Genomic DNA, 62,159 nt, shown 5'->3' with positions numbered 1-62,159 from the left:
TCCTCCTGTCCCTCTCTTGAGTGCTGGAATTAAAGGTACACCTGTTTTTTGTTTTGTTTTGTGTGTTTGTTTGTTTTAAAGCATGGTTTCTAGGGAGTGCACTCAATCCTTGTGCTTTCGGGACCTGACCCATCTGTACAGCCCTCCGACATTTCTTAGTCCCTATGAAGAAGCATGGATTTGTAATTCAAAGCATTCCAAGTCACTGGTGACTAATTATCAACAGGCTGTTCCACTTGCAGAGACTACAGGCTTTGGGCAAAGCTGGCCAGTTCTGAGGTTATATTTAATGTAGTTATGGTGGCAGCATTTAAATTTTACCTCTAGGGGGCAGTCATAGACCATAGTTGACAATTTTTTTTTTTTTTTATAAAATTGTCTTGCATGGATATCAGGTGAATAAATAGTCTAACAAAAGCTAAGTGATCTACTTGGTTGATGTAACTTTTAAGAAGTAAAAGGTAATTCTGAGATATTAGCCAAGATCTATTTGCCACCAAAGTCCATTGTCTTAACAGGATGCAAATCTCTCCTTTCTCTTTCCCCCTCTCTCCTGTTCTCCCTCCTTTTCTTCGTCCTTTCTTCCTTCCCTATAGAAGCAGGATGCTGCAATGTTAATGCATCGCCTCTGGAACAACCTGCTTGACTAAGGCTTGGTCCATACAGGTACCTGCCAGGGAAGACTGCAAACAGGAAATTGAATCAAATGAAGAATGAGATTACTTATTATGTCTATCAAAGTCTGACTATTGCCAGCTTTGCAACCAAAGGAAGGTGACTTAATTGCTCTGTGGGCCAGGTTCTTCATCTGTCTCAATGAAATGATAGAAGTGTTGGCTAAGCCTTGAGCATAGGCAGACAGATGTAATTACCCACTAAATGACTTTGAGCCTGGGTAGGAGATAAAATGCAGGCAAGAAAAGGATATCATAGTATCTAGGAAACAGTGATTCCAGGAGCACCCAGCCACCCCTTGGAATGGGAGAACCAAGGGAAAATGCGTAAGTTATCAAAACTCAGCGCACGTCTTTAATCCTAGCACATGGGAGGCAGAGGCAAGAGGACCTCCATGAGTTCAAGGCCAGCCTGGCCTACAAAGCTAGTTCCAGAACAGCCAGGAATGTTACACAGAAAAGCCCCGTCTCGAACAACAACAACAAAAAAAAATCAAATCAAAACCTAACCTTAGCTGAGGGGCCCTGCATAGTGAAGGAGGGTTGTCGCTCAGCCAACTGTTACTATAGCTTTAAGTGAAGCAGGATGGAGTGGGTGGGGTTGGTCTGCAGGAATGGGATAGCAGCCACCTGTCCTCAGACAGCCCACAGGAAGCAACTGCTGTGGTCAGGGTGAAGAAAGATTGCTGGATGATGTTCACAAACTCAGAAAATCCAAAAGAAAGAGACAGTCCCCTCCTACCCACTTGCTAACGGGAGCCTGCTTTGACAAAACAGAAGTGTGGCTTGCAGAATCCCTTCCTCAGCAGAGTGGAAAAGGGTGGTTGCTTTGGATGCTCAAGGGTCCATTTGCACTTCTCTTCACATTGTGTTGCTGCTGTTGTTTTGTTTTGTTTTTCGAGACAGGGTTTCTCTGTAGCTTTGGAGTATGTCCTGGAACTAGCTCTGTAGACCAGGCTGGTCCCGAACTCACAGAGATCCACCTGTCTCTGCCTCCCTCCTGAGTGCTGGGATTAAAGGCATACGACACTACTGACTGGCCTCTTCATATATTTAAGTTCTAAAAGTCAATAAAAAACAATGCTGCCCAGTTTCTTGAGTTCTTTGTATATTTTGGAGATCAGCCCTCTGTCCAATGGGTGGGGGGGAGGGTTAGTGAAGATCTTTTCCCATTCTGTAGGCTGCCTTTTTGTGTTATTGACCATGTCCTTTGCTTTACAGAAGTTTCTCAGTTTCAGGAGGTCCTATTTATTAATTGTTGTTCTCAGTGTCTGTGCTACTGGGGTTATATTTAGGAAGTGGTCTCCTGTGCCAATGCGTTCAAGTGTACTTCCCACTTTCTCTTCTATGAGGTTCAGTGTGGTTGGTTTTATGTTGAAGTCTTTGATCCATTTGGACTTGAGTTTTGTGCATAGAGATAGATATGGATCTATTTTCATTCTCCTACGTGTTGATATTCAGTTATGCCAGCATTCTTTTTCCATTTTATATTTTTTGCTTCTTTGTCAAAAACCAGGTGTTCATAGGTGTGTGGATTGATATCTGGGTCTTCGAATCAAAGAAACTGGTCATCAAAGAACAAATAATCCAATAAAAACACGGGGTACAGACTTAAACAGAGAACTCTCAACAGATAAATCTAGAATGACTGAAAGACACTTAAGGAAATGCTCAACATCCTTAGCCATCAAAGAAATGCAAATCAAAACATCTCTGAGATTCCATCTTACACGTGTCAGAATGACTAAGATCAAAAACACTGATGACATTTTTTGCTGGAGAGGATGTGGGGTAAAGGGAACAGTCCTAGTATGGTGATTTCTCAGAAAATTAGGAAACAATCTACCTCAAGACCCAGCAATACCACTGTTGGGTATATACTCAAAGGATGCTCAATCATACCACAAGGACATGTGCTCAACTATGTTTATAGCAGCATTATTTGTAATAGGTAGAGCCTAGAAACAACCTAAATGCCCCTCGACTGAAGAATGGATAGAGAAAATGTGGTACATTTACACAATGGAGTACTACACAGAGGTTAAAAAAATGACATCTTGAGTTTTGCAGGCAAATGGATGGATCTAGAAAACATCATATTGAATGAGGTAACTCAGACCCAGAAAGTCAAATATAGTATGTACTCATTCATAAGTGGTTTTTTAGACATAAAGCAAAGAAAAAACAACCTACAATTCACAACCCTAGAGAATCTAGACAACAAATAGGACCCTAAGAGAGACATACATAGATCTAATCTACATGGGAAGTAGAAAAAGACAAGATCTGCTGAGTAAATTGGGAGTGGTCATAGGAGAGGGTGGGGGGGAGAGGAAGGGAAGGGAGTGGAAAAATTATATAGCTCAATAAAAACAATAATAAGAAAAGAAAAAAATAATGTTGCAACTTGTCATTTGTCCCCCTAGATAAAGCTCCAAATTTAATTCTTTTTTTTTTTTTTTTTTTTTTTTTTTGAGACAGGGTTTCTCTACGTAGCCCTGGCTGTCCTGGAGCTCACTATGTAGAACAGGCTGGCCTCAAACTCACAGGGATTTGCCTACCTGTGCCTACCAAGTGCTGGGAGTAAAGGTGTGTGCACAACCCCAGGCTGAAATTCAATTCATTATAATAAAATTTTAGTAGGATTGTCTAGTTAAGAGCGCTGGCTACTCCTCTAGAGAACCCAGGTTCAGTTCCCAGCACCCACACGGCAGCTCACAAACCATCCATAACTCCGGTTCTGATGGATCTGATGCCCTCTCTGGCCTCTGCAGGCATTACATGCATATAGTGCATAGACAAACATGCATGCGGAACACCCATATACATAAAATAAAAATAAAAGTGAATTTAAAAAAACCTAAACTTACTAAGGTTTAATATGCAACTCACAGAATCAAAAATTCATAAAAAATAGTAAAGACATTGTCCAAGAATATTCAAGATGATTTTGAAAGAAAAAAAAAAGACTAAAGTATCAGTTACAAAAAGTAAATCACAGTGGGAATTTGTGACATTCTCTTCTGGGGCTGCTTTTTCTGCTTCTGTTTCTTTAGAGAACGCTAATATGCCCACCTAGATGGCAACCCGCCCTAGAGCTTGGCTTTCTCGTGCAAACAAGCTAAACAAAGCAGTGCCTCTCATCCTAACCACCAGCTCTATTCTGCTCCAAGGTGGAGGGTTTTCTACCTGCCCTAGTCATGATAGATCAAATTCCAGCACCTAAGGAGAGCGCCTGTACCCCAAACCAACCAAACTCAAGGCTGCTAACTCTGCCTTGCTCGGTTCTTCTAGGGAAAAGCACAACCAAGCGTCAGGCCCATGTTTACCCGGCTCTCCTCTGTCCCCAGCTGATCTCCGTGCGTCTCCACATCCTCCCATCCCTGCTTTGCAATGTCACACCTCTCATTTTCGGGCACCCGTGAGACACTTCTCTCTTCCTCACGATCGTTTCTGTGTTTCCCCAGCACCCCTGGTTTAAACAGTCCCACGCAGGATCTTCCATTGACAGAGCCTAAGGTCAGTTAGCAGAGCACAAAGTGGCTTCCAGAGCCCAACCCTAGCCTCACAAAGCAGATTATGGGGGAGGGGGCAGGATGGATCAGAAGGATAGCAGCTTAATCACCCGCAGAGTGGGCAAGTTAGATGAGGCCCAAACTAGTAAGGAGCTTACAGTGCAGGGCAAACTGTTTATGGCTGAAATGTAGCAGAACAGAAAACGCATCTCTGAGGCATTGCCACACTTGGGAGCATCATGTGTAGAGGAAGGCTAGCAGACACAGGCAAGGAGGAGGGAAGCTAGAGGAGGTTGGCCATGGATGGGGCTGTTAGAGAGAGCTGCCATGCAACTGCGTGAGTATCTTACAGCTACATGGGTATCAGGGAGCAGAACCTTAGGCTAGGTAGAAATACCCCGAGATAAGACTTGTATCAACCCTCAAGAATGACCAAGAGGCTGGGTGATGCTGATTTTATTAACAATAAATAGCCCGGCTATGGTGCTCAGTTGTTTGGGCAAACGAGAATCTAGCTGTTGTTTTTGTATTACTTGGGATCTGATCAATATTTAAAGCAGTGAACTTCAGTAAACTTTGAGTAAAGCACATTGACCTCCATACTATGGATTGGTCTCATTCAGTCAGTTGATGACCCCGAGGAAGGAAGAATTCTACCTCCAGACCCCAGTTTAGAAATCGCCCTTGTCTGCTCAAGAAGGTGGAAGGACAGAGAGGAAGAGAAAGGAAACAGACATCTTGATTGAGGGAGCCATTCAAGGGCTAGTGAGAAACCTGGCTCTAAGAAAAATCCAGGAAACTACAAAAATGTTCCCAGCTAAGACTCCTAGCAATAGTGGACAGATAGCCCGAACTGGCCTTCTCCTGTAATCAGATCGATGACCACCGTAATTGTCATCAAAGAACCTTCATCTAGTAACTGATGGAAGCAGATACAGAGATCCATAGCTAAGCCCTGGGCCCAGCTTCCGGAGACCAGTCCAAGAGAGGGAGGAGTGATAATATGAGCAAAGGGGTCAAGACCATGATGGGGATACCCACAGGAACAGCTGACCTGAGCTAGTGGGAGCTCACAGACTCTGGACTGATAGCGGGGGAACCTGCATAGGACCCAACTAGGCCCACGGAGTGTGGGGAACAGTTGTGAGGCTTGGGCAGTCTGTGGGGCCACTGGTAATGGGACCAGAATTTATCCCTAGTGCTCGATCCGGCATCTTGGAGCACATTCTCTTTGGAGGGATCCCTCCTACGCTCAGCCTAGATACGGGGCTGAGGGCCTTGGTCCTGCCTCAGAGTGATGGGCCAGATGTTGTTGACTCCCCGTGAGGAAGACTTACCCTTGCTGTGGAGTGGATGGGGTGTTGGGCTGGGGGGAAAGTTTGAATGGGAGGAGAGGAGGAAGTGGGAACGGGATAGTTACATAACATAAGAAAAGATTGTATTAAAAATAAATAAATAAAATGATTAATAGAAATAAAAATCAAAAAAGAATTGTCCTTGTCTCTCCAGCCTTCTCACTCCACAAGAAAGCAAACCAACTCCTCCTGCTGAATCACCAGCCAGCCTGTCTCACAGACTCTCCTGACTCCAGATCACATGAGCCAGGTCCCCTAAGGCTGTGCCTCCATGCCCGTCACACGTCCCATTGGTTCCGTTTCTCTGGAGTACATTAAATACAGGCCCGCGATATATATGAAATGGGCCCAGGCACAGGAGGAGGGAAGGCTGCGAGGACAGGTTTTGCTTTTGAAAGATCAATGTCTGTTTAGAGAACAATTCGACTGTAGGGATGGAGAGATGGCTCAAAGGTTAAGAGCACAGTCTGCTCTTCTAGAGGTCCCGAGTTCAAGTCTCAGCAACCACACACAAGCACAGTCTGCTCTTCCCAGAGGTCCTGAGTTCAATTCCTAGCAACCACATGGTGAGTCACAACCAATCTGGTGCCCTCTTCTGTCATACAGTCTGTCTTCAGGCATACATGCAGGCAGAACACTGTATAATAAATAAATAAGTAGAAATAAATAAAAAAGCAGATAAAAATTAAACTATAGGTAAAGGAAGGTAAACCACTTCCAAGGCTGTTCTGGCTCCCCAGGCAAGTGTCAGCAGCTGTCCCCAGAGATGTGAAAGCTGGACCCCCTCTCCACCTCTCTCTCTGAGACAGGCTCTCACTATGTAGCCTTAGCTGGCCTGGACCTTACTGTGTAGGTCAGGTTGGCTTTGAACACACGGAGATGTGCTTGCCTCTGCCTCCTGAGTGCTAGGATTAAAGGTGTGCCCTACCATAGCCAACTCTTTCCTTTTAGGTTTTATTTTTATGAAGATGGATGCTTGTGTGTGTATTTGTGACCCATCTGAATGCCTGTCACCAGCAGAGACCTTCTGGCCTCTGGTAACAGTGCTGAGCCACCATGTGGGTACTGTAAATTGAACCCTTAGGTCCTTAGGAAGAGCAGCCAGAGCTCTTAACCACTGAGCCATCTCTCCAGCCCCAGCTGCTGTCTCCTTACCCCAGGCCATTTGTCTTGAGGTTCTGGGTCTTTTAAGAGAAGCATCTCTCTACACACCACAAATAATTACGCTGCGCAAGCAATGGAGCTAACTCGGGCAGGGAGGACTCGTTACAGTCCCGTTTCAGCATGCTCCACAAATGGTTCTTCCTAAATAAGAGAGACTAGAAAGCCAAAGCGAAGCCTGGCTGGTTAGGGCTCTAGCAAGTGAGTAATTCGGGATAAAGATAAACCGACGATGTCTCTGCAGCAATGAGCAATGCGCTGCGCGCTGTCAGCTGCGACGTGGGCGAGGCTGCAGAGCCTGCTGATGTTTCTCAGGGGTGGCTATTTTGGGAGGCTCATTTATCAATGGTCACGATGGTGCCCTAACGAGTTTATAACTTGTAAAGAGTTTGCTTGCTCTTCACCGCAGTGTCTGTATGCACTGGCCAGGGAGCGCGTCAGAGGTTGGATGCTTCCTCGCTCCCGCACGCTTCCAGCCCTGCTTTGCACGGTGCCTGTCACTGTGGGGTTACGGCGGAGCTTGTCAGAACTGGGATTTTTCTTTTCTTGCTTTAAAATTCGTATTACATTTACTCATTTCTCTGTGTGTATGCGCCACAGAATACATGCGGAGGCCAGAGAACAGCTTGAAGGAGTCGGTTCGCTCCTTCTGCCGTGAGGTCAGGAACTTGGGGCCACCAGGTTTGGTGACAGTAGCCTTTCTGTTGAGCCATGTCACCAAGCCCACACTGACAGGTTTCTCCTTGCCTGCAAATTCTCCTTTCAGAATGCAAGTTTAACTGACTTTTAAAAATGTTTTATTTATTATTATTAGTGGATATTTTTGTTTGGTTTGGTGCTTGTTCGTTTGACACAAAGAGTCACTTGTAGCCCTGACTGTTCTTGGAGTTGCTTTGTAGACCAAGTGTCCTCTAACTCCCAGGGATCTGTCTGCCACTGCCCCAGAAGTCCTGGGACCCGGCCTTTTTAGTGTAGCTTTTGTTTGTTTGGTTTTGTTTTAGATTTACTTTTTCTATCATATGCATGAGTATTTGCCTGCATGTATGTATGTATATCACATGCCTGTCTGGTGCCCTGGAGACCAAAAGAGGGGGTCAAGATTCCCTGGAACTGGAGTTACAGATGACTGTGAACCACTTGTTATGGATTCTAGTCTTGGTTACTTTTCTGTTGCTGTGACAGAATACGGTGACCGAGGCAACTTACAAAAGAAAACTCTTCATTGGACTTATGGTTTCGGAGGGATAGAGTCTACGATGGCAGAGCAAAGGCGTGATGGCAGGGACAACTGAGGGCTCACATCTTGATCCACAGTCTAGGGGTCTTGATTGGGTTTGTTTTCTCTGCCATTTAAAGAATGAAAAGGCAAGAAAAAACTAAATTAAATTAAATTAAAAAAAAATAAAAAGCCTCTAGTGCAGTAGGTAGCAGGGGAGAAGTCTCGGACACCACAGACAGCAGCCGACACACCAACAGCTGAAGAAAGGCGTTTACTGGGGGCAAGGGGACACACGCGCAGCCGACACTCAGAGAAAAACACCTTCTGCAAAGCAGAGTGGGGTTTAGGTAGCAAAACATATCCAGTCTCTACTCAAGGGCTGGGATTTTCTTTAAGTCTCTAAAGAATTTTCCTCCCCTAACTTACGGCTGGTCAGTTTAAAAACAGGATGGTTGGTTGGCCAATAACTGGGGCTACAACGTCCTGATCTGGCCTGGAACTTGAACCAGTTCATCAGCCAGCAGCTTGATGGTGGGAGACAAAAACATTCAAGACCTTTGTTTTAAGCTGTCAGGCTTTGGTGTCAAGTCAGGAAAGCGAGGAAGAAGTTGGCCATCTTGGAAATTTGCCACCTTTATTACCTCAGCATGGCCCCCTTCGCTAGCTGTCTGCCTCCCAGGGAAGTCTCTCTATTGGTTAGTCTCTCAGTGGGAGGCACAGTCTGAATAATGTAGGTCTTTTGAAACCTCAGAGTTAGCCCCTAATAACACACCTCCTCCAAGGCTACACCTCCTAGCCCTTACCAAACTCCACCAACTGGGGACCAGGCGTTCAAACACCCAGCCAAAGGAGGCAATTCTCATTCAAACCACCACACTGCACTCTCTAGTCCCCACAGGCTTTTATTTTTATTTTTATTAAAGATTTATTTATTTATTATGTATACAACTTTCTGCCTCCATGTATACCCACACGCCAGAGGAGGGCGCCAGATCTCATTACAGATGGTTGTAAGCCACCATGTGGTTGCTGAGAATTGAACTCAGGACCTCTGAAAGAACAGCCAGTGCTCTTAACCTCTGAGCCATCTCTCCAGCCCCTCTCTTTTCTTTTCTCTCTCTTTCTCTTTTTTTTTCATTTAATTTAATTAATCATTCTTTAATCTTTTTTGTTGGTAGTGGAGACAGGTCTCATTATGAAGTATAAACTTGTTTCAGATTTGTAATCCTCCTGCCTCACTCTCCAAATGCTACAATTACAGGAGTGTACTCCCACACTTGCATCATGAATTACACTTGTAACTAAGAAACACAGAAAGAGAAATCTGGACATTGTGTCTCATGCTTATAATCCCAGCATTCAGAAGACTGAGTTTGGAGTCAGTGTGGAATAAATCATGTGTGTTCTAGAATAGCCTAGAGTAGGGGCCCTCTCTCAAAAAACAAAAGAAAGGGCTGGAGAGATGTTCAAGAGCACATGCTGTTTTTGCAGAGATCCGGGCATCAGTTTCCAGCCCCCAAACGGAGCTCACAACAATCTGTAATTCCAATTCCAGGGAATTTGACGCCCCCTTATGACGTCTCTGGGCATTGCATGCATGTAGTGCACACACATTGGTGCAAAACACTCAAACACAAATACATAAATCTCTTTAAAAGACAGAAAAAGAAAGGACTGACCTGTAAAATTTTAATAAACATTTACATTTTTTAAAAATTGATGGGATGATGGTGGCAAACACTTTTAATCCCAGCACTTAGCAAGCAGAGGCAGGCAGATCTCTGTGAGTTCAAGGCCAGTCTGCTCTACAGAGTAAGTTCCAGGACAGACAGGGCTATACAGAGAAACCCTGCACCCAAAAACCCAATAAATAACAAATAAATAAAATTACTAAGCTGGGGGTCGCGAGGATGGTTCAGGAGTAGCTAAAGAGCTTGCTGAGCAAACATGAGGGCCTGAGTTTGGGTCCCCAGACCAGGTAAAATGCCAGGTTTATAGTTCTGTGCCTGTAATCTCAGCACTGAGAGGCATGACAAGAGGAACTCTTGGGTGATGGGATGCTCCCTGGCTGGACAGCCTAGCCAATTCATGAGCTCCAGGTCCCGGGAAAGACCTTGAAGAGAGATCAAGGAAGACACTAGGTTTGACTTCTGACCTCTACATATCTATGTATGGGCATGCTCACATGCACACTGTACAGTCATGTACACACACACACTGTACAGGCATGCACACACACACTGTATAGCCATGCACACACACACACACACACACACACACACTGTACAGGCATGCATACACGCACACTCACCCCAAAATACTAAACTATAATAAAACTGTTGTGAGACCTGGAGCCTTGGAGGCTTTGGAGAGCAATTTGGTGTCTTCTATTCCTAGGAATTGACTAGAGGGCAGGGAAAGTAGACAGCTGGAACTTGTCCAGGGGAGCAAATATGTCACTCTTTATCCCTTCTTGAATACTGAATTTTAACCATGAGGATATATTTCATAGAAATATTTTATATTTCTAGACTTTGTCCTGGTGGTAAATCATAGACACTAGTCATAAGGAATATAAAGAACTTCACACCATGATTTATAATACTGGAAAGCAGTAAGCAGATATTTCAATATCTAACAAGAGCAAACTGCCCAAATGAACTATGGTGCACAGAAGATGAAGGTAGGAGGGGATGGCTCTGTCAGCAAGGCGCTTTCTGCGCAAGCCTGAAGAGCTAAGCTGGGTCCCCAGATAGTGGTGCAGGACTGGAGCCATAGCACTGGGGGAGTGGAGAGCAGAGTCCTGGCACTCATGAACCACCAAGCCTAGTGGAATCAGTTAGTTCCGGGTTGAGTATGAGATCTTGATTCAAAAACTAAGGTTTGAGGAGGCAGAGGTAGGCTAATCTCTGTGAGTTTGAGGCCAACCTGGTCGACAAAGAGAGTTCCAGGACAGCCTGGGCTACATAGTGAGACCCTGTTTCAAAAAACAAAACAAACAAATAACCAAGGCAGAGATCAACTGAGGAGTACACCCATCACCCATCAACTGAGGAGTACACCCATCACCCATCAACTGAGGAGTACACCCATCACCATCAACTGAGGAGTACACCCATCACCCAGCAACTGAGGAGTACACCCATCACCCAGCAACTGAGGAGTACACCCATCACCATCAACTGAGGAGTACACCCATCACCATCAACTGAGGAGTACACCAGTTACCCAGCAACTGAGGAGTACACCTATCACCATCAACTGAGGAGTACACCTATCACCATCAACTGAGGAGTACACCAGTTACCCAGCAACTGAGGAGTACACACAATCAGCCAATATCTACCTGTAGCCTCTGAACATATGCATACATACACAAACACCTGCACCCCCAATTACAATCCCCCACATGAACACACACAGAATAGGAATGTTGGGCTTTAAAAGGACTGTAGAAAAGGAGTACTCTTTTGAAAAATGGCCAAAATACATAAGAAGATAAAATTTAAAATATATAACAGGATCAGTGGGATGGCTCAGCAGGGAAAAGCACTTGCCTTCAAGACCGGTGACTCAGGACCCACCTATTAAAGGGAGTGAACTGACTTCCACACAAACATTGTGGCATTCATGAATCCACTCCCTACAACCAAATAAACAAATGTACTAATAAAAAAGTGTGTGTGTGTGTGTGTGTGTATAATGTACAACCAGCACACCAAGATGGTAGCGCAGACTTGTAATCTCAACAGTAGGAGACTGAGGCAGGAGGATCATTAGTTTGAGGCTAGCCTGGACTGCTGAACGAGTTCAGTGGTGGATTACTGCCTCCAAAGGGAAAAAAAAAACCCTATCAACTCTCGATTTGTCTATGAGCTTCTAACATTATTGACTTAAGACATCACATTACTCTCCAAAGTCTTGCAATAAGTTTGCTACAGTTTAGTTTTTTTACACGTTTAAACTTTGATTGAAATTTTAAAAATTAATGCCGCTTTTTAAAAATTGTCCTCCTCTCCCTTCTTCATTCTTTGTCTTTTAATTGCAATAACAATTCATGAGCTATGTATTTTTCTAGTTACAGTTTTGTTCCATGTTATTATATATTTTCTATATGTACATGTATATGCGTGCACTAGTGCCATGGTGCCTACATGAATACCAGTACACGACTTGTTCTCTCCTTCTGTTCTCTGTCCATTCTCCCCTTCCACCAAGTGTGGGATTGACCCAGGGATTGAACTCAGGTCCTCAAGCTTGACAGCAAACATCTTTACCCCACTGAGCTGTGTGCAGTTTTAGATAGGCAGGCAGATAAACAGACAGATACACAATCTAAGGCAATGGATACCAAGAGCCCCAGGGAACATAGAACTTGTTAAAACAATAAAGAATTTCAAAATGGCAACACCCCAACACTGAATCAAAGATGGGTTCCTGTGTGGCCATAATCTACATTTCCAAAGCCCTGTCTAGGGGTCTGACTGGACTGTGAACAGCTGTTGGAAATCTCAGCTCTGGTCCAGTCTGATCAGAAAGAATGAAGCTGACAGCTGAAATCTGAGCCCCACCCGGTGTCCCATGGACCAAATCTCCATCTTGACAGTTGAAGGAATCCTACCTGCAGTCATACAGAGCTAATAGTGGTGAGCGGTGTGACAGCGACTGTTTGTTGACTGTTGATGATATGTCAAGTTTTAACCATTTTGTGTGGTTAATGCTTTGAAGACGCAGAGGCAGGCAGAACTCTGAGTTCGAGGCCAGCTTGGTCTACAGAGTTCCAGGACAGCCAGGGATACATAACAAGACTTACCTAGGATACATGAGGCCCTGGGTTCCAGCCCCACAAAAGGAGAAAGAAAAGTGTATTGTCAAATATATGCTGGACAATATTCTCGGCAGTACTTAAGATGCATTGTTACTTTCGATCTTTGCAGTGTTCTCTACAGGAGGTTGTTGTCATAAATAAACAACATAGAAGGTGAGATGACTTGCCCAAAGAAGGTCACACGGTGGGAGGGGTCAGTGATGTAGCTGTGAGGGGATTTATCTCTCTGTGTGCCTTCTCTGCCCTTGCTGGCCTTGCTGGGATATAATATTGCAAGGGAGAATCTTCTTGTCCCCGCCTGGCTCTTCTACCCACCTTTCCTTTTAAAGCCCTTTAGGGTCACTCAGAACCCTTCAAAGTGAACCCACAGTCCCCTCTGCTGGCAGCTGCTTTTCACTGCAGGCCTTCTCTGACCTTGAATGACCTCTATTAGTTGAGATGCTACTGGCTACAAGCCCTAACAACCAGCTCCAGTTATCAGGGGGGGGGAAAGGGTGGAGGCTAAAGGACGAAGACTGGGGAGGGGAGGTGGGGTCAGCCAGGGATGACAGCTTAGAAGGGTGATGTGGTACCTCAGGGTCACTGAGAAAGGGTTGAACAACTGAGAAATTGTCACAGAAGAGAAGGGTGGGTCCCAGTCCCCACAGCTAGAGTTCGTGTGACTATCTTCATACCGCGTCCTTATCCAGGTGACCCACCTGGATCCCACCTGGATCCCCGTGTCTCTCCATTCACAGTTCCAGACTACCAGGACACAGCAGTTAACTGGGCTAGCTTGAGCCAGACTGGGCCCCATGTATCTGGCCGTGGACTCCCAGAGGGCCATGGAAGCATCTGAGACCAAGGATGCTGTTCCCAACACTGAACTGCCAGAATGGCACTGGCAAGGACCCATCAGAAGTCATTGGCCAATCCTAAACAGTGTGCTAACAGTTCTATTCTGTGCCAAACTGGAGGGAAGGGGAAATAGAGACTCCAGGAGATAGCTCACGTGACATCTTGTAGGAAGTGGCTCCACACGTACCAAGGGGTACTGAAGTGCTTCTGTGTGCCGACCATCAGTGTGGCTGTTCTGATGTGGATTCGGCCTCTCTGCCCTATGCTCACCTAATTTGCCATCTCTATTCTCAGAGTCACCAGGGAAGCCCTGGGTGAGGGATACCATCCCAAGCCATTCTCTCAGGTATTGCTGGTCTGTGAAACACAGCTACATTGTTTGTAGAGGACCAGTTAGCGTGATGTGTTTCTTAGCAAGGGTCCCAGTAAGCTCATGACTCTTCATCTTTAGTCTGTACCCCTAGACCTAAAGTTCCATTTATTGACAGATTGATTGTGTGTGTGTGTGTGTGTGTGTGTGTGTGTGTGTGTGTGTACAGGTCAGAGGACCATGTATGGAAATAGGTTATCTCCCACCTCAGGGTTCTAGGGATGGAAGTCAGGTTATTAGGCTTGGTGGGAGGGTTCCTTACCCATGGAACCATCTCACAAGCCTAAATTCCATTTTTTTTTGTTTTGTTTTTTGAGACAGGATTTCTCTGTGTGTATCCCTGGCTGTCCTGGAATTCTGTAGACCAAGCTGGCCTCAAACTCAGAGTTCCTCCTGCCTCTGCGTCTCAAGTGCTAGGATTAAAGGCATGTGCCATCACCACTGGCTAACAAGCCTAAAATTAAGGTTTATAAACATGCTGTCCAACCTACTGACAGTGGCTTATATAAGACTAATCAAATTTAAATTAAATGGAGTTTAAAATTCAGTTGCTTTCTGGGGATGGTGGTGCACACCTTTAGCTCAGTACTTAGGAGGCAGAGGCAGGTGGGTTCAAGCTAGCCTGATCTGCAATTTATGTGCCAGGGCGTTCAGGGCTGTTACACAGAGGAACTCTGTCTCAAAAATCCATAAATAAGGGGCTGGAGAGATGGCTCAGAGGTTAAGAGCATTGCCTGCTCTTCCAAAGGTCCTGAGTTCAATTCCCAGGAACCACGTGGTGGCTCACAACCATCTGTAATGGGGTCTGGTGCCCTCTTCTGGCCTGCAGGCATACACACAGACAGAACACTGTATACATAATAAATAAATAAATAAATAAATAAATAAATAAATATTTTTTTAAAAAAATCCATAAATAAACAAATAAATAAATAAGATTCAGTCACTTTTGCACTAGCCATAGTTCAAGTGCTCACTAATCACTCACGCCCTGTGACTACCTTTCTGGGTGGGGTGGGCATAGACTATTTCAGTGCTTGGGCTACGACAGTAGAAGCACGTGATAGAGGCTGCTCACCTTATGGTGACCAAGAAGCAGATGGTAGCCTGTGTTAGCTAGTTTCTTCCTTTCTCCCCTTTTATTCCATCCAGACCTCCAGCCTGATAGATGACAGCTTCACACTCAACACAGGTTTTCCCCCTTAAATGGATGGAGCCTTTATCTTCTGATTTAGATTATAGTAATGGGCGGTGTTGGTAGGCTCTGGATGGCAGGAGAGGTACACCTTTATTTCTTTGCACAGCGACGGAAGGAGAAACAGCCACCACAGCGTCAAAAACATCAAGGCAGACACAGGTTACTCCAGCTCTTCCAGCTGTGAGGGGGACCTCAGGCACACCAGGAGCCTCAGCAGCAAGGCATTCTTGGACTCCAGCTCTAGCTGCAACAGAAGCCTTCAGACATCTCTGCTGCAACCTCAGCAAGAGTGTGAACTCCTGGGTTCCTGCGGGGCAGTAGTGATGCTGCTCCTAAGGGTGGCAGTAGCCAGAGCTACTCTTGCTCTGGAGAACATTGTTTCATTGTTGGTTGGTTTTGTTTCTGTTTTTGCCCTCCCAGCCTTGGAGTGGTGGCAGCTTCCTATACTTAGACGTCTTTGGGCAACCTCATGGTCTGCCTTTCTTCCCCCAGCTCTTCCAACACTTGTATCCAGTCCCTAGTACTGTGTTCCTCCTCCGAAATTCTAGAATGGATTTTGTTTTCCTTGGAATGAGAGGGGAAGGGATGGTGCCGCTTCCCGGCAAAGCCTTTACAGAGGTATGCTTATTCCACTCTGTTTTCACGGACAACAAAGCAGTGTTCAACCTGTGGGTGGTGACCCCTCTGGGGGTCAAATGACCCTTTCACAGGGGTCGCATATCAGATATTTACATTACGATTCATAACAGTAGCAACGAAAATAATTTCATGGTTGGGAGATCACCACAACAAGAGGAACGCTATTAGAGGGTCACAGAGCTGGGAAGGCTGAGAACCGCTGCCCTAGGGAACAGTCCAACTACAAGAGCACAAGATTCAAGGTCTGTAAATCTCCCTAAAGGGTGGGGAGCCATTTATCAACCTGGTACAGACCGTAGACTGCACACAAATCAGAATTAACGATAACCTACTGCCTCTGAGTCACACTGACGGTGGCTCTGTTTGTTACAGCAGCTCAACCTCTGCTGGATGAGAGCCAGGATTAATACAGCGTGGGAATGTAGCGCTTACTGACAGCAGGCACTCTGCTAGGCACTCTGTCCTCGCTGGATCTTCACTCCCAAGTGCTTCCTGTTACCCCTGTATAGGCGAGGACACCCAAATGCAGAGAGATTAAGTACATTGTCCAAGGTTTGTCTGATTTGAAAGCATGGGTGTTTGGAGATGGTTTCTGCTTGTCTCCTCCTGATTTCCTCTGCTCTGCAGGAAGCTGTCTGGGTTGCATCACTCTGGCTTTTCCTTAGGGTTGGCCAGTAGGAGACACAAGTAAGAGACAGGTACATGGAACAGAGGAGACAGAGGTTTTGTTCCACCCGCTCTGAGCTCTCTCTCAGACTACCTGACAGAACGGGCTGTGTTCCTTTGCCAAAGGCCACAGCTCCAGTCGGAAAACCATCCGGGTCATGGGAGCTCACTGGTAGTGGCTCTCCACTGTCTTAGTTCTAGGGGTGCTTGACAGCATTTTGTTAGTTTCTGTCAACCCGATGCTCCTCTGTAGAGTACCCCCACTGACTTATCTTCAATTGGTGATAAATGTGATCGGTGATGAGAAATGACGAGCCCTGTGATGGCTAGTGTTAACTATCAGCTTGACAGGCTCTACACCAGTGCTTCTCAACCTGTGGGTCACGACCGCCTTGGGAGCTTAAGTGACCCTTTCACGGGGGTTGCCTAAGACCATTGGAAAACTCAGATATTTACATTATGATTCATAGCAGGAGCAAAATTACAGTTATGAAGTAGTAATAATTTTATGTGGGGGTCACCACAACATGAGGAACTGTATTAAAGAGTCTCAGCATCAGGAAGGTGGAGAGTCACTGTTCTAGGGTTACCTAGGAGACCAGTCTCCGGGCACACCTAGGCCTGGACTATTAAGATCAGGTTAGCCTTTGGGCACGTCTGTGGAAGTTTATCTTGATTAAACTAATTGAGGTGGGGTAGCGCCATTCCCTGGGCAGAGGTCCTGGGCTACAGCAAGGCTAGCTGAGCACAATCTGCATCGCTCTCTGCTCTCCGCCTCCATGTGCAATGTGACCGATGCCTCGAGCCCCAGCCATCCCCTGCCACATACTGTGGACCACAATAAGCCTTTTCTCTTTTCATTTATTTTTATTTTATTTTATTTATATTATTTAGTCTCTTGGAACTAGAGTTATAGATAGTTGTGAGCTGCCATGTGGATGCTGGGAATTGAACCCAAGTTCTCTGGAACAGCAGTCAGTGCTCTTAATCTCTGGGCCATCTCTCCATCCCTTCTCTCTCTCTCTCTCTCTCTCTTTCTCTCTCTCGGTTTTTTGAGACAAGGTTTCTCTCTGTAGCCCTGGCTGTCCTGGAACTCGCTCTATAGACCACACTGGCCTTGAACTCACCAAGATCCACCTGCCTCTGCTTCCTGCGTGCTGGGATTAAAGGCATGCTCCCGGCTTTGCCTTTTCTCTTTTTTTAAAAAAATATTTATTTAGTTATTTATTTATTATGTATACAATATTCTGTCTGTGTGTATGCCTGCAGGCTAGAAGAGGGCACCAGACCCACCCCCACCCCCGCCAGGGTGTTAAATCACAGCAGTGTGACAAGCCATTAGCAGGATAGCTTTGAGTGCTGTCTGCAGTCAGCACCCGGACGGCACAGCACACCTGCAGCTTTAGAGACGTCAGACACCAGGACTGCACAGCACACCTGCAGCTTTAGAGACGTCAGACACCTGGACTGCACAGCACACCTGCAGCTTTAGAGACTTCAGACACCTGGACTGCATAGCACACCTGCAGCTTTAGAGACAGCAGTCAGCACCTGGACTGCACAGCACACCTGCAGCTTTAGACTTCAGAAACCCGGACTGCACAGCACACCTGCAGCTTTAGAGACAGCAGTCAGCACCCGGACTGCACAGCACACCTGCAGCTTTAGAGACAGCAGTCAGACACCTGGACTACACAGCACACCTGCAGCTTTAGAGACCGCAGTCAGACACCTGGACTGCACAGCACACCTGCAGCTTTAGAGACGTCAGACACCCGGACTGCACAGCACACCTGCAGCTTTAGAGACGTCAGACACCTGGACTGCACAGCACACCTGCAGCTTTAGAGACTTCAGACACCTGGACTGCATAGCACACCTGCAGCTTTAGAGACAGCAGTCAGCACCTGGACTGCACAGCACACCTGCAGCTTTAGACTTCAGAAACCCGGACTGCACAGCACACCTGCAGCTTTAGAGACCGCAGTCAGCACCCGGAATGCACAGCACACCTGCAGCTTTAGAGACGTCAGACACCCGGACTGCACAACACACCTGCAGCTTTAGAGACCACAGTCAGCACCTGGACTGCACAGCACACCTGCAGCTTTAGAGACGTCAGACACCCGGACTGCACAGCACACCTGCAGCTTTAGAGACCGCAGTCAGCACCCAGACTGCACAGCACACCTGCAGCTTTAGAGACCGCAGTCAGCACCCGGACTGCACCGCATACTGCACCTGGACTGCACTCCCTTCCTCCTTGGAAAGAGCACCTTTCTGACTCGGGACGCCTGCTGTGGGCAGCATTGGCTTTGCTTCAGGTTGTAGATTATGCAAGTGCTTCAGCCTGGCCAATCAGAGGGATGCATCCACGGCCTTCAGCGATGGACTGGGAGATTAGCGTGGGTTATAGTCAGGATGCTGGTGACAACACCAGGAAAGAGAAGCACTCTTGCTTTCTGTAGAACTCCAGCCTGAGATGCTGGAGGAGATTGTATTCTTATGTTGATTTAAAGAAAGAAGGCAAAACTAAGGAGACAAGACTGGGTCCCAGTTAAATATTATCCATATTGAGTAAGCCCCTAGGTCCAGCTATCCCTAAAGTCCAGTCTATTAGATTTTTCTCTCCCTGAGCTATTGCTTTCTCTTTTCTACCTAACCCACTATGTTCTGGGTTTTCTGCCACTTGCAATCAAACATGATAACAGACAGAGAAATATTTAAAACTCATACATGTCCTTTGCAAGAAAACAGCAACCACCTCTATCTAAGAGATGGAAAGAAAAAGAAATGTTTTTGCAAGTGATGTGCACTAGCCTTAAAGGGCAGGCTTGGGAAAGGACATGTGCCACAGTGGCTCCTGGGGATTGAGATAACAAGAATGAATAGACAATGGCATTACGGCATTTGCTCTGGAATAGGCCAATACTAACGAACTGCCTCCCAGAGATGCTTTGTTCAAGATTCACGTTAGCATGGACGCAGGGAGGAATGAAGCTGGCAGAGAGGGGTGGGGCCACAGTGAGGGAGGAACAGAGACCCAAAAATGATTGATTTGCACTTGAGAAACTAAAAACAAAGTCATGCTTAGAAAATATGGGGAAAGGAAGGAACTGGGCTCTAGTGACCTCATTCTCTCCCAGACACCAAGAGACAGTGAAATATCTAGGGCCCAAGGGAATTCCAGCTGTCACCAGGTTGCACTCGCCACGGTGGAGAAAACCCAGGGATTCGGAGAGGCATTATCCATCACATGGGCACTGTTCAGGACCCAGAGGGAGAGGAAGGATAGCTTTTAAGGGGAGCAGATTGAAGTGGCTCGTGCTCTCACCTCCCCGGAACCTTATGGGGCTCCACAGCCCATTGAAGGGCTTTCTATACAGCCGGTCACGCTGTCCTTCCACGCAGCTTTTTCTGTCCCCCTCCCCCCATTCTCCACAGAATAGGTATTTGCCAAAGTGCAAGGCTAAGAACAGCTGACAAAAGCCCAGAGTTTTTGACTGTGTGTGTGTAGTGTGAGTGCTTATGTGGATACTTGTTTGTGTATGTGTACAGGCATGTATACACATGTAAGCTTTTGCATGTGGAGGCCCAAAGTGCTGGATGCTTTCTCCAGATAATCTCGATCATATTTTTAAAAAGATTTTATATCATTATTGTTGCTGTTGTTATCATTGACAGGGTCTCATGATCCAGCTCTAGCTGGCTTAGAACTTGCTGTGTAGACCAGGCTAGCAATGAACTCACAGAGATGGCCTGCCCTGTTTCCTGAGTGCTAGGATTGCAGATGTGCACTACCAAACTCGGCAATTTTTATCATAGTTAGGTATGGGGATGTGTAAGTATGTGCCCAGAAGTGCAGGTTCCTGCAGAGCAAGGATCTAGGATTACAGGCAGTTGGGAGCCCCCTGACATGGACACGGGCACTCTAACGCAGGTCCTTTAGATGAGAATGAGCAAGCTCTTAATCGCTGAGCTATCTCTCTGTCCCCATCATCATCATCAACATCATCACTGAAATAGTGTCTCTCACTGGCCTAGCGCTAGCCAAGTAGGCTAGGCTAACTGGCTAGTGACCTTCAGGGAGCCATTGTCTCTGCCTCCCCAGTACTGAGACTAGACACCTGCCGCCCATCTGGGTTTTTGCGGTTTACTGGCTGGTGCATCTTCCCAGTCCTAAGTTCCAGATTTAAATCAAAATACTCTCTGGTTTGTCTGCTGCTGCTTCACAGAAGACCCCAACCCAGCAGAGGACTCCACTCCTTCAAGGTACACAGGACAGGCAAGTGAGGAATCTGAACTGAAACCAAGGTTAGAATCCAAATGTTGTTGCTGCTGACCTCTGTGATAAGGGACCTTCGGGCCTCTATTCACTGCCGAGAAGTCATAATACCCAGCTGAAACTCTGTTGCCTGTGCACCAGTATGGCTTAAGTGGTTCTGGAAAGCATCAAGAGACTTCCAAACCAAATGGTAAAAAGACAACCATAGCCTCAGACTGCCCATCCCTTTTACACTACCCTGTCCCCACCTTATCCAAGAAGTTAGTTCTTGGCTGAACAGAGATGAGACTTTCATCTAACCCTACACCCAGCATCCACCGCTGCTGGCTGTCTTAGGGTTTTTATTGCTGTGATAAGACTAGTTATGGTTATTGATTATGGTTAACGGTAAACAAATACTCTTGCCTACTAGTTCAGGGCCTAGAGCATGGAAGGTGCCTGGGAAGTCACCCATCATGAGTCACCAACCAAAGGAGCCAGGGATATCTCTTATCTGGCGCACTGTAGAGCCTCCAGCCCTTTGCTACAGCCCCAGAGAGGAGGCATACCCAGTTGCTAGGGGAACAGAACAGAGCAACTGGATTAAGAGAAAATGGGACGGTTCATATGGAAGACAAGAGGTCCCACTGGTTTCCCCCCAGGGTGCTTGGTTTGGGAATTTATAAGACCAGTCCCCAAAGCAGGGCCTTTGCTGGTGGCAGGCCTGTCCCCATCTCTTAGCATACTACCCATCTCTGTATTTGCTGCTTGGTCAGAAACCCTGCCTCTTTGCTGTGGCTCTCCAGCATCTGCAATCCTATTTAACCAATCCCCACGCGTCCCGCCCCCAGTTTTGATAGATCCCTTGAAGTCCCTCCTCCGCACGTGGCCCAGCCCAGGGATCTCTGCTCCCCTTTCGCCCCGAGTTTGGCATTAAAGAGCTCCTTACCACCACCTTGGGTTGTGAGCGCTCAGACACCAGTACATCCCTGGCGGCGGGGCAAGTTGTGGGGAGACCCTCAAGCACGGGAAAGAGGCGTTTTGCTGCCCTGAAACCTTCCAGACCCGCTCAGTGTAAACCGCCTCCGGTTTGTGTCAACATCCGAGGCCGGAGACTGGCGGCGGCTGGGAACCGGCTCCATCTAAGCAACGGGAATGCGGGAGGGTGGGGAATGGAGCAGTTCTTGGGGGTACGTAGAAGGATCCTTCTGCAGAAGAACTAAAGAGTCCGTTTGGGGGTTCTCGAGAAGTATGGATAGAGCTTAAGAATGGATCTGAATTAAGGTTGTAGGGGTGACTGGCGGGAGCCCACGCCCTCATGTGTCTAGGTGGAGGGTACTGCCTCATCCACCCTGCTCTTGCTGTAGCCACCCTCCCCTCTGCTTCATGGTGGGAGCGGGGACACTGGTGCAAAGACCCGAGGTCCTGACCACCCTATCTCCTCTCCCCTCCACCCTGCCACTCTGTAGCTCCTCATTGATTCCCTCCAGGTTGGGGCAGGACACGGGATGGGGTCGCACCTTGTGAATCACCCCCTCTCCTATCCCCACCCCCGCTGGGGCCCAGGAAGAGAAGGCTTAGAGATTCAACTGTGGTTCTTCTGTTACCATAGCAACGGTGCGGTTGTTTTTGCGAATCCACTTTAATCATCTGTACTTTTCGCTCCAAACTGTGACCCAGGCTCTGAGCCTCAGGGTTGAGGGACAGATGGGGGTACAGTCCTCTACAATCCTGGCTACTCGGGGAAGGTCAGCGCGGGCGGGAGGGCGGGGCGCTCTCCTGTGGCCCAGACTCACAGGCCACCCCATCCCCACCTGAAACTCCGGCTGTCACTCGGTGCCAGCTGAGCCTATCGATGTCCAAGGTTCTTGAGAGGGGGCGGGCCTTATGTAAATCGTGTCGTCTTCGAGAAGCACATAGTGATACAAGAGCTGGGGAGGCGGCTCCGATGCGGACCTTACAGAGCACGGCGTCCGCCTGCTAGCCAGCCTTGTTCCAGCGGCTGCCCAGGCTCGGAGCCATCCGACGAGTCAGCGAGCAGCCTCAGGTAATGCGGGTGGGGCCTGGACCTCGGAGTAACCCCACGGGGCGGAGGCCCTGAGCCCCTCCTCCTCCGCGTTCCCCTCCCATCCTCAGATGCTCAGATCCATCTTCCTGACCCTGGGTCTATCCATAGGTGGACAGCCATCTGGAGGGCCCGCCTTGGGCAAGGGACCTCCACTTCAAGCCGGGTCCCCAGTTCGAGGAAGGCGGTACAGCTGCCTTCTTACCCCCAGCTCAGGTAAGAACAATCATTCCTCAGGCCCCAGTGCAAACACACACACACACACACACACACACACACACACACACGCACGCACACGGGGGGGGGTGTGGTGTCGCTGGTGCTGGAGGAGGCTTCAGTCACTCTATCTCCTGTTGCCTCTAGAGATGGTGGTTTGCCAGCCCCAGGGAAACCTCTACCTGGAGGTAGCCCACACCCACACCAACAGTTCACTGTCGTTTGCACCTCAGGGTCCTGTTCCCAAAGATACCTCCATAGCAAACTCATTCTCTGAGCACATTACCTCTGCCCCTGATGCTGACAGCTCACAGGGTACCCAAGGGAAGGATGAAGATCCCCCTCCCCAGTGTCCTACCCCAGGCACACTCAGCAGCTCCCCACTAGTCGCCCCCAGGCTAGACAGAGATCTCTGCCTCTTTTGTCCTGTATGGAGCATGAAGCAGGGGTGCTCCTTCCAGGAGACAACTCCCATAGCTCCAGTCTGCACACCTCGCACCTCTCCTCTCTTTGTAATCCGTTCTTCTCTGCCCTTCCTTGCGCCTAGTTGCTCGCTTTCCACTTCCTGTTGTTTGTGGAGATGGAGCTCTGCTTCCTCCCTGCTTTCTCCTTTGAGCCTGATTGTGGAAGCAGTGCAGTCTGCTGTGACCCTTCGCCTTGCTGCTGCTTGACTTCAGCCAAGTCTTTTCCCTCTCAGACTTCATGCGATGGGGGAAAGAGCGGGGCAGAGGACGATTAGATGAGGTGGTCTTGAACAGCCTTCCAACTCTGATAAACTCTGGTTCCACAGCTGATTAGAGGAAAACAAAGCATAAACCATTAGGATATTGCTCAGAGGAGACCCGAGAGGCCCCAGTCCTCCCTGTACGGACATCCTTTTTCCTCAGGCCTTCTATACATCCTGCAGGGTCATTCTCTTAGGAGTCTTTCCAGACCACCCAGGCATGAAAACTCCAAATTGGAGGTGGTCAACCCAGCTCATCTTGCAGGTGTCACTTTGGCCTCTTATTATGAAGGGGAAGAACACGACCTGGCTGTTACTGCTATTGCTGTTGCTTGGAGAAGAGCAAAGGGAGGAGAGGGAAAGAGAAAATCTCCTGACCAGGGAGCTGTTGTCACCATGGCAACTGCCTCAGCACCAGCTCCTCTGAAGCTAGGCGAGGATGTGGGATTATTGCCTCCTTCAGTCCCTCCCTACCTTCACTGCCACCTCTCCACTTAAACCTTCCAACCCTGAGCCTTCTAGAAGGAACCTCTGAGCACAGAGGGTCAGGTTTAGAGCGAGAGGTGCCTCCTCAACTGGAGGACAGTCCTCCAGAAGCCACCACTCCACAGAATATACCCCCAACTAGGCTCTGGTCTTTGTTTTGCAGCTGATGGGCTCCAGCTAGTTGACCTTGGGTGAACCTTTCCTTTTCCTGACTCTGGGTTCCATTGTCTCTGATGATAGGAGATCCCAGATAAACAATGTGACATAGTACCAAGGAAGGGAGGACATGTTGCTCTTCTCTCATAATCTAAGTGCCATTCACTGAACATGACTGCATCCTAGGCTTTGCTTTCAAGCTTCTCCAGGGTGCTCTAGTGCAGACACAGGGGGAAAGCAGGAAGACAGACAGGAACAATAGAAAAAAAGGCACCTTTCCCCCTACCCAAGATGCTCAGAAAGAGTCGAAGTTCTGTTGGAAGGGGAAAAACTTATTGTTGGGTAGAAAGACCTGGGGACTTCCCTTGTTTCAGGCAATTCAAAGGCTTCCCTTAGAATCCTGGATTATTAGATAAGTCAGGAGGTGGTATATGTGTGAGGATTCCACCCCATAGCTTCTGCCTGTGCCCAGAGGGCTGAGCCTACGCTGTTGCCTGACCACTGCCCGGCTTGGAAAGGGTTGATTGCAAGGAAGAAGGCGGCAGTGAAGAAGTGAAGGCAGCTTGCAGCTTGTCTGCCCAGAGAAGAAAGGGTTAAGGGAGAGACACTATTTAAGCACATTGATAAGGTGGGTTCTGGCTTCAAGATACCTGAGTCAGGGAGAGTGTATGGTTATGGGGAGAGCAGTGGAGGGTGACGATCAACAGGTGAGCAGTTTGAGACAAGATTCTAGATGATTCTGGAGTTTCAGAGGGTCTGGTGGTGTGTGTGTGTGTGCCTACCCTAACCTTGAGATGAGATTCTAGAAGATTCTGGCACATACTGTAACTAGGAGAGATCATGTCTTGGAACAGAGGTGCCAGAAGGAAGGCCCTTCTGAGGGGCAGGTAAGCCCTGTTGACCATGGGCTTGACTTGGCAAAGAGCTTGGCTGGTCTTCAGCACTGTGAGCTCACGGACATAGCAAATGTTCCAGGAACATTTCAAAAGGAAAAAACACAAGACCTAATGGCAAGCAGGACCTGGAGAAAGGGGAATATCAGAAAAGTCCATAGGATCTGTTTTTTTTCTCCTTATACTGCACACCCAGAGGTGGCAGAGAGAGAAGGGAGGGAGGGAAGGAGGGAGGGAGGAAGAGAGAGAGAGAGAGAGAGAGAGAGAGAGAGAGAGAAGGAGGTGGGGCAAGGAAGAAATTCGAGTTGAGGCTGAACCTGGCTGCGGCTGCACTGGCTCAAGATTGCTTGTGGGCATCCACTAGGATGGACAGGTAGTTTCTCCTATCAGAGACTGTGGGCTGCAGCTCAGGCAAAATGGTCTCTCGCAGACCACAGATTAGAGCTATTTTTCCAAGAAGGCAGGAAGGGGTAGAGAAGGTTTGTGCTGAGAAGGAACAGTCATGATGTAGAGAGGACAATCAGACAGGTGGTAAGGACTCAGCCTGGATGCTCAGCGGACTCCTCCCCTGACTGCCACTCCCGTCTAAGCCACTGCTCTCTCTCGATTTTGTCTTTCACTAAACCAAGGGGATGATATCAAATGGTGCTACCTACTTTAGCTTTCTGACAATCTAAAAGAGATGAGGGGGTGCTTTCTGGTCCTCACTGGGTCTAGGGCCATGGAGGGGCAGGGCACAGGTAAGGACCCCGAAGGCAGAAGGGTGGGAAGGTAGCACAGGAGAGAGAAGAAAGGGAGCAGAAGGTGAGGACCACACAGACACCATGACGCATAGAGACGTGCACGCTCTGACAGATTTGCAGCCTCATGCATTGACACCCTCCTACACATAGACCCAGCCCCTCATGCAGACACTCAGGCACATCCTACAAGAGCCCCGGGAGAGGTTCTGCCTCCCCCACCAGACACCTTTGCTTCCGGGGTTTCCAACTTCCTTATGCCTTGAGCTTACACAATTGTTGGGGGAGGATGCAGCTGAGATGGTCCCCCACTTCTGCCTACGGGAGGTCTAGAGGCATCCTTGAATCTGGCCCTGGTGCAGTTCTAAGTTCCTGAAGACAGCATGAGTCCCCCTCCTTGGCTTCTCCTGTGGAATTTATCTTCTGGTGATGGTAGGCTAGTAGCTAGAGAAGGATCTGCTCCTTGATCTCATGACGCAGAGGAGGATCCTGAGATCCGGAGATAGACTGTAAGGAGCTTGGGAACCATTTGCCTTGTTTTCTATGTTCATCTCACTCCTTAATCCAGTCAGCAAGGACTACAAATGCCCCCTTTCAGCACCTTTCAGTCTGTCCACATCTCTCCATTTGAACTGTATGCCAAGCCCTTTCTTGTCCAGCACATCACTCTCCACCTCAAGCCGTCTTGTACTCAAAATCTATTTTCATTATTTTCAATAATGTGTAGGCATGTGTTTGTGGGTATGTGCACAAGAGTTCAGGTGCCCTCGGAAACCAGAGGTGGCAGTTGCCCTGGATCTGGTATTACAGCCGGTTGTGAGCCACTTGACATACCCAGGGTGCTGGGAACCAAACTTAGATCGTCTGGAAGAGCAGCAAGTGCCCTTAGCGACTAAGGCATCTTTTCAGCTTGACCCTCAAATCATCTTGCACATTGCAGCCAAAAGAAATTTCCCCCCAAAAATGCCTGGATTTCCAGGACATAGATCAGGACCTGGCATATTGTGAGCATCCTATGCTGTGGGATGAATGTTGGCTTCCAAACTCTTGCTTTAAAATGTTCAGGTTGGAGGCTGGAGAGATGGCTCAGAGATTAAGAGCACTGATTGCTCTTCCAGAGGTCCTGAGTTCAATTCCCAGCAACCACATGGTGGCTCACAGCCATCTGTAATGAGATCTGGTGCCCTCTTCTGGCCAGAGAGCATACAGACAGACAGAATACTGTCTTCATAATAAATAAATAAATCTAAGGGGAAAAAAAGTCCAGGTTGGCATGGATTGAAGGCTCTTTGTCGTCTATCTCTGGAAACATTGTATGAGCTGCTGAAGGCTGGCTCACCTTAGTTTTATCCTCATACTGAGTCCAGGCCTCCAACAAATGCTCAGGGAGTGAATGGGTTAATGAAAAGCAAACTGTAATCAGGGCCATCCCTGCTCCAGGCGAGGATTTCTCCTTATACTCAGGAAGGAAGAAGAGATGCTTCCTGTGTGGGGTCCCCAGGAAGGCCTGAAGGAAGAACTTGTGAAATGGTTCCTGAGGGACACTGGAAGACTAGGAGTCTACCCAGGAGGGAGGGTGCGGAATGCAGACAGCCCTTGCTAGCAGGGAAATTAGTTGAGGCTTTAACGCTAGGGACCTAGGGAATGATGGGCAATGGGAGAGGTGGGGATGAAGATTGTACCTGAGTCACTGAGGGGGTCATTTGTCCTCAGGAAAGGCTGGAAATGTCCTTCCAGGAGGGGTCTGCTCTGGGGTGCAGGGTGTTGTGAGGGGAGAGGGGGTCCTGCTCTGGGAAGAGGGAGACCCAGTGAAAATAGGCTTCCTATGAGAAGGGGGTGAGTGAAGGCTGAGTATGTTGAAGAAGGTGGGGCTTGCTGAAGTGGGTGGCCAGGGAAAGGGGCGCGGGGGGGGGGGGGGGGGGGCTGTTGTGGAAAGAGGAATATTGACTTTAGGAAGAGGGCCCCCTTGTGGACGGGTGAAGAAAGGTCCAAGTTGGGCGAGGGTGGAGAATCACTTTGCAGAGGTGAGATTCTAGCCTGGGCCGTGTTGAGGGAGCTCTCTGTCCTGCAGGCACACCATGGGGAAGAACAACAGCAAGCTGGCCCCCGAGGTGCTGGAAGACCTGGTGCAGAACACAGAGTTCAGCGAGCAGGAGCTAAAGCAGTGGTATAAGGGGTTTCTGAAGGACTGTCCCAGCGGCATCCTCAACCTGGAGGAGTTTCAGCAACTCTACATCAAGGTGCAGGGTGGGGCGTGGCATGGCGGGGTGGGCGAGTACTGGGGACCTGAAAGCTGTCAGGAACTCAGAAGGATGGGGTAGACAGGGAGGGTGGGACCGTCGCTGCGCCCCAATAACCCGTACCCCTCCCTCAGTTCTTCCCTTACGGAGACGCCTCCAAGTTTGCACAGCATGCTTTCCGCACATTCGACAAGAACGGCGACGGCACCATAGACTTCCGGGAGTTCATCTGCGCCCTTTCTGTCACCTCCCGCGGAAGCTTCGAGCAGAAGCTCAACTGGGCCTTTGAGATGTACGACTTGGACGGCGACGGGCGCATCACGCGCCTGGAGATGCTGGAGATCATCGAGGTGCGGGGGCCAGGGTGGGCGTCTAGTGTCCTTGATCCTCAGGAGTCTCCTAGCTGCTCCCCAGCGTTCTCCCACCACAGTTCTGCAGGCCCCTTGTTCTGTGCTTAACCCCTGGGGTAGGTGATATCAGGTACCCGTATATTCCCAGATGAACAAAAGGCAGCATGTGGCAGCCATCCGTGAATCAAATCTAGGGAAGCCAAGTGGTTAGCCATTTGGTTTTTCAAGAAGTCAGTATTGAGGTCTGAAGAGACTGCTCAGCATGTAAAGGTACTTGCTACCAGGTCTAACTACCTAAGTTTGAGCCTGGGACCCCACGTGGTAGGAGAGAACCAATTCCCACACATTTGGCTTCTGACCTTAGACAGGATGCACTCTTGCTGACTCTCATCTCCCTCCCTCCCTCCCCACCCCTCTCTTTTTTTTTAAGTTTTGTCTCTTTTTAAAAAAATATTGTGTCTGCCATGTGTTTTCATAGGAGACTCCTTCTAGTAAATCAGTAAGTAAATTTGGGTCTTGCCAGGCAAAAATGGTATGAAAAAAAAAAATAAGCAAAGGAAGGGAGAGTGATGGAGGAAGATGAGAGGGTGCTGATGCTGACGTCTGCAGAGTGAACCACCCGTGTCGGTGAAGCTGTGTTTGCACGGCTCGAAGTGTATTAGGAGGCCTGAGCAGTAGTGAAGGTGTGAGTGGGGGGAGAGGGGCACGGAGAATGACAGGAAGATGGACCCACAGGGAGCCAGGAGTCCCATCAGTGGCTCTGGCTAGAGTAGAAGCTTTAAGCATATCCTGAGTGTGGGGAGCAGATGACAGAGGAGACTGGGAGCTGCAGAGGCAGGGAGACCAGTTAGGAGAAACTCAGTCAGGAGCTAGGGGAGGCTGCCTTCGTGCATGAGCTGTGGAAATGGTGGAAAGAAGCCGCCATAGGGCCCATGACAGAATTAGAATGGGCGTGTTTTGCTGAAGGAGTGAATGTGTGTGTGTAGAGGAGGGGAGAGAAGATGACAGGAGAACTAAGCATGGTGTCCCACCTCTGTCATCCCAGCACTCAGGAGGCTGAGGCCGAAGGGTGGTGAGTTCAAGACTAGACTGAGCACGTAATGAGTTCGAAACCAACATGGGCTACAGGGGAAGCATTGTCTCAACTTGAGGGTTTTTTTTGTTTTTGTTTTTGTTTTAAATCTGGCAGAATGAAGTCGATACTTGTTGAGACAGAGAATTCTAGAGGCCCAACAGGTGAGAAGTGGGTTAAAGAGTTGTTAAGACAGTGATTCGTTTAAGGTGCTCATCAGGGAGACAGTCTTTTTGTCTTTTTAATTGATTGGGTGTGTTGGAGCACGCCTTTAATCCCAGAACTCAGTAGGCAGAGGGAAATGAGCCTCTGTGAATTCAAAGCCAGCATAGTCTACATCATGAATTCAAAGCCAGCCTTGTCTACATAGCAAGCTCCAGGTCATTCAGAATTCCATAATGATTAAAGAAACGTGTGTGTGCACACGATGGGGAGGGCTGTGTTACCACAGTGTCTGTGTGAGGTCAGAGAACAACTTTGTGGGGTTAGTTCTTTCCTTCCACATTTATGTGGGTTCTGGAGACCCAACTCAGGTCATCGAGCTTGTGCTACCAGCTCCTTACCAGCCGAGCCACCTAGCCAGCCCTAAAGAGCCAGTCTTAACAAGCATGTGTCTCTTTCTAGTGCCTTCTCCTCCCCCAGTGTCCCCTCAGTCCACCCTCAGATCCCTTCATCCTCAGTCCTCCCTGCCGGTCAGGTGTTCACACCTCCGTCTCTGCTCCATCAGGCTATCTATAAGATGGTCGGCACCGTGATCATGATGCGCATGAACCAGGATGGGCTCACACCCCAGCAGCGCGTGGACAAGATCTTCAAGAAGATGGACCAGGATAAGGACGACCAGATTACACTGGAGGAGTTCAAGGAGGCAGCCAAGAGCGACCCATCCATTGTGTTGCTGTTGCAGTGTGACATGCAGAAGTAGAGACTGGTGAGGGGCGGGGTCCCTGGCCAGGACAGGCATGGCACCACCCAACCTGATATCCTCTCTGCTGGCCCATTCCCAGGGGGAGGGGCCTTCCAGCCTCACTCTCTCGGTCACCCACTCCTCTGCCCAAGCCTTTCTCTCCTCAGTCAAGTTCCATGAGGGACCACTTCATCCTGCAAAAGAGACGGTTCCTCTCAAGTAGCCTGTCCTCAGATAGTCTGTCACTAGCTCCACCTCTAGCCTTGGCCTAGGACCAACATCCTTTGGGCTTAGGGGAGTTGGCTTTTGACCCAAGAGGCGAGGTTAAGGAGGGGGCTGAGGGCAATCCTGTTGTTCCCAGGATTCGGCTCTAAATAAGCAGTGTGGTCCCCACAGGCCCCCAGTCAAAGGACCAAACTAGGTCTATCCTTTGCAGATTCCTTGAGATGTGGTCTCTGCCCTGCCCCCCTTGACTCTACCTGGCCCCTCTGGCCCCACCCTTGGGAATGTTCATTGAGTCCTTTTCTTCAGCTAATGCTTGTTGAGTCCTTGTTCAATGCCAGGCACCTGAAGGTGCTAAGAATACGGTTGTTTACAAAAACACATTCCATGCCCTCTGAAAGCTCACAGGGTAATGAGACTACTTCCAAGGGTTGAGGCCTTAGTGGGACACAGCGGAGATGAGGGTGTAAGGCAGCTGGCAAGTTGTTGGAACAAGTGTGCCCTCCAGCTGTGCCACCCAGGGCTGCAGAAAGACCAGATGAAAAGCCTGTGGGAGTTTAGCTGCCACGTGGGTAGAAATTTTAAGAAAAATAAAAATTTATGTAATATTTATTTTTTTAGGGCCCTTTCAAAGAGCTAAAATCATTTTACTAGACTACTAAGATATACTCTATATTACTTGGTTTCTTATAAAAAAACGACTTAAATGGATATAAAAATGCTAATTTTTAAGGGGGGAAGTGTTTAGGCAAAAGGGGTGGGGGCACCAGCAGACTTTGAGAACCTGCGCTCGCCCATCAGCAGACCCTGCTGCTTCTGCTACTTCCTTTTCTTGCCCCTTTTCAATTCCACAAGTGACTTTCTGTCGCACAGTTTGGGTGCTGGCGTCAGAGGTGGAGATGAGGTTTGCCTTGAGCCAGAGCAGTTCATGTCCCACATCTCAGCGGCTTGTTTCTGAGTTTGGCTGGTTTCAGGGACTGGCTTGTTCCTTCACAGCCTCAGCTAGAAGGAGCCAGAAGAAAAGGATCATCCGGCCACTGTTCGGGCTTCTGGGTGGCATGTATGGACCAAATGCCTAAAAAACATGCTGGGCGTACTTCATGAGAAAGGCTTTTTCTGACCCCTCCACCCTAGATCTGCCAGGAGAACAAATCCGTCACCTTCCAGGCTCAACAGCTGGGCTTTCTGAACTTTGGGGTCTAGGAGCTAACTATTGTGTTGCATGCTTTCCAGAGAAACCTATCTTGCTTCTTCCAGTCCTTCACGTTCATCTCGCCTGTGCTTGTGATCAGGAGTTAGCTTTGACGTGCAGTGACAGTTGACTTCCTCCTGAACTGCTGGGAAAACTGCCTCATGCTCTCAGTCAGGGTGGGAGTAGAGAAAGCCTGTGAAGCCGGGGCGTGCTGTGGTGGAGATTGCCCTGCAGGAAGGATGCTGTTTGCCTCTCTCTCTCTCCTGAGTGCTCACCTCCCTGCTGCTAGAAACTTTTGGAGATGCTGACCCATGGTCCAAAACTCTGTCAGACCTTCCTTGTGGCATTTGGAGGTAGCAAGCCACCTTCTTCCTGTCCTGCCTATCCAGGCTACGTGGTGAGGCTGAGGAATTCATAGCCTCAAATGATGCTAGCAGGTGTTTATCTGGTGATGCTTCTTGGGGCTGTTCTATAGCGCTCATGAGCTGCCTGTTAAGTACATCTTGTGCTGTTGTCAGCACCGCTCGACAGCCTGGCTCAGCTGGGACCTGAATTTCCTAGTGACAAGCTTTTCCTTCCCCCCGCCAAGTGTCTCACGGTGACCCGAATTCCTCGGCTTTCAGAGGCTCGTATCTACTTGCATCTCATTTTGTCCAGAGAGATGGAGGGTTTCGGGACCTTTAGCCAGGCTTGGAAGCTAAGGTTAAGGGTTGAAGGTGGGGAGGTCTCTTGTGTGAGAACAAGTAGTCAGGAGATGACACAATGCTGAGACTTGAACAAAAGGTTCTCTAAGAGACTTTTCTCTGCCCCGTTCATTTCTGTATCTGTTTGTTCAGATGTTGACTGCAGGACAAATTGACTTTTGTCTTTTGGAAACTTCCTGCCAAGAAGTTTCTGAGGCTATAGTCTTCCAAAAAAAGAGGAGGAACTTGAAGTCTCTCCATTTTCAAGCATCTTCTTTTCTGCTTCTGGGCGGCCTTGCATAAACCAATGCCATTCTTGGAGGCTGCTAACCAAATTCCAGAAGCATCTTACATTGTCTTCCCCACTCTCTTCCTCCCTGAGAGAATCGCTTTTGTTTTTCCAAGCTAGTAGGCAAGTTCTTCCCATGTGACAGATCACTCCAGACTTCAGGCTGCCTATTCATGGGCAGTACTTGTTACTGCCAAGGGTTTCAGACAGCTCAGCAGGCCCAAAACTGTCCCTGCCTTCCTGCTGACGGGAGGAGCCACAGGCAGGTTAGACCTTGCTCCCACACTCTCTTGGGTGCCTAGAGCACTGCGTGCCCAGGACACCATATGGTAGAGCACCCGTCCCTGTCTTGAGAAGAGCGATAGGTCCCCCATCTCTGCTCCAGCTTAAGAAGAAGCACTTAGCACGAAGCACAAGGTTAGCAGAGATCTAGGCGTGACTTGCACAGACATGAAAACACACAGGCAGTCAAAACGTTGATAGACCCAAGTTCTCCTTTGAGGTTCTGTATCCTCTTCCGGGATTCTGTGAATCGCGTTGGTTCCAGATTCAGCCTCCTCATACCTGCTATCCTCATTCATCCTCTCTGGCTAAGCGATGAGTCCCTTATTTCTCATCTCGAAGACTCATCCGCGTAGGCTGCTTAGCTCAGGTGCCACTCCAACCCGGGCAGCTGCGTAATTACCGACTTCCTTTTAAGAAGAAGAAAACAAAAACAAGCCCGTTAGCAAAGACACTAATTCTTCTCTGCCCTGGCAATGGCGGAAGCTCAGCAGCAGAAATTCATTTCACATGGGAGGTCGTGGGAGCAAGGAAAGAGAGGAAAGAGAGCCAGTCCTCCCAGGCAGGGCAGGAGTAAGCTAACACTGTTGATATTTTTACACAAAAGCTTAGGCAAGCAAAAGTCATCTCCTGAGGATCCACCCAGGATCTTTGAGGAAAGATCAGTGAGGATTTGTGTTGACTTTGGAAATCACCAAAGGGTTACGAATACATTTCTTACATAGCTCCTTCATTGTTCTTAGCGAAAGAAATAATTCATGTGCTCAATTTGAAAGTCTTAGAAAGACATGGACTTTTTTTTTTCTAGACTTTTCATGGTTTTCTCTTCTTAGCTTTGTCAGAGTGTGGGGTCAGGGCAGGGCCTCCCAGGATGCGTGAGTCTCTCTGCTTAGTGGAGGCTGACCAGGTCCAGGGCCTTCCAGTAACAGCAGGGAGGAAGCAGACCCCCCCACCCCCGCTAACCTCCAGATGTGCTGCTTCTAGCTGCGCCCACAGCAACCATCTTCACTGACTAATCCTGTGCCGTGTGGTGTGTTTTCCCCACTGACAATGAATAAAAGGCGTGACTGTGTAATGTCTCCTCTTCTTTCCTAAACTGGCTGGGCAGGGCTAGGGTGGGGCCACGGGAAAGAGGCCCACGGAGTTCACAGAGCACCTTGGAGCCTCCTCAAGGTCAGGCTAGATCTTTAGTCTGGTGGAGAATCTAGTCATATAGCACTGCGACCCACTTCAGCTACTTCAAAGGAAAAGGGACACAGATCGCAAAGGATCCCAATGGCAGGCAATTCAGGACATGGGGACCAGGCTGGGGATGTAGCTCAGTTAGTAGACTCAGCACGCACAAAGCCATGGGTTCAATCCTTCGCACTGCTTAAAATGGATATGGTGGTACATGTCTGTAATCTCCGCATTTGAGAGGTGGGAACAAGAGGATTCAGAGCTTAATGTCATCCTAGGCTATTTTGCTGAGTTCAAGTCCAGCCTGGGATACATAAGTTCTTGTCTAAGAAGCAAAAATGAAAAGATCTGGGCTTAGAACGGGAGAGATGACTCAGTTATTGAGCACTGGCTGCTCTTCCAGAGGTCCTGGGTTTAATTCCCAGCAACCACATGGTGGCTCACAACCATCTGTAATGAGATCTGGTGCCCTCTTCTGTCTGATGTCCTCTTCTGTCATGCAAACATACATGCAAAAGATCACTCATATACATAAAATACATAAAAAACAGTTTAAACTTCCAAACTAGAACTGGCAAATGTGGCAACTGGGCCTCTCCCTTTCCAACCTTGGGATCATGGGCTTTGAGTCTCTGGGTAATGGTTACTTTGTATTTTGTTTGTTTAAAACAGGGTCTACTACTTAGTAGCTCAACCTGGCCTTACGCTCCTAATCCTCCTTTAGCCTTCTGAGCCCTGGGATTGTAGGAGTGTTCCACCATTCCTGGGAGGATGTTAATGGCAGGAGACGTTGGTAGAAGGCATCCCAAGAATCCAAACGAGTGGATAGTAACTGATGGCTAAGAGCCAGATGATGGCTGTCTGCTGCCTTTGTGTGAATGGAGAAGAGACACTCTTCTGAGTGGAAGGAAGTGTGTAACTGAGCAGCGAACAGCACCTTTGGATTCCTTAGAAACATATGGCCAGGCACAGGGATGCACGCCTTTAATCCCAGTACTTGGGAAGCAGCAGCAGGTGGATCTCTGTGAGTTCCTGGACAGTCAAGGCTACACAGGGGAACCCAGTCTCAAAAGGAAGGAAGGAAGGAGGGAGGAAGGGAGGGAGGGAGGGAGGGAGGGAGGGAAGGAGGGAGGGAGACAGAGAGAGAGAAGCAAAAGCCAGCCTAGTTTACATAATGAGCTCACACAGTGAGACCCAAGAGAGAAAGCCTAATTCCCCTTTTGCACAAATGTCATCCCAGTGTTCTCAGTTTAACAAGCAGAATGTGTGATGAATTTCAGCCCTCACCTGCCCTGCTTGCAGAATCACTGTCGTATAAACCTGTCCCGCCATCCTCAGGAACTCAGTCTAACCCTGGAGAGTTCCTACACTGACCCAGCGTGGAAGGAAGCAGTGAAATGCTCTTTTCAGAATACCTCCTCGACAGCCAGAGGGGTTCAGGGGCAGTGGCAGGTGGAGGGACCAGCTTCTTTCTGAGCCGCTCCATTGCTTTTACAAGGGTTGCCTCAAGGACACCTGGAGAAGGCAGCTTTCTTGGCAGGAAGCAATTAGGACAGAGGAAGGCCGCTAACCTGCCTTGGGGTAACCATGAGCCAGCGGAGGCAGCTCCGGAGCCTGACTCAGAAGCTGGAAAAGCTAGAGTTGACGCAGGACAGGAAGTCCAGTCCTGCCTCCCTGGAGATGCACAGGTCCCTGGTTGCCTTCTTGACAAATCACTCAATCTCTCACCAGGCAGGTGGATTTACCTCCTACTTTCCTTCCTGCCTTCCACCTCGCCTCCAAGCCAGGACGGCATTTTTAAAGTACACCTCCTATTAAGTCATCTTTTCAAGGGCCCCTCCCCTGCATTACGATCGGTTCCTTAAATATTCCTCAAGGCCCTGCATGATCTGCCACCTTCTGACCTCATAATCCTTGAGGTTTTCCTCCTGCTCCCTGTGTTGGAGCCACCCAGGGTCCCTTCCCTGGGGCCTCGTAAGCCTATATACTCCCATAAGCCATTGCTCCTTTCTGGGCCACTGGTCCTCCCCCCAATCTTCAGAAAGCCTTGCAGTCCTCCAATAAGAACCCCTCATGTTTACAGGGTCCATTGCAGTCAGAAGACCTTCCTGCGTGGTTCCCAGGTAGCCAGGCTGAGCACATTTAAGTCACTCATGGTCTGGATATGAAGTAGGAACCTAGTTGGAGAACGTAGGCCACTAGGTGTGGATCCTTGTGTATATAGTGCCCCAGTCACCTTCCCTGCCCCTCTGGTCCACTTGAGGAGTGTCCCACTGCCAGGACACTCTGCCTCTTCGCGGAACCAGAAGCAACAGGTGCTTGCTCCAACTTCGCTAGATTGAACCCTCTAAAACTACAAACCAAAGTAAACTCTTAAGTCCTTTAACTTGTTTCCGCCAGGTAGTTTGTCACAGCCACACCAAAGTGGCAAATATGATCTGCCTCAAAAAAATATGATTTTCCTCAAAAGATGGAGCTGCAGGCTCACAGAGTTGCTGTTCTGCCTCGGGGGCTTGAGCTCAAATATGCTGACATTGAGGCCACTGATTTCTCAGTTATGGGAGTAAACCCAATCCAGACTATGAATGGGGCTGGCAAGCTAAGGGTCTTGCCTGGTGAAGATAGTAAGAGGTAAAGAGCCAAGCGGAGCGATGGTTACGTGAAGATGTGGTACATGACATGGGCCTCACTAAATACCAGCCATTGGTACCAGGCCTTCTGAGGCAGGATGCCCTTAGAAGCAGCTCAGGTATGTTGACGTCCTAGGACCTAGAGGGTCTGTTCACGGTTTATCATCTGAAGAGGTGCTAAGCATCAAGAGAAATTGTTAGCAGGAATGCAGGAAGGCAAAGCCAGGGAATCCCTACAGCAGCCAGCTCTCAGGGAGGACCATGCAAGCCAAGAGGACAGCCAGAAACCAGAGGGTCAAAAGAACAGTTGAAGGTTAATTCGCTAACCCTTCATACAGGGTCTAGGCAAAGCTCTGACATATGTCATCCTTTGATGGCAAGGAACAGACACCTAGTCCTGTCAGCATAAGGAGGCACAGGCTAAGCCGGGCTTTTGTTTACAGGTGGACACAAGCTCAGGACACAAGTATGTACCCTACAGTTTCAGTCCTCGGGAGACCGAGGCAGAGGATTGTCTTGAGTTTGAGGCTAGCTTTGGTTACATAGTGAGTTCTAGGACAGCTTCAGCTTAAACTACTTCAGAGTTTAAGACTCTGTCTAAAAACAAACAACAGAAGCAAAACATGAGCAAACATACAAGCTAAACAAGCTCAAGCAAACGGGGCTTCTTGACTCCCACAATTAGAAGCTCAGGTCCCACCGGATCCGGAAGCTCAACATTCCACCCATTCCCACTGCCTGCTCCCTCTCTCCCCACTCCTCCCCCCTCCCTTCTCTCTCCAACGTCCCTGACCTAGACTGGCTTCTCTGTATCCTTTCATCTGCTCAGTTATTCCCAATCAAAACCCCAATGGGATAACCCAGCATGGTGTCGCACGCCTTTAATCCCAGCACTTAGAAGGCAGAGGCAGGAGGATGTCTGTGAGTTTGAGGCCAGCCTCGTGTACGTAGGGACTTCCAGGACAGCCAGGACTACATAAGCAGATGCTATCTCAAAAACAAGTAAACAAACAAAAACCAACAACAACAAAAAACCAACAAAACCCAAGGAGATTAAAAACAAACAACAACAGCAAAAACCAACAGTCTCAGAACATCCCTATGACTGCCCAGAAGGGGGCAACACAGCCACTCCTATATCAGTAAGTTTAGCAATGGTCAACCCAGTCTCAGAACGTGCTGGTCCCTGAGTATTGGAGAGAGACCGGCAGCTTGTTTCTCTCATGGGGTCCTCTGTCTGTCTTTGCCCATATCTGCCCACAGAGACTTCTCTGACCACATACGCTCTGTTTTAGAAGGACTCTAACACTCTGCAGAGGCTCATCCAGGCCTTTTGGGTGATGCTGGAGGCTGACCACCTAAATCCACATTCTAAAGAAAAAGAAATTTGACTGGCCCAGGTCATCTTTTCAAGCCAGTCACATAAATCAGAATTGCTGGGGATGGATTACTTTTATGTAAATAAAACACTCATCCCCATCCGTTCCAGTCTGAAAAAGGATATATTGGAAACTACTTCCCCAAATTTACTTTTATTTTTTAATTTCCCCTCTCCTCTCACCCAAATCTATGTTACTGTTTTTCTAGAGAGATATCTCTATTCACTCCAGATACAAGGCAACACCCAAAGTGATGTAATCCAAGTCCAGCCTACGGGTGAGCTCACTGGGGTTACATACAGGTGTGTGGGTGACGGTTCTTTTTTTTTTTTTTTTTTGATTTTTCGAGACAGGGTTTCTCCGTAGCTTTTGGTTCCTGTCCTGTGGGTGATGGTTCTTTAAAGAATCTGGGCAACTGGGGGAAACAGCCTCACCAAAAAAACTCAGCACAATGATGACTCAGAAAAGCTATAAGGTTGGGGTTCCCATTCAGCTTGCAGGTTGCTATACCACCAAAGGTGCTCACCTCTTCTGGTTTACTTTGCCCTTTATATCATTGGGAGGGAACCCCAAGTCTTTAAAACCTCCCGGGCTTTCTGATCCTCGTAAGTTTCTTGGGCCTCTGAACCTCCCAGGAAGGAATGTTTCGGCAGGAGGAAGCAGCTACAGAACAAGATTTACTTGGTTCCTCCCAGGGCACGGCGGAAGCTAGACACTGCTCCACTCGTTCCCAGGTCCCAGGCAAAGGATGCCCCCAGTTAGGCTAATATTTTTCAGGGTATCCTATTCACCTCTGAGAGATGGCTGTGTCCTGGACCCGATAACACAGGGCTCTTTACCAGCGTGGACAATACCCTGATCTTCTAAAATGCTAAGCTATAATTCTTTGGGTCCCAGACCCCATTCCTCCCTTCCCTTCCAACCACCGCACAACTGTCACTAACCACCCCAAGTTCAGCACCCGGGACCTGGAAATTCACGCCCTCTGCTGGTATACAGGGGAGCCGACATGAATCCGGTTTCAGAGTCCCTTGGAATCTTAAAAGCGCCCTGGATTCAAGAGCCCCTTCGCCTGTATGTGGAAGTCCCACACTTACCTCCACCTGCAATAAGGCACCCTGTTCATAAACGGAGTTGTCTGCCCACCACTTCCCTAGGTTCAAGCATGGGCCGGGATTTGAGAAAAGGCGGCCGATTGAGCAGGGTCCCAGGACGCTGGCATCCAAGGGACAAGGGGCCTGTTAGCTTGGAGGAGTTCTTACCTATTTATTTTCTGTTTTGGGAATCACTGTGTTAGGGAGAAGTTGTTAGGCTTCCTCCTTTCTCGATGCCCTTGAACTTCATCCCTACAACCCTGAATCCGCAGCACCCTACAAGTCCGGCTCCAACTGGCCTTCTCCAGAAAGCAGGCGGCACCTGCCCCGTCTTGCTTCAGACACGGGTCAGCCGAAGAACCAGAGCTCAGCGGTCCCCTAAACGCCAGCGGCTCCTTGAACCCACTTGTGTCCCCCCCAACCCGCGGCGGGCGGGCGGGCGGGGCGGGCTCACTCGCACTCCCTCCTGGCCCTGCCCGCCTGCTTCTTCTGCCCGGGACGCGCCTCCCTCCCGCAATCCAGTTCTGTGAGCTCCGTGTCTCTGCCGCCACCTGGTCTCGCCTGGCCAGATCGGATCCGAGCCGAACCATGGAACCCGGACAACCCCGGGAGGTCCGTGAACCCGGACCCGGGGCAGAAACCTCTGAGGCGCCGCGCTGGGAGGAGGCCAAGACTTTCTATGACAATCTCTCGCCCAAGAAGAAACCCAAATCGGTAAAACACGGGGCTTGGGTTTGGGGGGGACACTGGACGAGCAACTTCCAAGGAGGGGTCTCAAGCCCTCTGGAAAGGGACTCGTGGAGCCCCTCCCGGAGGGGACACAGCTCCTTCGCCCCAGAATGTGCCCGGCAGTTGGCGCGGGCTCCAGTTTATTTTGGGAGCTCTGCTCTGGTGGCGGTGGTTTATTCCCCCATCCCGGGCTCAGGTTCCACGCCAGAACCCCCCTCCCCCATGCTGTCATCAGGGGCCCGCCCCCTCCCCGGCGGCGCTGGCAGCCCCTGAAGCGCTGGCGGACCGCACTTGTTGACAGTGCTGGTCAGCAACCCCGGCAGCAGCACCCGGGATCAGTGGGAAGTGGAAGCCCCGCTGCTCGCAGTGTTTTCGGGGCTCCAGCTTCCGTGCAGTCAGCTGGGCTTCCCAACTCAAGCCTAGGCGCTTGGGCTCTAACTGGAGACCCATGCCCTAGGGAATCAGAGGGATCGCTTTCCCTGCATTTTAAAGAAACTGTTACTTGCTCCAGCCTCAGGGCCTCGTTCCCAGGCTCTGAGTTCCCAACGCTAGGCCTTGCATCCTAGACAATGCTTCTGATTCGTGGTGGGCATTAATAATACAGAAATCACAATGGTGGCATCAGCCCTTTGCAATTTCACGCAGAGAGAGGCAAGAATTCCTCTTCCTCTATTGGACAAGCTTGTGATGCATTGGTCTTGTTCACGCCACTACCTTAGACCCAGTAACTGACCTTAAAGCATCCCACCGCTTCACTCCAGTGACTTTACCCAGAAGGCCACGCTATCCACCGTCACCTCAGGGGGGCCTTCACTCATCCTGTCTCAGGATGTTAAGCTGCCTGTCTCAGGAGTTTGCAGTGTGCCCACGGATACAACAGAGATGGTGGATGTTCAGGTAAAGATCTCACAGTACTGTGGGATCATAGGGGAGGGGGCCACTGCCTCAGGGAAGGCTTTGATCTTCAGTGAGTGTAGCCTCCTGGACCGAGGGGAACAGAATGGTTGAAAAGCAAAGAGCTGTCTCTGGAGCCAAGGGCCTTGTTCAGAATCTGTACTGTGTGGGAAATGCAGGATTGTTGGGAGAAGTCTTACAAGGACCCAAAAAGGCTCCCTGATGGATGGATCTTATTTAGTGGGTTGAGGCTTTCCTACTGGGTTCTGTGGAACCCCATGTCTCAGGCAGTCTTCAGACCCGTGAATCCAATTTATTTTCTTAAAAAAAAAAAAAACTTTAAATAACTGCAAAAAGCAGCTCTTCCCATTCTAAAGTGTTTAGTGGTGCGAATTAGGGCTTTCTTGGGGCTGTGCAGAAACATAAAAATAAATGGCTGGATACCAAAGTTTAAGTCTGTGGCAGTGTCCTGACTCCTGCTTTCAAATGCATTGTTACCCAAAAGTTGTATCCATTGGTTAGTTTTGTAACAAATACATTCATGTAGATAGGTTGGTAGGTAGGTAGCTATCACATCTGAGTTCTTAGAACTAAAGCAATTATATTGTTGGCTCATATTACATATTGGGGTTCTGCCTAAGGATTCACTTGACTATAAAGAAAAGGTCAGCCGGGTGGTGGTGGTGCACGCCTTTAATCCCAGCACTCGGGAGGCAGAAGCAGGTGGATCTCTGGGAGTTCGAGGCCAGCCTGGTCTCCAAGAGCTAGTTCCGGGACGGGCACCAAAGCTACAGAGAAACCCTGTCTCGAAAAACAAAAACAAAAAAAAATAAAAATAAAAATTAAAATTAAAAAAATATAAGAAAAGGTCATTCTACCTTTTAAAAGTATGAAAATCATAATGGGACTGCTGCAGGATCTTGCTTATTTTTTTAAGCAGAGATTAACTTGGTTCCACTTTTGTTTTATAAAGACAACACTGGCCTGTTATTCGGGTGGTTTGCGGTTGGGTCTGGTGGCAGTCGGGCCAGTGAGATGCAAACCTGGGCCAATGTCCTGGCCAGAGGAATGGGGAGGGACGAACGCTGGAAAACAGGAATGAGTCCTCAGTGTTCCAAACCCATTTCTGAGAACCAGGCCTTCCTCTGCCCTTGAACCCTCGTCTGATTAGGTGGCGTTCTCAGCTCCTATTCCTTCCTGTCATAGCCCCTCTTCCCACAGGCTATTTTGGGGGTTGCAAGCCTCATGGGTCCCATCAGGGCCTTGTCTGGGCTCATTTTAATTCCCAGGAGTTTGAGTGAAATATTTAACCTAGTGAAGGCCACCAGAGGCCTTCACCCAGAGCTGTCCTGTTCTCCCGAGCATCCCTCCTATGTCCTTCCAGAAATAGCGGTTTGCTTGGCTATGTTCCTATCTCGAGTGCAAGAGACAGATTGCTGGTCTAAGTGGAAGCTCCTTGGACAGGCCAGTGGCACTGGGCTACCCACTGTTAATTCTTCACCTTCACCCCGAAGCCACAGCGATCAGCTGAGTCTCAGAGCTGACAAGATCATGGCTCCCTAAAGCTCAGCCCAGGCTGAGCCCCTAGGTTGTTCTGACCCAGTTCCTAGCCTGAAGTGGATGTTCAGATTTTGGCATGCATCACAACATATGGCTTGGGTGTTAAGTGACCTGGTCAGGCATAAAAGAGTCAGTCTACAAGGGTTCAGCTTTTCCGGGCTCTGCACAGACCCTGTCACCTGTTCCTTCAGACCCACTTGGAGGCTGGACAATCTATAGCACTTGGATTCCCGCACTCGCTTATGCTGTATCAGAGACCACTTGTTCTTCAGGAGAAGAGTACCTACCACACCATGAAACATCCCAGGATGAGTACACGAAGCTTCTCATCATTCCTCCAAAATATGTCCAGGGAAGTTGCTAAAAGAAGGGAATGACAGTTCTGTCTCTAAGACTCCCAAGTGCTGATGACATTGAGAAATTCCCATCCCCATATGGACAAACGGACACACAGATGGTCAGAAACTGGCAAGACTGGGTTGAACCTCAGAGGGGAGGGGCACTTTTGCACTATTGCCTTCCATCGGCCCTGCTGGCCACCTACACCATCTCGGCTGAAGTTAAAAAGTTCAACACAAGCTGTAGTCAGCTACACGACTTTGCAGAAGTCTTTGGGTTTTCCATTCCTATTTTGAGGCTCTGAGGCTTCACTGGCCATTAATTTAAGCAGCTTAAATTCATTAAAAATTAAGTGAATTTAGGACCGAAAATATGGACCAGTCAGTGTAGCCAGTCAGTGAGCTCCAGCCTTAGTGAGGGAGCGATCCTGTCTCAAAACATTCAGTGGCGAGCAATAGAGGAAGACACTGACGCCTGCTTCTGGGCTCTGCACGCACATATACACTGTGTGTGTGTGTGTGTGTGTGTGTTTATAAAGTAAGTGATGTTAGATTTCAAATCTTCAGCATCACCTGTCGCTTTTGAAGTCACTGCACAGCCACACAGCACAGTTTTTAGAGCATTTCCATAAAGGCCCAGCTTCTAGAGCTGCCCAGATCACAGAAAAGTGGCGTCCTACAGTTCCCACACACCTACAGTCTGTTTCTGCAGCCGCTGTCCATGGTGGCAGCCTCCTCGCACCATCTTCTAAAGGAATCTCTGCATGGAAAATGGGTCAGAAGCTCCGTGGGGACAGAGACCAAACCTGTCTTGCCTCCTGACATGGCCCCAGCCTAGCATCACTCATTGCTGCCAATCATTTTGGAGCCTAGCAGTGGGTGGAATACATCATCCCCAAGATTATCATAAACGAGCTATGTCTTCTCAACTGTAAAGGATCATGACCCTAGGACTGTCACAGAGCAGTGGTGTCCATGAGCTTCCTACATGCTCATGTTCTGGTCTTCTCCACAAATCAGTCAGGGTCCAGCTGCTGTCCATGGTGACATTCCCCTCACCCCATTCTACCGAAGTCAGATGTCTTGGTCCTTTTGGGTTACTGTATCAACGTGACACAGACTGAATGACTTACACTGTAAACAATAGAAATTTCTCTCTTGCAGTTTTGGAGGCTGGGTGTCCAAAATTAGGAAACCAGAAGACTGGGGTTCTTTTTCTCGTTTAAAGATGCTAACTTCTAGCTACATCCACACATGGTGGAATAGTCAAGGCAAACTCTGGTGACTTTTTTCTAAGAAAAGTTCTAACCACTCTCAAAAGCTCTACCCCTTAATATGACCACATTCAGGATTATAGTTCAACGTGAGATTTGGGGGATTCATTCAGATACAGCATTTGGGAAGGAGTGCTGAGACCCACTTGTGAGGAGGCCCCTATGAAATCTGGCCCCCACCTATCCTTCTGGATGTGTTTACACTCTCCTCCATCCTGGCCTCTGCTCACTTTTGTGAAGGCTGCGTCTGTGCTCACCAATTCTTGTGGCCTCTTCCTTCAGGGTCTTCCTCAAAGGCCTCCAATCCCCCAATGACTTCCCTGAAGCCGTCATCGAGACCTTGCTTCCCCCATCTGTTATATACTCCCATCCCATTGCCTCCGGATTCTGTCCTCCTATCTTCCCCCATGCCCTGATGAACTCTGAGGGCAGGGGCCATATCTTCCTAACAGAACTCTTCCTCGGCAGACGCCATAGAGGAACCAACTGAAGAGGAGCTCCAGAGCGAGGGCGCGAGTCAACCAGACAGAGGATGCGGGGAATAGCATATTCGCCATAGTGAGCAATAGTGAGGATAGTGAGCAAGGAAACACCAGGTTCAAGGGTCAGTGGACAAGGGGAAGGTGCACGAAGACACGAGAAAGGTGAGGTTGAGCAAAGATGGATAAGGGGAAGCTGAGAGTAGAAAGGAAGTAGAGGTCTCTAGCAAAGGACTTCTTGCTCTGTGGGAAAGGCTGTCTGCTTGACTCTGTAACCGCTGACTAGGTGTGACCAGGTGAGCTGTGATTATCTCTGCACTTTAGTGAGACCCTCTGAAAATGTGGGAAGGGTAGAGGTGATTGTGGCCTGGGCTATGGAAGAGAAGAAGAAGCGGGTGGATTCCAGGTATGGGTGACTTGGACGCTTAATCAACGCAGAAAGGAGTGGGGAAAGGCGGGGTGAAGGTTTACTTCCTGGCTTCGGTTGTCTGTTCGTCAAGTGGTCATCTGGATGAGTAGATGGGGCATTGAGCACAAGGCGCAACAAAGGGGGGATTTGGGTTTGGCTTTGGGGATAAGGGTGGGGAACTCAGCCTCAGGAGCTGTAAATTGGGGTGTCTGTGGGTCTGTTGGTTGACTGGGGCAGTTAGATACATGAATCTGCAGCTCAGGAAACAGATTTCTCAGGAAACAGATCCAAGCTGAGATTTTAAAAATTCTTATATAATTACTGTGTTCCTGGGCACTAATTTCTTCCTGGCAATATGCTGCCCTTCTTTCATGATGGAAACCGTTTGGGAGTCATCTCAGTGTGGCCTGACTTTGTCTATAACATTGTACTCATTGTCCGTGGTGTCCAGATGGCCGGCAGTATTACACGCTCCCTGAGGGCCTGCCCTCCTTCTTGTCACACCCGTAATAAGGAGCCGGTCTCCAGCAGGGTCCAACCCAGAGTGACCTCTGCCCAAGACTGACTTGCTCTGGAGCAGAGCCTTGGCCTTCTCCACGTCCCCAGATCCAGGAAGGGCTTGCAGTACACCTGCCTCAGAGTGAGTCTGAGTAACAGCCTGTCCCACTGTCCCTCTCGTAGCCAAAGCCTCAGAATGCGGTCACCATCGCTGTGTCCTCCAGAGCCTTGTTTCGCATGGACGAGGAGCAGAGGATCTACACAGAGCAGGGGGTGGAGGAGTACGTGCGGTACCAGCTGGAACACGAGAATGAGCCCTTCAGCCCCGGGCCAGCCTTCCCCTTTGTGAAGGTGAGGGGCCGGTTCCTGAAGCAGCCTACAGGAGGCCTCCCTCAGAACCTCTGCCTGGTAGAGGCAAACCCCACAGCTAGAGGACTGAGACTTGGTGGGAAGAGGAGGCCACCGTCCTCGGGACTGATGGAGCCCCAGAATGGGTAACCAGATTGAGGATGGATCCCCCTTCATCCGCCTTTAGTGAAGTGCCTCTGAGCAGCTGAGTAGTGAACAACCCCCACAATGGTGGAATTGTGGCATTAAAGGGTGGTGGTGTGCACAGATCTCATTCGAAATCACGCCTGTCCCTGGCCTCCCCTCTTCTTCCTCAATGGATCCCTAGCCGCCAACTCCACTCAATCCCTGGGACTCTGACCTGGTCTTTGCTCTCTCCCTCCCAGGCCCTGGAGGCTGTGAACAAGCGGCTTCGGGAGCTGTATCCCGATAGCGAAGATGTTTTTGACATTGTCCTCATGACCAACAACCATGCTCAAGTGGGAGTCCGTCTCATCAACAGTATCAACCACTATGGTAGGCATGGGGGGTGACCATGGGATGTCCCTACCACACACGCCCCCTAAGGGAAGGCCACACCTCTGCAGGGTCAGGCTGGGTTAGACTTTACAGACTACCTTCCTAAGCCCAGAGATGGCCTACTAACATGGCATCGTATTGTATTTTTAACCTGGTCTTTTAAAACATGTAAGGCTGAGGCTGTGATCCAGCTGGTAGGGTATTTGCTTAGCAGGCAGAAAGTCCTGGGCTCAATCTCTGACACTGCTTAAAAGCTAGGTATAGCAATGCATGCATCTTATGCCATCACTCAGGAGGTGGGGGCAGGAATTCCAAGTCTCCCTTGGCTACGTGGTGAGTTCAAGGCCAGTCTGGAATAAATGAGACCCTGTTTTAAAACAAACAACAAACAAGGAGCTGGGGATGTGGCTTAATTGTGTTTGCCGGGCATGCGTGAAGTCCTTGGTTAGACCCACCCCCCTCAGTACCACACTAAAAAGCAAACAACCAAGACATGGTGGCATATGAAGCGGTAACCCCAGCAGCTGTGCAGTCAGTGAAACGGAGGCAGAAGAATGAGTAGCGCATTTTCAGATACACAGTGAGGCCAGCCTAGGCTACACGAGACCCTGCCTCAAAAATATTTAAAAAAATAATAAGACTGTAATGCTGTGTACAGTGGCACACACCATTAATCCCAGCTCCTGGGAGGCAGAGATAGGTTGATCTCTGAGATGAAAGCCAACCTGATCTATAGAGGTAGATCAGGACAGCCAACAGCTACAGGGAGAAAAACCTTGTTTAGAAAAACAAACACTGGTGAAAACCTGTAAAGATAAACAAAACTGATTTGAAAATGCTGCTCGTTTACAGGATGTTGTCCATGGCTGATTTCTGGCTACCCATGGTTGATCAACATAACTGGCTCATAAAATCCCTGGATATTTAATAGCTGACTCTTGCAAGCTGGCACCAGCCAGTTACAGCCCACACAAGACAGGCCCTGCTCCTGTGTAAAAGGAATGGTGTTTACTTCCTCTGTGCCTCGGTTTCTCGAGCTGGAGGAGACTAGCAAGCCTCATGAGACTGATGGGAGATCAGGGGCTGTTCAGGATGAAAGGGTGCGTCTTCTTTTGCTACAGTTTTGATTGAAAGTTCTCAGTTTCTCGGAGCAAGCTTCCAGCGAAGGGGACCATTGTCGGTTCCAGGATGACTCTGAACCACAGAGCAGAAAGGAAAAATGGACCCAGAGAGGCCAGAATCCAAGTCTTGGCGATCTCTCTTGGGCTTGTATTCTCTCCGGGCCAAATGGACCCTTGTGCTTATTTAGCAAGCTTATTCCTTAGTTTTCATCTGTAGCTACAGTTCCAGGAAATCTGAATACTTCCAGCCCCTCTTCTGGCCTCCACAGGCAAACAGGCATGCACAGGGTCCATACACACACGTGCAGGCGAAACACCCAAACACATGACGTTTTTTAAAAACAGGGTCTGGAGAGATGGCTCAGTGGTTAAGAGTACTGGCTCCTCTTCCAGAAGACCCAGGTTCAGATTACATGGCAGCTCACAGCTGTCTGTAACTCCAGTTTTGGGAGATCCAACACTTTCACACAGACACACATGCAGGCAAAACACCAATGCACATAAAATAAAAAATAAATAAATCATAAATAAAAAAACACCAACACTAACTCATCCATATTTATAGCTTTACAAGCTCTTGTTTCAAGCAGCCAACAACCCAGTTAGGTGTTCATTTTATTTTACTTACTTAATTTTGAAACAGGATCTTACTGTGTATTCCAGGCTGGCCTTAGACTTGAGAGTCTCTTGTCTTAACCTTCCTAGTACTGGAATTTCAGACATTGTAGACATGTGCCACCATTTCCTTCCTTCCTTTCTTTCTTTCTTTCTTTCTTTCTTTCTTTCTTTCTTGATAGGGCATTTCCAAGACTCTAGCTGTCCTAGAACTTGTGGAGTTCTGTCTGTCTTTGCTTCCTGAGTACTGGGATTAAAAACATGTGCTTTACTACCTTTGTAAAACAAAGCAAAACAAAACAACTTTTATGTATATGTCTGTTAGTGAATGCCATACCACCTGTGTGAGGGGCCTTTAAAGGTCAGAAGAGGCATCAGGAGCCTTGGAGCTGGAGTTACAGACAGTTGTGAACGGCTACATGGATGCTGGGAACTGAACTTGGGTCCTCTGGAAGAACAGCCAGGGCTCTTAACCACCGAGTCATCTATGTCTCCAGCCCCATTCACTTCTTCAAACTGTAGTTGCTTATTTTGGGTGCTGCAGAATGAAACCTGGCCTCTGTGTGTGTTCAGTCATTAAACCACACCCTTAGTCTCCAGCTGGCATTTTGTAATACTGATTTCAAATTTCTGAGTGTGAGGGCGAGGTTAGCGCTTTTTAACCGCAGGTGCTGAGCAGTCAAAATCGGCAGCACTCCGTGCTTGCGTAGGGCCCTGGGGGAACCTCTGTGGGGTGGTATTAACCTTGCCTGTTGTGGGCTGTGAGGAAGACAGCAGTCCTCGGGTAGTGGCTGAGGCTAGCGGCCACTCGTCAGTCAGCAACTATTACACAGCTTTTGCCACCATGGGAGCAAGCTCCCCAGGTTGGACTCTGATCGCTCGGCTGGGTCCAGACTCTGCCAATTAGTACAATCAGCTGTGACCAGGAAGCCCGGGTCTGAGTAGGAAGGAGGCTGTAAACCAGGAGCTTTCTCCAGATGTGTGACCATTCTGTTTCCTCGATGAAAGATGCAGGGGAAATGCCAGGCGGAAAGAGAGAGGCACTCTGCTGGCCACGCCCCCTCTCAGATCCCAGGCAGCTCACACTAGGCAGAGAGAGACCATTCTGGGGCCTCACCCGGGCTCTCTCTACCTCCACAGACCTCTTCATTGAGCGATTCTGCATGACAGGTGGGAACAGCCCCATCTGCTACCTCAAGGCCTATCACACCAACCTCTACCTGTCAGCTGATGCGGAAAAAGTGCGAGAAGCCATTGATGAGGGTAAGTCAGAACGGAGAGGGAGACTATGGGGACACTTGCGCATACATAAAGGGGTCCCAGTGGGGAGAAGCCTGGTCCTGAAGCTCTGAACAAGCGCTGGGGTTGTCAAGGTAACTGCAAGGGGAACTGTGCATAGGTCCCATGATCTGTCTTGTAAAGTGAAAACAAAGCCCTCCCTAATCCTCCTTCCCTTCTCCTGCTCTACTGTGTACATCCATCAACATCACCTAGCCTTCTGTTTCCATAGAAACTTTCCTTACAGCCCAGAAAGCTACTGCTTCCTAAGATTCCTCAGGCCTGATGGGAGTTCTGATTCCTGTGTGATCAGGAAGCTTCCATCCATCACTGGGCCAGTGAAAAAGAGGGAAGATTCATATTTAACCTGGCCTGAGTGATCGGCTTTCATCTCCCACAGATGAACTGTCTCATGTTGAGGTGAGATTAGGGGACTCAGCTACAAGTATTGATAATGAGAAGCTCATTCCCTGTGCCCCTTTCAAGGGGTGACAGGCATGGTCTCAGTCCTCCCAATAGGAGCCCGCGGAGGAGGAAAGACTGATTGCCCATCTGCCTGGATGTGTACTCAGGCTGGACGCTCAGGGTTTCTTTGTCAACTGCTCCCTTCCATACTGGCCTTTCTTTGGTGAGGCTTTCTTTAGCCAGGACCCATAGGGATTTCCCTAGGTACGTCACACCCTTTGTTTGGGGTCTGGGAACTAACCTGTATGTGTGTCTCTGTGCATGTGGAATTTGGCTTTTAGTCTAGGGGGTGTGGTTAGATAAATTTCCTGCTCAGAGGAGGGGGGTTCTGGGCCATCTTGGCATTTGACTGACACAGCTGAGAAGGTAGGTAGCCTAATACTCAGGACCTTGTCTTACCCTAGGCATCTTTAGGCTAGTGAAGCCGCTGTGGGACCTGTACTGCTGGCTCTTGCCAGAGCTCTGCGGAAGCCTACCTCCATGACCCTAGATTCCCAAGGAGTAGGGTAGAAGGGGCCTTTAGAGAGATGACGACCATGGGAGGAGGATTCAGTTGATTCTAACCTGGAGCCTTGGTCTCTGACAGGCCTCCTTGCACCCAGAGGAGCCTTGGTTGCAGGAAGTCTCTATACACTATCACAGGGAGTTTACGCTGTTTCCCAGGACCAAGCACATTATTCCACAGTCTGAACCAACGTGACATCAGTATACCTGGGTGCTTGGCGGCTGTAGACAGGGTGTCCACACCCACCCATCTCTCCTGCAGCCTGAGAGCTCAGCCTCAAATGGACCTGAAAAAAACCTGAATTTTATCTTGGTCCAAAGAAAGTATGTAACTTGCCATCACTCGTGAAGGAGTGTCTGCAACCCCCAAGGCATGCTTCCCTGTCTGCTGGAGGTTCCTATAGGGTGTAGAATTCCAAACAGAACAGAGAGATAGGAGTCCTGTGCTCCCAGCCAAGACTGGTATTTGACTAGTCCACACCAGCCTGATCTTCCTCAGTGTTAAAGTATTCGAATTTCTTCAAGCTGGCTGATAAATAGCTCTTCAGTGCCCTCCTGCCCAAGGTCACCTCTGGAGCTCTCCCCGCAGATTGTATTAGTGAGGCAGCCTCTAGACCTTGGTGGGGACCCTCAGAGTGACACCTCTGCCCTGCAGCTGCTGCATACTCATAGCCAGGATCTGCAGACTCCCAAATTAAACTGCCTTTAATAGGAGTCCCTGTTCCACTTGCCTTTAGTTCTGGGGAAGCTGGTGGAACAAGGACAGCGTGAGACACCCTCTCCTGTGCCCAGGCAGACAACACTTACCTCTCTCTGTGCAGGGATTGCCGCTGCCACCATCTTCAGCCCCAGCAGGGATGTGGTTGTGTCCCAGAGTCAGCTCCGCGTGGCCTTCGATGGGGACGCTGTGCTCTTTTCTGACGAGTCAGAGCGCATTTTCAAGGCCCATGGACTGGACAGATTCTTCGAGCATGAGAAGGCCCATGAGAACAAACCTTTGGCGCAGGTGCTCCATACTCCCAGGACCCCCGAATAGCCCCTTATTCCCCAGAACCCAGCCTGACCTGGACTCACAGCTCAGGGCCAAACCCAGGCTAAGCCCACATCCCCACCAGGTTCTCTTACCAAGACTCAAGACTCCTCTCTCTCTCTCTCTCTCTCTCTCTCTCTCTCTCTCTCTCTCTTTCCTTTTCTGTCCCTCTCTCTGTGTGTCTCTTTCTGTCTGTGTCTCTCTCCCTCCCTGTCTCTCTGTCTCTATCTCTGTCTCTCTCTATCTGTCTCTCTCTTTCTCTCTCGTTTCTCAAGGCAGGGTTTCTCTGTGTATATCTGCCTGCCTCTGTCTCCCAAGTTCTAACCCTCTCTCACATTTGGCCCCTGGCTCCCTTCAGTGAGACTCCACCCCTTCCCTGAGTCCCACCTCCTCACTCAAGTCCCATCCCCCACCTCTTGAGGCCTCTAGCATCTCTCTGAAGACGCCTTTGCCTCCCTGCTTTGTTCCTCCAAACCCCTTTCTAAGGTCTCCGTCTCCTCTGAGAAGCACCCACCCCCATTCTGAATCTTCAATCCTTCTCTGAAGTCCCCAGCCCTCCATAAAATCTGAGCCACCACCCCCCCGCCCAATCCACTGACCTTACCCTGTAAACCTCAACTCCTCTTTTTAAATCCCCTTCTGAGTAAGCAGCTACCCCTCCAGAAGCCCCTGCTCCCATCACCAGGAGACAGGAAGAACTCTTTTGCCCTAGTGTGGGTAGCTGAGGCTGTGGTGACCTGGGACCACCTCTTACTGTTGCCTTGATAAATTGACTCAGAGAGCCTCACCTTCCCTCACTCTTCTCAATGGCTCTCTGAGAACAGAACGTGTCTTGGAGCTTGTTAGAAATTCCCTAGGGGTGGAGCAATGGGATTCTCCAGCCTTGCTGGGAGCTTCAACTTAAGCTTTTATAGAAATCTAGGTGCCCAGGGCAGGACACTTTCCCCACTAAGTGGTTGACAGAGACCCAGAAGAACACTACTTATCCCAGGTTACCCAGCTAGGGAAATCCCCAGGACTAGCAGCCCACCTTCCTTGGCTCCAATGGGCAACATTCTACACCATTTGGTTCTTTATTCATAGACCTGCGGTAGCTTTGTTGCTGTGGTCATATCCCCTGATCCCAAAGAGCTTGAGACCAACACCCTGAGCCACACGTATGTCTGTCCACAGACAGGCTCATAGTTGGTAGCTACACACTGAGCCATCTGGCGCAGATGTTCACAGATAGAGAGTCCACTCTGGTTGGCAGCTGCCCATGCCGTCATTACTAGCTCGTTTTAATTCCTTCTTTGCTAATAAACACAGACAACCACACTTACAGAGCTTCAGGATAGATTGCTGCAAGAGACATGGATGGATATGACTAGCAACAGTTGCCCTGACACCGCCCTGATCACAGTAAGATAGATCCCAGACTACAGGTACCTACAGCCCCAGCAGGTACACAGTAGCCAGAAGATTTACGGATTTCCCACCCCAACAGTCTGGCGCTTTAGGATAAAAGGGCGGATGTTTAGCAGGGGGATCTTACAGTGTCTCCTTAACTCCATAGGGCCCCCTAAAAGGCTTTCTGGAAGCACTCGGTAGACTGCAGAAGAAATTCTATTCCAAAGGCCTGCGGCTGGAGTGCCCGATTCGTACTTACCTGGTGACAGCGCGCAGTGCGGCCAGTTCTGGGGCTCGGGCCCTCAAGACCCTGCGAAGCTGGGGCCTGGAGACGGATGAGGCCTTATTCCTAGCTGGAGCACCCAAGGGCCCCCTTCTTGAGAAGATCCGCCCACACATCTTCTTTGATGACCAGATGTTTCATGTGGCTGGGGCACAGGAGATGGGCACAGTGGCTGCCCATGTGCCTTACGGCGTGGCCCAGACACCCCAGCGGGCGGCTGTGGCTAAGCAGACTCTAGGTTCACAGTAGTAGGGTCACCTCGCTGTAGGCTCCCTGACATACTTCCGAACCTCATCTGGTGACCTTTCCTGGCGCCTCACTGTCCACCATCCTGCCTGTTGCCCTCTTCCCTTTGCTCAGATACTCCAAGGAATTTAGGAAGTCGGGGCCAGCATTCTCACAGTCCCTGCTGGGCAAACACTGCCATGATCCTGGCAAGGAAAACATGACTCGGCAGGGTAGTTTAGATGCCGTGGAGAAATTGGTAGGACCGAGAGCGGCACAGTCAGAGAAGCCAGGATGCCAAAGGGCTTGGGATGAAAACTGTCACATGTAGTGTGAAGAGCATTGTGCAGGAGAGGGTGGATTAAGGCATGGACTGCATGACTTAAGTCCCTCTTTTTTGTAAGCCTCAGTTTACCCCCCTTTTAGGTGATTTCCAAGCTGTCCTTTAGTCAAAGCTTGGATGATGCCCTAAATGGATCCTCCTGTGCCGGGGCTGCTGGTTCCTATGGCACCTGTGTAGATTACAAGATAACACTCTGTCTAGGTGAATGAATGACAAAAATGATGGCCCTTCCGCTGGCTCAATCCTGGCCATAAGCTAGATTCCAGACCTTCGCTCCTCAGCCCTTTAGCCCATCAGATGGAAAATACGCACAGCCCTGTCCATATCTCGCCATGTTTGGGAACTACTGCACAGGGTGACCTGTTGTTTCCTGTGACTTGCTAACCTGAGCTAACCCGACTGTCGGTTGCCAGCTGAAAGAAATGTTGGGAGTGGAAAGTAATGATGGGAGGAATGTACCCTACATGCAAATTTTCCTCTAGCCAGCAGGGGGCACTGCAGGCTCCTTCTGGATTGTGCTTTAGTGGCTTAACAACTGGGTGGGGGGGGGGCGGTTCTTTGCTTTCAGTTTTTAGGCAAAGTTCAGCAGTTCTGCCTGCCAAGCTCCTTACCTCAGTTCTGGGTCTACCAGTCACTACCACCTACCATGCTGTAAGGAAGGTTTCCCAGCAACAAAAGAGCACTCCAGCCCCAAATATGGAGAAACCACAGGCTCTGAGTGAGTGATTGTCCAGGCTGAGTCTGAGGGCAAGCTGCTGCAGGGAGACCGAGAAGTGTCAGGTCTGATCTTATCTGAACACAAAGACACTAAGGACGTGAGGCTTAGAGAGGGATGCGCTGAACGTGTACCAGCCTGATGCTGCTGTGGAGAAGGAAAAGCCAGTCAGAGATACCCTGGGGGTGATGAGCTGTCCCTGGGGTGTGGTACAAAGGACTCTGGGATGAACCAGCCCCCTGAGAGGTACCAGTGATGACTCCACCTTTGCATGAAACCAGGCAGCCCTGTCTTCTCCACATGATGAGCGATGGTCACCTCCTCCTTTGCTAAGCAGCCCTGGCACTCAGAGGAAGGGTGGAAGAGTGGATGCTTGGTCCCCTAAGAAGATGAAAAGGGAGGGGCAAGCAGACATGTATTTGTGCACTGATTGCCTGGCTCCCACAAAGATTTCAGCAATGGGGAAACCCAAAGCATCATCAGAGGGCCAGGAGAGGGCCTGGAAATGGACAGAAGGGCAACCAGAGACTCTAACCTCTGCCTTTCTAGGCATTTGACTCAGGATCTGAACAAGAACATGTTCTGGGCAGTGTGTCTCAGGGTAGCAGCTGCAGGAAGGAGCATGAAGAAGGCTCAGGAGCTCCTGGAAATGAGAACAAGCTTGGGCCAAACGAGAAACACGGGGTTGAGTGTGCATCTGTGTCTGCAGCATGTGGACACGGTTCCTGTCTGTGTCTGCAGCATGTGGACGCAGTTCCCGTCTGTGTCTGCAGCATGTAGACGCGGTTCCTGTCTGTACCTGCAGCATGTCTGCAGCATGCGGACACAGTTCCCATCTGTGCAGCATGCAGATGCAGTTCCCATCTGTGCAGCATACAGACGTAGTTCCAGTCTGGGTCTGCAGCATGCGGACGCAGTTCCTGTCTGTGCAGCATGCAGATGTGGTTCCCGTCTGTGCAGCATGCAGACGTGGTTCCCGTCTGTGTTACACGCGGACATTGTTCCTGGAAAGTGGTGATACACATGAGACAGACAGAGCTGCTTTATGGAGCCACTGGCATTACCGCACCCGGGAGGGCACAAAGCAAAGGTGTTTTTGCACAGGGTCATTTTCATCATTATAGCCAGGACCCTTCCTGCCAGCAGAGGAGGCCTGGGGTAGAACAAAGTCTGTAAGGGGCTTCCTCCCCTAGTGGGTCTCCACGACAGACCAGAGATGCTGTGCAACCTAAAAACAGCTGCCAGGGAATGAAAGGGGGGGGGTGAGAGAGGAAGCTCAGCCACGGGGCACTTTCTGCCTTCCTTAGATCATACAGTAGCCTTCTGCCGTGAGGCCATCGTCACCCTCTTGAAGGGTCCCTTCCTCAAGGCTCAGTCAGTGGTCACAAGAAACTTGTAGAGATGTGCAGAATGCAGGCTCACAGAGTGTCCTTAGGGTGCCCAGTCAGAAAGACTGGGCTGAAGACAGCATCAGATGTGCTGGGATGCAGGAGGCTTAGTAGCCAGGGCCTGGTCATGAATACGGCAAACCCTTCCAGGTTTCTCAGGAAACAGGAATAGTACCATCCCAGAAGCAAGGAGATAAGGTGCAGTAAAAAGCTGCGGATTTCACTGGAGACACCATGAATACAGACAGCCTTGGGCAGCGCAGAAAGGTCCAAATTCTATTACTGAAACCAAAATTGAGCATCTCAAGCCTGGACAAAAGCTTCTGGAGCTGGACTAAAAGGCCAGAAGTCCAGGAGGCAGGCTCCAGCTGCAGCCGCACAGTCCTCCTGATGGACTCGAGGGCTGAAGAGGAGCCTGGCAGCATGAAGCATTGTTTATTGTGTTACCAGGAGATTTAAAAACCAGCTGAGCATCAAAGCTCCAGGCCCAACCTCAGACGGCAGCACTGGGGCAGAAGAGCCAACTGCCCCCAGAATCCTGGACGTCTTTAGCTGGAAGCACCACATCCCTAGGCCTAGTAGAACTCTCCTCCTAAGGGGTGCTTGCCAGCCGAGTCCCAGGCCCCGTGGAACTGCCACTCAACAGAACAGTAGCTCTGTTTGTTATTATTCATGGAGATGGCTAAGATTGCTACAGAATGCCCTTCGGGGGACGGAGATGTAGCTGGGCATCGGGCTCAGCTAGCAGAGTGCTTGCCTACTGAATACAAAAGCCTGGGTTCAGCCCACAGCACTGCACAAGCTAGATATGACGGTGCACACCTCTAACTCCAACACTGGAGGGATGGAAGCAGAAGGAGTCAGAAAGTCAAGGTGCTTCTCAGCTGCATAGCCAGTCCAAGTCCAGCCTGGGCAGCATGAGACCCCATCGCGAAAAGAAAAAAGCAAACCCTCCCCTACATGATGGCCTGGCTACATTAGTGGGAATGCAGCAGAAGCTAGCAAGAAGTTCAAGTCCCTGACAGACTCGATGCTACTACACTTCTGTTCGATTGGCGTGCAGTAAAGCAATGATCAGAATATCAAAGCCCCTCCACAGCATGTGGTAAATAGCCCTGCCCCAAATGTGTCCCTGGGTGTCCTTTGGTAACCTCAGAAGCCCTGGCCCCTCCACTGGGAATCCTGTATCTTCCTGTGATCCAGTCTGCTGGAGGAGATACCAGCGCTGTGGCCATTTCTACCCTCTTGAGGTGTCCAGGACGCAGTGATTTGGGGACCTATGGTAACTTGCTCAAAGTCGCCGAGCTCGTAGGTGGCAGTGCTGGGACTATCTGATGCTGGGACCTAGGTATCCATCATTTTCCATACAGTGGCCAGAGAAGCTCCATTCTGGAAGAACTCACCCGAAGCTGACCTGTTGAAAAGCTGGGACACATTTGAGCAGGTGAATTCTGGTTCGAGCCGCCTTGCTGACAGTGATGGAAACTAAGGCAGTCCTTCCAAACCGCTTTTGAACAACTTCAAGCTATGTGAAACTCAGTTTGCAGATCATTGAGTTGAGCTAATAAGGGTTGAGGCCAAATTGGATCCATTTCCTGTTGTCATGAAGAAGCTTCTGTCGTTTTAAACTCCGCGTCCACTGGGCTTATAGATACACTACAGTATCAGAATTCGATGGAACCAACGGAAACCCCAAAGCCAAAAGAATACTTATTATCCGACCCTCTTACAGAAAAGTCTGCTGACCCTTGCATCAAGATAAACACCCTGGCCACTGGGACAACAAGGTTACATCCTCCTAAGCATTTAAGGACAGAAATCGACTCCCTAGCTAAAGGAGGCAGGGAGAGATGGGGACTTAATGACTATCTAACCCTTTCCTGACACTCAAGGGTTTAAAATTCCAAGTACTGTAAATCGCAAGTTGGTTGATGCATACATTTGATACAAGTCAGATGAATTCACCCTCTCAAGCTGACAGGTGAGGGACCAGGAACATGACCTTGGCTACAGGTGGCCTTGCTGGTTCCCCAACACCATCTCTACAGCTGTCATCTCAGCCCCTCATTGGCCCCCTGGGGTCTCTTGAGCCCTAATGAGTACTGGTGAGTGAATGGCTATGAAACGCGGGCTTTGAATAAAGGGGAGTGCCCAGTGTTGACTCCAGCAGCTCCCAATCTAGCGAGCCATCCTCACTAGGTCTCTGAAAACAAGTTCTCGAGGGTCCCCGGAAGGCTTTGGCTCAGAAGGATGCAGAGGGAGTGAGAAGCCAGATTCCACTAAAAGGTAGACGTTTTCTTCAAGTATGAGGTGCAAGCAACCAAGCCACCCTTACAATGGAAATTTCTGAATTCACTGCAAACATGTCAAGCTGTCTCACCTGCCACAACAGCTGGTGTCACCCATCATGGTAGTCCCCCTTACAAAGCCCAGACTTGGCCTCGGGTTCTTCATGCAGCTCTTCAGACAGCCTGTCCCAGATGGAGGTGGCATGAAAGATGGAACCTGGTTTACTACCTTACTGCCTTTGTGAACTGGACCATTGCTTTCCAGCAGGCAGGCATGGTCCTTAATATTCCTTCTCTGATGCTGTGGTACAGCTCCAAGGATGCCAGATTCTCACCTATCTCCAGCAGAATCGGAGGAGGAGGATGGAGGAGGAAGAGGAGGAGGAGGAGGAGGAGGAGGAGGAGGAGGAAGAGGAGGAGGAGGAGGAGGACAACGACGACAACCCTTGGCCCAGTGGCTGGTAGCTTCACTGCACAGGTGTCCTGTGTTCTGCCCTGAAGGCAAGGTGCAGAAACCTCTCTTGCCAGTAGGTGGCACTGCAGACAGGCATTCCATTGTGCCTGTGGGTTACGTTTCTCTCCTTCTATGCTACGGATTACTGTCCTGGACTCTAGGAGCCAAAAAGGACTTCAGGTGCTCTGACCATGTTTCTGGAACATCTCTATATGACGAGCCGGCAGCTCTCACCGAAAACCACTGTGATGGTGTGTCTGGAGAAACACCTGTGACCATGACCTGCAGTATAGACTGAGTATGTGTTTATAGGTGTGATGGACACACTTATCCTCTGCTGAGGACTGTGTGCGCATACTTGTATGTGTGTCTGTGTCTTGTGTATCATACACACCTGTAAGCTTGGAGTGTGTACAGATGGCTGTCTCTGTAATTTGAGGATCCTGGGCCCCACTGATTGATGACCAGCCTTACTCCTTGGTCCTGGCTGCCCCCCCATCATCTCACGGGCACTGCATGTGCCTCACTCAAGGGCCGTGGAGGCCAGGCCGCTCAGTCTTTCTCTTTAGTTTCCTGTGTTCTGTTGCCTCTGACTTCTCCACCTCCTTTCCCTGTGGCTCTGCAGCTTTGGGGAGGGAGTGACAGAACCAGATGCCACCTGACTCAGTCTCCCCATATCTCTTCCCTCCTCCAACAGAGCCAGGGCTAATATGGTCAGATTAGGAGCTACCCTACAGCCACTGTGAGGCAAGATGACTTCCTTCCTGGCCTTCTGTTCTTGCCAGCCCTGGTTTACCTTTGACCTTGACTGGGAAGTGTCTTCCTGAAGGGCCACACCACCACAAACTGACACTGATCAAAAGGTTGCCAAGGTCATTGCAAACATACTGTGTGAGTGGGGTCACAAACCCTATGTTTAAGGAGCCACTCAGGAAGCAGATAGAAGTAAAGGGCATTGGGCTAGGTCTTGAGGACAATGGCATCCAGGGTCCTGTACCTCTCTGCCATGTAGAAATTTGAGCTGGTAGGACCTGATGTTCCACTGTGTTTTGTTTTGTTCTGAGAAGTTAGAATCTGAACTTTCAAATATTGGCAACTATTTCAAGTTTAGAAAACACTGCACAGGCCAAAGGAAGCTTACCTTGTCTGCTAAATCTATCCCTCCAATCTCCAGTTTGCTCCTACTGGCCCTAGCCAGCTGAATGGGGCTGTCAGACTCAAGTAACTGAGAACGGAAGGACATTGCTCTCAGAACCACAGCTTGGGGTCTTTATGAGACCTTGGGGATGGTGTAGAACATCCCCTGTGTGTTTAAAGGCTTGGGTACAAGCTGGGCATGGAAGTGCATACCTGTTATCCCAGCACCGGAAGCTGAGGTTAGAGGATGCTAAATTCAAGGCCAGCCTGGCCTACCATCAAGACCCTATTAAAAAGCAAACAAGACAAAACAAGAACCTGAATGTCCTTCTGTACTGTGGCACATGCCTTTAATCCCAGCACTAGGGTACAGAGGTAGGTGGATCTCTGTGAGTCCAAGGCCAGTCTGGTCTACAGCGTGAGTTCCAGAACAGGCTCCAAAGCTACACAATGACATCCTGTTTCAAAACAAAAAACTGAACAAATGGGCACAAACCTCGTTCTTAAATCAACACACCTATAATCTTAACTTCCAATTTCCTGTCAATAGTGTTCAAGTATCCCCTACTGAGAGCAAGGTCAAGAACGAAACCCTCACTGTAGCAAACACTGCGCTGGCCCACCTAGCAGTAGCCCCCTGTTTACCTCTGTCTCTGCTACCCTGGGCTCCTTCACCTGGCCTCGCTGGCTTGCTGCTTGGCGTGAACCCTCAAGTGCCTCCTTGGAGAGCGGGAGCATGTGACCCCCTTACCTGGGACAGGAGTGGGCACGCACCGTTCTTAGCCCCTCCCCATTGCCCACTTTCAGCACATCAGTGGCTCCTGCTCTGTCCACTCATTTCCTGGTCAGATGATAAAGGTTCTACACGCTTATTGCTGTGAGTGCTTCCCCTCATGCTCGTCCTATGCCTTCATTCCACAAGGGCTCTGCGTCCTAAAAGCCATACAAATAAACAGCCATTCAAATGTATTTATATTGTCTTCTTTTCTGCCTTCCTCTAAAAAAAAAATGCTTGCAAATGAATCCAGAAGCTGGTATAAACCCTAAGAAATCTGGCTCTGTTGTTATTTTAAAACAAGCTAGGTGGTGGTGACACACGCCTTTAATCCCAGCACTCGGCAGACGGATCTCTGTGTGCTGGGGGCCAGCCTGGCCTACAGAGTAAGTTCTGGGATAGCCAGGGCTATACAGAGAAACTTTGCCTCAAAAAAAAAAAAGAAACAAAGAGAGAGAGGGGGGAGGAAGGAAGGACAAAAGGAAGAAGGAAAGAAGAAGGGAAGGGAAAGGGAAGGAAAAAGGGAAGAAAGAAAGGAAGGAAGGCACGAAGAAACGAAGGAAGAAAGGAAGAAACCAGTCTTGCAGTTGTTTGCCGAGTTTCTGCCACAGAAATGCTTCTAGGACCTGGAATTGGGGATACAAGTAGTTGTGAGCCGCATGTGGGTGCTGAGAATTGAACCTGGGTTGTTTGGAAGAGTGTGCTTAACTGCTGAGCCATCTCCCTGTCCCCTCTGTTTTCATCTGTCTTTTTCTTTCTATTCTTTTCCCCAAAGCCTGGTCTTAGGCTGGGCCACTGTGGCTTGTATCCTTGCAGAGGCAGATGGACCTTTGTGAGTCTGAGGCCAGTCTAGTCTGCATGGCATAGTCAGGGTCAGTCAGGGCTACACAGTGAGGCCCTGGGCATGTTTTTCTGATGTTCTGAGCTTCTTCACTCTTTTTTTTTTTTAAAAAAAATACTTATTTATTATGTATACAATATTCTGTCTACATGTATGCCTGCAGGTCAGAAGAGGGCACCAGATCTCATTACAGATGGTTGTGAACCACCATGTGATTGCTGGGAATTGAACTCAGGACCAATGGAAGAGCAGACAGTGCTCTTAAACACTGAGCCATCTCTCCAGCCCCGAGCTTCCTCACTCTTACTGAAGCCCCCACTGCCCTTCTACCATGAAGCTCTTACTAATGACATGGTTTTCAGTTTTCTCTCTTCCTCTTCTACCTTCTCCTGGCAGCTGCCTGGATTTGCAGCTTTTCTTTCCCTGCTGTTTTAATCTTAGATCCCTAGTAAAATTGTCCTCAAGCTTCAGAGAGAGAGAGGGAGAGAGGGAGTGAGAGAAGGTCTTGCCATTTAGCTCAGAAAAGCCTCAAACTCAAAATCCTCCTGCGTCAAATCTCCTAAGTTCTGGAATTTCAGAAATGTGTCCCCAAACCTGCCTGGCTCGAAATCCGGTGATGCTCAGGTCTCTCCGTAGGCCTCTCTTTCATGAGGGGGAGATGCTGAGGCGGATGGAAGATTGAGGCCCTGAAAGGAGGCTTTTCCACATCCACTGACCGGATCTGGAACACCTAGG

General features: G+C 49.3%; 2 protein-coding genes across 3 annotated transcripts; both read left to right on the top strand.

The window, feature by feature from the left end:
* Positions 1–22,613: 22,613 nt before the first annotated feature.
* Positions 22,614–34,315, top strand: Hpcal4 (hippocalcin like 4). Of its 2 annotated transcripts, XM_041652188.1 has the most exons (5): positions 22,614–22,773; positions 22,903–23,007; positions 28,078–28,246; positions 28,381–28,596; positions 30,396–34,315. In XM_041652188.1, exons 3-5 carry the CDS (start codon positions 28,085–28,087, stop codon positions 30,591–30,593), a joined length of 576 nt encoding a protein of 191 aa, XP_041508122.1. In that variant the 5' UTR covers positions 22,614–22,773; positions 22,903–23,007; positions 28,078–28,084; the 3' UTR covers positions 30,594–34,315. The 2 variants fall into 2 exon arrangements, with proteins under 2 accessions (XP_041508122.1, XP_041508123.1); XM_041652189.1 differs by lacking the exon at positions 22,903–23,007 and having other exon boundaries at positions 22,624–22,773.
* A 5,792-nt stretch (positions 34,316–40,107) lies between these two features.
* Positions 40,108–58,567, top strand: Nt5c1a (5'-nucleotidase, cytosolic IA). Its single transcript, XM_041651228.1, has 6 exons — positions 40,108–40,239; positions 45,890–46,057; positions 46,441–46,570; positions 49,450–49,572; positions 51,378–51,562; positions 53,142–58,567. Exons 1-6 carry the CDS (start codon positions 40,114–40,116, stop codon positions 53,505–53,507), a joined length of 1,098 nt encoding a protein of 365 aa, XP_041507162.1. The 5' UTR covers positions 40,108–40,113; the 3' UTR covers positions 53,508–58,567.
* The last annotated feature ends 3,592 nt before the right edge of the window (positions 58,568–62,159 follow it).

This window comes from Microtus oregoni, unplaced genomic scaffold, assembly GCF_018167655.1.
Source record: "Microtus oregoni isolate MIOR12 unplaced genomic scaffold, Mior012 000005F_ref0000423, whole genome shotgun sequence".
NCBI classification, from domain to species: domain Eukaryota; kingdom Metazoa; phylum Chordata; class Mammalia; order Rodentia; family Cricetidae; genus Microtus; species Microtus oregoni.
This window is presented reverse-complemented; position numbering and strand designations above follow the sequence as displayed.

Bases quoted from the DNA above. Each gene is read 5' to 3' on its own strand.
- Nt5c1a (XM_041651228.1), top strand. From the start codon at position 40,114: ATGGAACCCGGACAACCCCGGGAGGTCCGTGAACCCGGACCCGGGGCA. The intron at 46,058-46,440 runs GTGAGGGGCCGG...TCTCCCTCCCAG, and splicing joins CAGCCTTCCCCTTTGTGAAG to GCCCTGGAGGCTGTGAACAA. The intron at 49,573-51,377 runs GTAAGTCAGAAC...CTCTCTGTGCAG, and splicing joins GCGAGAAGCCATTGATGAGG to GGATTGCCGCTGCCACCATC.
- Hpcal4 (XM_041652188.1), top strand. From the start codon at position 28,085: ATGGGGAAGAACAACAGCAAGCTGGCCCCCGAGGTGCTGGAAGACCTG. The intron at 28,247-28,380 runs GTGCAGGGTGGG...CCCCTCCCTCAG, and splicing joins TTCAGCAACTCTACATCAAG to TTCTTCCCTTACGGAGACGC. The intron at 28,597-30,395 runs GTGCGGGGGCCA...CTGCTCCATCAG, and splicing joins AGATGCTGGAGATCATCGAG to GCTATCTATAAGATGGTCGG.